The sequence below is a fragment of the Lissotriton helveticus genome, chromosome 6 (genome assembly GCF_964261635.1).
Source record: "Lissotriton helveticus chromosome 6, aLisHel1.1, whole genome shotgun sequence".
NCBI classification, from domain to species: domain Eukaryota; kingdom Metazoa; phylum Chordata; class Amphibia; order Caudata; family Salamandridae; genus Lissotriton; species Lissotriton helveticus.
The window spans coordinates 1226007254-1226079342 of record NC_136067.1 but is presented as its reverse complement, the minus strand read 5'-3'; positions in this window follow the sequence as shown (position 1 = coordinate 1226079342).

The following is a 72089-nucleotide window of genomic DNA, read 5'->3' as shown; positions in this document are numbered from 1 at the left end:
TCAAGTATAGTGACAGTGGGAAATCTATTTTCAAAGCTTCACGTCATTCTTATTTTGTTTGTGGTCAGACCGCATATGTTCGTCTGCCCCTTGATTGGGATGGTACATGTTACATTGCCTTCCTACTGCCACCAGTTTTCCTAGCCCCACCTGACTATTATAGGAATTCCCACCTAGTACATACTAGACACAAGAGAAATCTCCCGATTGTCGATTATACTGAAACTGCTCTAGAACAATACATAGATAGCAATAAAGGTGTCTTCCCCTACTTAGGTACTGTTGTAAATAGTAAACTGATACGTAGATTAACCAGAACACTTGAAGCAGTAGTGATTGAGACTACTTCTGCTCTAGGTAACTTAACCGAAGAGCAATCCTTTATGAGAATTGTCGTGCTCCAGAATCGTCTCGTCCTTGACGTCATACTGGCCGATAGGGGCGGGGCATGTAGAGTCATCGGATCTAGTTGCTGCATTTTCATTCCTAATAACGCACCGTCTGTTTATTCAGCTATTACCAGACTCCATAAAATTGCCCATATGTTACACCAAGATCCAGGCACCTGGACATGGTCCGGTTGGTTCTGGAATATAATTTCCGCCTGGGGATGGAAAGTATTGTCATTTCTGGGTATTGCAGTAGCGATCATATTCAGTTGCTGCCTCTGTTTACAATGTGGCCCTGCGATTTGCGGCATTTGTGCTACATCTTGTGTTCCTAGTCCCAAGTCCCGTCCTAAATCCAGTTCCAAGAAAATTCGTGACGAGCAAATGATACTGTATGAAATGATAGATGGTATCATGAATATTGATGTTTCCTGATGGAAACGTAGTGACAAGGAGGGAATGTGGAAAAGTAAATTTTGCCATGTTCTGTGTCCCTACGTGTCCTCCATCTTATGTTATGTGTGCATGATTAAATATGCATATGTATCCCCATGTTTGATTAAAGACGCAATTACAGTTGTGTCCATCACTAGTATGCCAGTTTCCAGTTCTCGTGAAAGCTACGAGTATCAGGCCTATGTAAAGTTACGTTGCCACGTTTCTCAGTGTGCACGTTATTTTATTGTAAAGTCCCCGTTTCTAGGCCTCAAAAGGGCCCGGACACCAGATTCAGCTCCTGTCTTCTGAGTCCTCGCTGAGGAGCGATACAGCCCCCACCTGTATCCTCGACCCTTCACTTACTTCCTGCCTCACAGTGCCCGGCTCAGCCTGGCTCTGCCTCTGAGTCTGCCAAGAGTATGTTATGATCCTAGTTATCAGTCCAGCCCTCCTTCTCTGCATTCCTAAGCTACTGAATCGCATCAATAGTTTCCGTCATTGTCTAGCCTTTACGTCTCCATGTAAGAGAAATACTGCATTTAATGGTCATTTAATATTCTTCATCACGCACTACATGTAGAATAATGCATGCTCCAGTCTTAGAGTCTGTTAGCCTTTACCCCGATAACTTTTGGATTCTATCAACATGTTCTCTAAACATCAGATACTAGATATTGTTTAGGTACATGTCGCCCTGACTCTCCAGACTTCAGTCTCTGCTCCTAGCACAGAGTTCATAGCCCCCAGCTTCTCCTAGTAACACGTCATTGTCAGTTTGCGCGCACCATTAGGTTAGAGGTCCCGGCTCCTTAGGTAGCCCCCTCCATGTTTCCGCCCCATTTATGACATATTCTGTTACGTTTGCATCACATGTCTATGTATACGCCCCTGTTACACCCATTTTCACCCTTATCTTTCGCGACTGCTATTGACCACACCCACTGCTCCGCCTACTGTAATTCATTGTAATGTAACTGTTTTAGTATATATATTTGTGCACTGTTATTAAATGTTACGCCGATTCTGATCCTGCCCCCGGCAGCGCTGCCATCCTGTTCCCGTGCAGGTTGTCCTGTTCCCGTCCTTTATGCTGTATTAAACCTGCAAACTCCTACTACCTCGAATCTTGACTCTTATTTATTGAGCTATCTGTTATTGCTATGTCCAGACAAACCTAGATCCGGTATTATTTATTTATATACCACAATGTGCTTGTTACACCTTAGTGTTAAAAAAACTAAAAAACATCTATTAAAAACTGTCCTGGTAATAACTGGGGGCTTGGTGTGGTCTAGTTTTGCCTTGTTGTTTCTAGGGGGTAGGGGGGTTCCTGATTGTCATCTCTGTGGTAACCCAACTAGAGGCAGGTGTATAAATCCTCAGTGGCATTGAGAACCCCCCGCTTGGAATCCAACTCCAAAATGTACCGTGTTTTCAATCTACTTAGGGCTTTTTCTCTATTCCCTTCGCTCTTATTTGGGGGCATGCTATCAATTAAAAAATACTTTAATCCTTTCGGGTCTGCATTGTGGACCTCATTGAAATGTTGGTCCCTATTTTTGATAGCTCGAAAATGCTGTAGTATCGTCTTGTGCCCCTGAAGAATGGTACTGCCTACATACTGAAGGCCACAGGGGCACTCCAGCACATAAATCACAAATTCTGCTTTGCAAGTCAGATCTTTGTTGATGAACCTTGTTTGCTCGCTCAATGGTGTGGTGTAGGAAGTCTTATTGATCCCATACTGACATGCCTTGCACATATATACCAAATACACTTTAAAAAAGTAGCATTTACATTTTTTTACTTTCAAATAGTTCAAAATAAGTCAACAACATTGCATTTCTAAATAAAAACTTAGCACATTTGGCTTGCAAATGTTATATTTTCAAATTTAAAAAATTGAAGTTTCAAGAAGACTTGTTTTTTAAAAAGGATTTGTCTTTGAAATACATGGAGCATACTTTGTTTTGCAGGTCAAATTAGGAAGTAGTCAATTTAAGACATATTTAATCTAACTTCCACTCTAATTTTGGCATTCTGTCTTATTTAAACCTTTTTCTAAAGTCAATTTAACACTCTCATATATTGCACCTCTTCTGCGCTGCCTGTTTTTAATACTGTTTAATGTTAGTCACCATTCACTAATGTCTTCTCACCATAGTTCCAAAAGACTTATGATGTGTGGTGATTTCAGATCTTCTATATTTAAAACCAACTCTCCTTTAGAAATCACCTGAGACTTGTACTCTTACATTTCCAATCCTAGGAATATATGCATGCCACTGTCTTGATTGCATTGCAATGCTATTTTTTGTGCAACATCTAACCTTTCTTACACACAGGCTATAGGTCTAACTACTTCCACTGCAGATGGATTTCCAAGTCACAAATAGAAGAAATATTCTGCTCTAGCTCATTCATTCCTTTCTGGTGCTGATTACCATGCCTCACATGACAGCCATGGTCAGGTGTTGGAAGCCTCCCTCAAAAGGGTGGGCTTTCCAAGAAATTGACACACGGGCACCATGGTGGATAGCTTCTGATCACATGTTTCCAAATATAAGGCAGATGAGGCTCCATCTTCAGAAACCTAGCAGTATCCCTATTTGAGAGGTAGAGGAAACACAATTTTAGATGCACAGGAGCCCTGATGATTATGGGACAGAAAACCTACCCTGCCCAATTATAAAGGAACAAATGTTCTGGACCTCAAAATACCCAATCTCCTGACTTTATTGTTGTTTTTAGTTATGTTACCTCAAACAATAGCTCTAGAGAATATTCCTTGTGATCTGACAAAGAACCACATAATGAGGTAGAGCAAAGCCTTAGGGAACACATTGGTGTAACACTTTGTGGCCTCCCACACTGTGTTGCCTATTAACTCTAACTCTGCACACATAACGTTGGTGACTTGTCTCTTCAATCTGCAAGCTGCACTTAACACCCTTCCCTCAAAATGCATCATTTACCAAATAGTACACAGTGAGATTAAACACATAAATCAACAAAAAATTATATAACACGTTTATTCTGTAAAAGAGAATTGAAAGTCATCATGAAAAAAGGAAAGATGTGGATAAAAAATGAATACAAAGACAAGGCTTTAGCTGCATCATTTAAAGTTGTCCCAACCCTTGATCTGAATTTCTTACTATGTGTCACCACTTTTTACTTGCTGTAAATGCTCTTCTGCAGTGCATTAAGATTTAAATCAAAAACATCTAGGTCTGCACCGCTTGTAATTATCCAGTCGTCTTTAGGTTTCATCATGTTTTTCCCAATTACAGAGCTTTAGAATGTTCATAATGTATTAATATTCAGAATCACACAAGCAGCAGTAAATTCCCCATTCAAAGGTCCCTAATCAGTGGCGGCTCCTCCACTAAGGAAGAGGAGCGTCGCCCCACTGCTCCGCAGCAGAAAACATAAAATGATAATAACTTGCGTCATTATCATTTTATGTTTCCTTCTGCTGTAGCATCTTTCTGGGTGGGGCAGGGCTGCTCCGAGAACAGAGGAGCAGGGGAGCAATGGTTTACCCACTCCTAAGTGCATATGGCTGTTTAGTCAGGCCTCTCAGGGCACATCCCATATTCTCCATGCAGACTACATTACAGAATGCATGGAGAACATGCCTAGGCTCCCATTCTCTTGCTGAGGTCCTATCCACTGTGCTCAAACCAATCACAATGCTGTATTTCAGCATTGTGATTGGCTATCATGAGCCTGGGAGCTGGGCGCTTCCTGCTGCTTCCTGTATCCTGCAGCAAGACCGGAGCATGAAGAAGAGGGCCTTCACAAGTAAGTGTTTATTTAAAAAGTGTTTTGCCCCCTCACTCCCCTACCCCACCCCACCACTCAAGTCCAGTAGCAGCCATTACTGCCCCTAATCATTTCAAATGATCTAATATGAGAAGGCACTGTAACATAAGTTATGTTGAAATTAGGAGATCACATGTACAGAGACACATAAGACTTGGGGCTGTATCATGATCTGGTTTTTAGCACAAGTTGACACACAGTCAGAACATCCCGTGAAGGCGCCCCCATGAAAGAAGGGAAATGGGGTTGAAAGGACGAACCCTGGCAGGTGGATGCAGTAACTCAGTGCACTCACCTGCAGGAGGATCTCTATCCCCCTTTAAAATTGCAGGCCAGTTGTCTCTGTGCAGCGTAAGGTAGGCCAGCTGCTTTAAACAGCCAGTCTGACATTCACTAATGTGCTGTCCCCAGGCCAGTTTCCAGATTATGCTTGCACTGGGAGAGTTGCAGTAAGTAGAGTAGGGTGCACTGACCTGGTCCCCCCGTAGCTCACCTGTTTGGAGGCATAATTCAAACTGGGTACCTCGATCCTAATATAGTCCCAAAAATTCTTAGCAAATTGGTTACAAAGAAGAAAATTTTTTATGTGACAAAGAAAAACAAATGAGTCTTTTTGGGAAAATGAATGACAAGGATTCTCTCTGCTTCAACCATTAGTAAAATAATCAGTAATGTGCAATGGAACAACAACCGCAGGCATATGTCTGATGGGGTCCACAGGGAAGAGTCATTATTCGATTTATAGATGAAGACACATGGAGCGAATACAAAGGGCAGCGGTCAAATTCATCACCGCACTCTATCAACGTGCTCAAGAAAAATGGGGTTTTGATAGGAAAGTGAAGCACCTTGAAGGTCAAGAATCCCGTTAAGAATCCTTAATGCATTTAAGTCAGGGTTCTACCTACCGCTGCTTATCTTTAAAAAAAATACGTTTTTCAGCCAAGCCTTGGTGGACTGTTTACATATTAACTTGGAGCCATGCGTGTGATTCATGTTAAAGGCATTGTAGTGTCCTGCTAGGACACAGTCTAGTTGTTTTCTATGTAACCCTACACTAAACACCCACCCACCACAGACGTCACTGGGTCAGGTGACGCTGTCAATAAAAGAGCCAGAGCGCACGTGCTCGTGGCCAGATCTGCTATCCCCTAACTGGTGTCCGTGTGTCTCATTCCTTACACCATGTGGGCCTAAGGCCCAACACTACATTGGCGACGAGGTCGGTAGTGATGCCCGTGCGTGCCACTGCCAAGCATCTGGAAGAAAGAGGGAGAGAGCTGCCCGTCTAGAGGGCACCCCCTGCAACGGCGCGACGCGCCGAGAGGCCCGTGGGGCGTGAGCTAAGCCCCGGGCCGACAAGACACGACAGACGAGGTGACCGGGAGCCGACCCCGCACCTTGTAGCACATTGTGAGCTGCCCCCCTGCCTGGGGGTGAAGCGAGAGCCAAGCGGTGCCCGCCCGCATCAGCTGCGACAGAGTGCCCGAAAACGGAGACCCCTGCGGAGCCCACCCGCGGGGTTGAACAAGGCCCGTTGGCCGGAGGTGAGCGCGGGCGATATAGACTGCCAGGGGGGCCGCGTGAGCCTGAAGCGACCCCCCCATAATCAGTGGACAAAGCAAGACCAGCGGAGCCCACCCGCGGCCTGCTAAGAGCGTCCCCAGCCCCCGCCGCGCAGCGTGTGTAGTGTGAAGCTGCGGCGGCGGGAGAACAATGAAAGCGGAGCCCACCCGCTGTGGCCGAAAGTAAATCCATACTACTGCACGACTCGCGGAGCCCACCCGCGGCCTGCCTGAATCGTCCCCTGTACCCCGTATGCAGAGAAGCTGCCGCGGACGGGAAGAAGAAAAGGGAAAGTCTATCAAAGGCCCTTCACATGTGTACAGTAAAGCGGAGCCCACCCGCGACCACAATACGAGCCCCGGCTGGAAGCGAAGCTTGCCTGCATCGGAAAGTGCCCAGCAGACTGTAAGGGGAGCCTGCGGCACATAAAGGGTGGAGAAGCGAGGAAAAACAGCAGCCGGTACGAGCAGTGCAAGGCCCCCCTGCGAAGCCTAAAGAAATAAAACTGCTCACCGCAAAACAGCGGGGACCGCCTGCCCCGCATCTGAGGCATAGAGGAACCGTCTGAGACCGAGCTGAGCCCAGACTGCAGCTCCGACCCTCCCCGCCGCGCAGCGAGTGAGCCCTGATGCCGCAGTGGCAGGGCGAGGAGGATTACAAAGCCCCCAGCGCAGCCCGGAGGATAAGCGGCACTGCAGAAGAGGAGTGGGGCAGGCATTCCCAGAACCAGTAAACCAAAGGGAAAACTCACGTGGGACACCAGCAGCGCTGCCTCAGCTGGCGGCCCCCCCCCCCCCACCAACACCCGAACACTGAGCACTGCGTGCCTCGAGCCCCTGCACCTCCCGAGGTCAGGAAACAAGGTCTGACTCAACACGGAGGAAAAGTCCGGGTGCAGAGAAGGGATCAACTCACCAAAACCCCAAGAAACCCTCCGATGGTGATTCAGCTACACCGTGAGTTCTGTGTTTTTCCGCCCCAGCAAGTAAGCTCCTCACCAGCAAAGTGCAGATAGCAACTCCAGATCTAATCAGCCGAGGCTCCGTTCCCAGCAGAAAGCAGGAAGCATCCAGACCACAGCAAACCAGGGCCCACGACGAAATCAAAGGCACCACTGCCATCTAGTGGCCGGAACGAGCAATTGCAGGCAAATAAAGCATCCCAAGGAACAGGAACAAGCCTTGGAAGAACCAGTTACAGAATTCAGTCTAAGACAAGCCCGCAGCAACGCAGGCCAAAGACTGCAACCACCAGGATCATGGCGAATGAACTGTCCAAGCACAAGGACACAGCCACGCCCGAATGACGCCACGTCAATATGCAACCTCCTGAACACATCAGGAGACCGCACAGGAACGCGCCAGAAGCACAGAACCGTACCACTAAGCACTGACAGAACGTCTGGAGGAAACGACTGCCAAGCACTGGGAGAACGTCCAGGGAAACGACTGCCGAGAGCAAACGACGGAGAGAGCAGCGACGCCTTGTGGCCACAGGTGTTCACCGCAGCATCAACCACTCCCGCCAACGGTCCAAAGCAGCAAGTCCCTGACAACAGCCAAAGCAGCAAGTACCCAACGACTCGCAACAAGCGTCCAAGAATTCCACACCCGCACAACAGGACCGCACAGCACTGCGCCGAACGTGCCATGAATCAGGAGCGCCAAAGTGACGCTACACAGCGACACGCCAATGCCACGGGACAGCACACAAAGGTCCCCAACAGAGACAGCCATGTCTCGCAGCAACCGGAGCGCCATCGTCAGCACACATGGCAGCATGCACCAGAGTTGCACCAGGAGCGGTGACGCAACCCTCCTCCGCGCAGACAAAGCGCGCCAACGCCAAAACACCGTGACGGTGAATAGCGACCACAAAGAAAATAGCACAGCATGACAACTCATGCCCAAGATGAAAACTGACCAACAAGGAAAGGAAGGGCGCGACGCCATGAAGAAAAGGAAGATACGACGACAGGTCTAGTCACCAAGCCAAGTGAAGACAGTGTCCTACCACATGGACAAGACCACGGGGACGACATGTAGAGGGCCCGCTACATGGAGAATCCTGGTTAGCGTGAGAAAGCAAGAAAGAAGACCGGACCGCGTCGAAGAAGTGAACGAAGAGGAAGAATGGAGTAACACAACATCACTCCACAGAGGAGGAGAGAGAACCACAGCACACAGGAACATCGGTGCTGTCCAAGGAGCATCGCAACATCCGTGTGGATCCCAGTAATCCCTACAACCTGCATTCGAGGAGACCAACCACTGAAGAACTGCATGGGTGTCCCGTGAACCTGAAGCTTGCCGAAGCAGAGCATACCCGAGCACTAGACAATCCACCCTTGTGGACTACACAAGACTCGACTGTGGCCATGTCCGAAGTTCGGCAGCGACCCGTACAGCCCACGCGATCAAGTGGCGGTCCAGGGGACAAGGGCCTCGGCCGCATATCCTGTGAGAGAGGAATCCGGATGGGAGAGGTGCAGCAGCGGCAGCTCCACGACAGGCAACAGGAAGCATGAAGGCCCCAGGTAATCACCTGGCACCGAGAAATGGTCGGTTGAAGACACTGAACCCATGTCCTAACGGCAAGACCATCCTGGTGGATGACATCAACACCCCCGAGGACATCATGAGAGACTTGGCGGTGAGTCCGTTGGCAGTTCGGCAGCGACGCCTTTGCGCGGCTCATGCGAAGCCTGCACGGCCCACCCGGTCCCGTCGTGTCCGGCAAGAGGGTCCTCCCAGCGTCTCTAGTGAGAGAAGAGTCCCAGCAGGAGAGGCCAGTCTTCAAGGCTCCCGTGAGAGAGGAGTCCGGCAAGAAAGGCAAGTCGGAAGTTACTTGGCCGGACGGAGATGTGAAGGCATCAAGATCAGCAAATCCAAAGAAAGACCTCTCGTGCCATAATCGTCTCCTACGACCAACAAGCGTGGTCATCCACTGGACTAGGAACACCTGCGAGACCCCTCAAGGGTCACACCCTTTCTGCTCCCAAAGTGAGAACATTGTATATATGTGTCAACACAGCAAGACACGGATGATCTGAAGTACACCGCCGAGGTGAAACTCATCTGACTGACTTTGTAGTCCTGGAACTTTCAACATTCTCCCAGCTGATCGCCTGAAGAAGATCTGTTGGGCTATCAACTGTTATTGTTCTGTTTTCTTACAGGTTGGACATTCGCTTTTCTTTTCCTTAAAGTTTGGGAGGAATGTAGTGTCCTGCTAGGACACAGTCTAGTTGTTTTCTATGTAACCCTACACTAAACACCCACCCACCACAGACGTCACTGGGTCAGGTGACGCTGTCAATAAAAGAGCCAGAGCGCACGTGCTCGTGGCCAGATCTGCTATCCCCTAACTGGTGTCCGTGTGTCTCATTCCTTACACCATGTGGGCCTAAGGCCCAACACTACAGGCATTACTTCCGAATATTTTTATTATGACTCTAAAATATACCAAATGTCCTTCAGGATCCCACAAATGAATATGAAGCACTATTTAACCATATTATGCAATACATCGATGTTGGACTTTGGTCCCGACCTTTTTTTTTTTAGATGATGGTGTATTTTTGCTTTAAAACTTCAGGTGAAATCAGTGAAACAAATGTGTTTCTTCTCATCCTAATTAACCAGAACAAAATAATTGCTGTTGCTTGTTCTGTGCTTGATTGCTACCTAAGTTGCAACAGGCATGTTTTTGGCAGCATACCTAATTACAAAATTGAGATTCATGAAAGGAATACGTGGGCAAAATCAACCGTCTTGTAAAATAGTATTTTCTTAATAAGAAATACAAAATATTTTATCAAAAAGATGAAACCCATCCCTTTTGGTAATTCCATATGGTCCAGAATTATGGATTACATGTAAGGGTGAGCAAAACATCAATACGTCAACAAAACATATTTTATCCTTTATTTTATTCCTTACTTGTTCGTAATCTTTTAAATTGTTATTTATTCTTAATGTGGTCAAGCAACAAAAGTCGTCAATGAAGGAAACTTTTTGTAAAGGCGAGTATATATTAAAAGTAGATTCAAATGCATTCCCCCTCCTCATTGTACACTCAAACCTTACTCTGATTTTAGCAAGAGTTAAAAATATAATTTAATGCTATAATCATTTGAGATACAGAATGACTGTGTCAGTGAATCAAGGGTCTTTTCCATTAAACTATGAGACACAGTGATCACAGGCTGGAAGTGAAATGGATGGCAACAGTGCCTAAAAACAGAAGGGCCCATAAAGGCAAAAAGGCTTAACTATTGGTAACCTTCCTTCAGTGGCGGCTCCTTTTATTTTACCCTGCTGAGGCAGTTTCGCAGGATGAGGCGGGGTTGGCCTGCTCACAGAGCAGAGGGAGGAGTGGTTTGGGCACTTTCTAAGTGTGCATGATGGTTTGGCCGGCCATCTTGGGACAACCAAACAGTCATGAGCACTTTGCATGTTCTACGCCAGGCTATATTTTCAAATCCTTGATGGAGAACATGCACAGACTCATAGTCCCCATCTGAGCATTGAACCATGGCATTGAGACCAATCACAATGCTGCTGTCATGGTGACAGCATCGTCGCGATTGGCTTAGGGGAAACTGTGTGCATCCTGCTTCCAATCCAGGACTCATCTGGAACAGAAGCGGGGGAGAGACGTGGCCTTGACGAGGTAAGTGTATTTATTTTCCTTCACTCTAACACCCTGCTCACCCCCCGATCTGCAACCGCCACTGCCTTCATTCACCTTTGTTAGCAGGGACTATGCCAAAGCCCTGTCTGGAAAGAATAGCAATGAGGTCAGTGACAAACAACAATTCACTTCTGGAAATAAGGAAATTAATGGTCCATAAAATTGTTTAGAAAACACATTTAAATAAAATAAGAAAAATGATATAAAGCAGGTAAGGGCAAGTCTCTGCCAAATCAATTTATGTGCAGGACTTTCTGATATTACATTTGGGACCATCATTTGGGGCATGACATACATAGGCATATAGAAGAAAACAATGTTCCTGTCCCCCACTTTCTTGCTGGTTGTTTCTCTGGAACAAATAAAATGTTGCTGAGGGGTATCATGATATGGCAGTCCACCCAAAATTCCACTTGTGAAGGAAGTGCTCCTACTAAGGTGGCAAGAACAATTTTGTCATAATTAGCCCACGAGAGAGACAAAGGATTAAAAATATATTGGCAGCCTGCCATTCGGTTGGCAAAAGGTAGGACTTCTGCCCACATGAAAGTTTGGCAGAAAACTTAATCAATGACCCCTTAAATGCATGATCAATTCTTGGTATTTGATGTATATTATATTATATTATATTACATTTTATATTATATTAGGTTCTTAATGCTTTAAGTGGAGGAGAACTCCAAAGTTGCTCCTCTACTCTGCACATTAAGAAGAAAGCAGCGCAGAGTTATTTCTACTTAAAAAATGACCTGCAGCCGCTTTCATTCTGCCTGCACCATACAGCACCACGCCATACAGCACTGCACCTTACCGCACTGCACTGCATTAGTACTGCCATAGGTACGAGTGCTGGTGGGGTAAGAAGGCCGGGAGACAGAGGTGAGATTATTCGATTTTTAATTTATAGAGGAGGGGAGTGAGCGGTGGGCTAGCAGATTGCTGTTTCCCATTGGAATTTTTTTACTTTGCTCATGCTGTTTCCCATTGGAATTGTGATCTTCACCCATGCTCCAGACCCAGTCCCTGCCCTCCTCTACTTCGCCATTGGGTTTGAATCTTGATAACGGTACCCCCACCCGCACCTGCAAGACAGGCAGAGGAGAAGAGACCTGTTTGAGAGTGGAGGAGGGGAGGAGTCTTCCATTTGTAGTAAATTTACACTTGATCCTTCACTTACAGGCAATGACAGAGGAGCTCATTGGTCTGAGTGTGGAGTCTCCTCAGTCCGGGTCTGAAATATCGCCATTGATGCTCACTCCCAACCTCCAAGTCCAACCTGTGAAGAAGACGAGAGTATGAGGGAGGAGGGCGTAGTGTTCCTCTGTGGAGTGTTGCCTAGGCCCCCTGCGGAGACGGCCCAGCTAGGTCTGGGTGCGGTTTGTGGGTCAACCGGGTTTACTCTGCTCAGCCTCGTTTAGCGTACTTGTATACTGGACTAGCCTTCCTAAGGCACAGAAAAGGAGCCTTGCATGTGTTGGGAGTTAAACACAGTACATATTTTTCTGGACCAACAACGATTTAGGACCTCGGAGATAACAAAACGAAGAAGTAGTAGTGGCAAAGAGTGCGATTGTCAAGAAGGATAGAAAGACATCGGCTGTGGATTGCACCGGAGGTAAAAAAAAAAGTCACAGGTGTGCCACGGGCAACTTTGAATGCTGCAAATCCAGAGTACACAAGAGAAATGCCACCGAAAGGGGAAATCAAGCAGAGTTAAAAAGGGTCCGAAAGTTGTTGCACCAAGATAGTGTAAAAAGGACAATCATCAAAAGTCATTAGAGAATACCATTACTGATCCCCTAGAAGAAACGGCAACATCTAGTAGACAAGATACATTGTTACTCGCAGAAGAAGTAAGTAGGACTTCCTTGGAGCATTCAATAAATACATTTGTGGGAAAATATTTTAAAAGAAAACTTGATGTTTGTGACCATTTCTCTGTGTTAGGGGGAATTCAAGAAAAAGACCGTAAAGAGAGCCTAAGGAATGCACCAAGTGTAACAAATGACTCACTACTACCAGATTTGGACCAAGTTATGGGAGAACAAGGGGGGGTAGATGAAGGGGGGCTGTTCTTATTGGAACCTAGGTTATCATCATTGCCCCACCTTTCCGGTAGTGGAATTAATAGTCCCACGATAGATAAAGAAGTGTTGCAACAAGCAGCTATAAGGGAGGGGAAGAAGGGAACTGACATTCCCCGGCAAGGACCTATCTCCCCTCATATCCCACAGTCATCCTTGGCACTTGATATGACAGCTACCTCAGCCTCGTCATTACTAGAGGTGATGTTTTAAATGCAAAAGACCCTTCATGCAATACTAGAAGCTCTAGTTGAGAATAACAGACAAGGGAAAACCTATAAAGTCCAAATAAAGCAGAACGCAGAGGAGCTAAAACAAATTAACAACTGTATGCCTAGTATAGTTCGACCAGTAATAGAGAAGAGGGATGAGGAGGTATTTGTGTCATAATGTATTGATAGGGTGAACCTACACAGATCGAAAATCCCCCGACGGCATACATCTCAAAGTGCCCTATCTTGGTAATAAAGGGGAGAACCTATGGAAGATTTAAGAGGTATATATCTGAGCACAGGATTAGAAGGAATCCGCAGAAAATGTTGAAAAAGATAAGGGGTTTCCAACCAAGTCAGAGTAAAGGGTAGGGCATGGTGATATTGGATCAAGAGAGGCGATTGATAGATAAAACCAGAAGTAAAAAGGGACCAAATAGAAAATACATAAGAAATGTGAAGATGATGAATACCTTGTGTGGAAGTATGCTATCGCAAGGCTGTGTAGTACAGAGAAAAAAGGAAAGAATGGGGAGCAGGACGGGTTGTGAGCTCTCCGACATTGGAATATGGGGAGAGCGCTCTTTAGATCAACCCGGGACAAGAGTCTGCCCAAAGCCGGAGACCGTACCTTTAGTCGGGAGGAGTATTAGGAAGTATGATAACAGAGAAGGCCTATGTGTGTTTCTGAAACCGGGGGGCGAAGGTTAGGGAGAAAGCGGCAAAAGAGAATAAAACACCTAAATCGCTCAAACCTACTACAAATACTGGTTAAATGTCCCACATTGGGTGAGTTGACAAATAAAGTCAGTAGGTGGTGCACTGACGAGTTTAAACAAATGTTAGGATGCAGGTGAGTCGGAGTGAGTGCTCTCGAGGGTAGCGTTACCGTCAAACGCTTAACTTAATGAACCATGTGGTGTACGCATAAAATGCTAATACATCCCCCAATGAGGCACTCCAAATAGGGTCAAACAAATTGATTCCAAAGTTGTTCAGCGATTTAAAGAATTTATTTTTCCATGAATAGTTCCTTTAGCAATCTCGTTGGTATTTAAATCATATCGACGATGAATGCTTAATGCAGGCTCCAAATGCTTAATACAAACTCCAATGCATTTCGGGCGAAACGCCCTTTGTCAAGGAGAGCTAAAACGAAAGAAGAAATAAACCCGTGTTAGGGTGAGGAGGAAACATAAACCGGGTGGGGTGACGATTATTATTAATTCTTAAGTGGCGATCAAATTAAGGTGGTGGGCAGACGTTTATTAAAAGTGTTATGAACGGTGAGTGTTAAAAGTGCAGCTAACAGATGACAGATAGACTAGCGAGTGCCGAAGGTGCACGGAAACCAAAAAGGTTCAGTGTGAGACTGAGGATGTGGGACTTACTTCTTAAGGTGCATGAGAGGGTTTGTCTCTCCTTGCCGAAAATCTGGAGGTCTGGTTAGTTTGCTGTTAGTGTGTGGAAGTAAATAAAGTTCAAGGGCGGGATGTGAGAAAGGAAAGGGGCGGGCTAACGCGTGGTAAACGGACGAAGGGCATTACTGTGGTGGCCATCTTGGAGTGGTGTTAGTGATAGGGGATGAGTGCTCAAATCAAAGGATGGGAAGGTTACGGATAAAGATAAAGTGTGATGTAGTAAAGAGCAATCGATGGTAAAATCAGTATGCAGTGATTACAAATAACAGCTGTATTCAACACGATCATTAAGACCATGTGGTTTTAATGTCTGTAAACGAAAAATCCATTCAAGTTCTCTCTTAAGCAATAGCTTGCAAATGTCTGTGCCTTCTGTAGGAGAAATGAGTTCAAGTACAATAAACTTAAGTTGCGCAACTGTGTGGTGAAATTCCTGGAAATGCATAGCAACGTTAGATTTCTCCTGTTTAGTACGAATATTGGATTTATGTTCATTCATGCGAGTTTTTATTTTTCTCTCTGTCTTACCAATATACATTTTACCGCAGGGACATTTCAACGCGTAGATCAAATTCATAGAATCACAAGTGGCGTTGACGTGTAGTTTGATGGGGTTGCCTTTCATGGGATGTCCGATGGTATTGCCCTTGATGACGCAATTACAATTATTACAGTTGAGGCATGGTTGCGTTCCTTTGTAGTTGGTACTGTCAGGTGTTGGTTTTGCTAAGATTTCTTTGAGGTTCTTGATTCGGGTGTATGCGAACAGTGGGGGATTTTTAAAAATGTCCCGGAAGTCAGGTTCAATCTGTAGCATGGGCCAATGTTTAAGAATGATTTTCTTGTATTTAGTACTGGCTGTAGAGAACTTGGATACCAGAACCATGCGGTCATCTGATTGTTTGTGTTTTTTGGAAAGGCTTTCTTGTCTGGTGATCTTTGTCACGCGAGTTTGAGCTTCCTTGAGGATGGTTTCAGGGTATCCTCTTTCGCGGAACCGGTTGTGCATTTCTTGGATTCTAAAATTAAAGGTTTCTTCATCCGATGCAATCGTCTAATGCGTAGCATTTGAGAGTATGGTAGATGCTTTTTGAGCGATCCCTGGTGGAAACTGGTAAAGTGTAGTGTGTTGTTACGGTCAGTGGTCTTACGATATAAATCAGTTCTGAATCCTTCTCCTGTAATCTTAATGTGAACATCGAGAAAAGAAATCTCTTTGTCACTAATTAACCATGAGAGTTGAATGCGTTCATCTTTCGTGTTTAATTGCACTAAGGCATCCGTGAGTGATTCTTTCGTGTCAGTCCATATGAAGAACAGGTCGTCAATGTACCTGGCATACATTTTGATTTTATCACTGAAGGTGTTGTTGGCATATATGTGTGTATTTTCGAAATTCTCCATGTAGATATTGGCATATGTAGGAGCAACACAGTTTCCCATTGCCATCCCGGATAGTTGAAGGTACCATTTTTTGTCCGCTTGAAAATAACTGTGATACAGTGTGTACACCATGAGTTCCATGATGAACGACTGCATGTGTATGTCTATGTCACTGTTGAGTAAGGCATGTTCAATGGCTTCTATTCCTCCCTGATGGGGTATGGAGGTGTATAACGAGCTGACGTCTGCGGTGCAAAGTATCAAGGGGTCATTGTTATTGAATTTGATTTCATTCAATTTGATGAGAAAGTCTGTGGTGTCTTTGATGTAGCTTTTGGTTTTCATCACCAACGGTTGGAGGTACTTATCTATAAATTTCCCTGTGGGTTCATGAATTGAGCCTTTAGTAGAAACAATGGGTCTGAAAGGTGGATTGTGCAAATGTTTATGTATTTTAGGACTCAAGTGAATTGTGGGACTCCTCGGGTGTTTCTTGCAGAAGGTAATTTCTGGTACGCTCTTCGATGATCCCGGTTTGGTGAGCTTCGTGCACAATGTCTTTCAAGATGTTGTGAAAGTCCCGAGTAGGGTTTTGGTCAAGTTGCATATAGATGGTGTTGTCCTCAATGTGTTCTCTAAGTCGTTGGTAGTACATGCTAGAATTGAGAATCACCAGGGCGCCGCCCTTATCAGCTTTGAGACATTTAATATGTGGATTGTTGGCTAGGCTTTTGAGGGTGTCATAATCTTTTTTTGTGATGTTCTTGTGTGTAGATTGAGGTTTAAAGTTGATGTTCAACAGATCTTTCCGTACTAGGTTTTCAAAAAGGTCAATGCACTTATGGCTACTAGGTGCTTGGTAACTGCTAGAGGGTCGTAGTCCCTTAAGTTGATCGCTTTTGGTATTCGTATTGGTGGGTAAGCATTCCACATTGGGTGAGGTCACGACTGATGATATAAGGCAAATATGTTTTGTAACCAATTTGGAAAGAAATGAGGAAACAAAGGTCCTCTTCTATTCCAAATTTGTGAAGCAGATGTGGGATAAGACGTGTGCACGATAGCGAATTTGGTACAGAAGGGAGTAATCCTCTGAATTCTGGGTGGGACCCTCACCTACCACGCAGTGCTACGCCCAGAGCAAATACAATATAATATACTAGCCGCCCAGCACTGGAGAATTTGCACTGATAAAAATCAGGGAGGTATAAAAGTAACAATAGCAAATGCAGTAAAGGGTCCAGTGTTGAGTAATCGATTTGAACCACTATTTTAATCTTCAATTAATTGGGATGATACTATTATTGAAGGGTTGAGTGAACTGGATTAGGCATCGGGGTCCTCGCACAGCAAAAGGATACTGTAGTGGAATATAGGGGGATATAAGAGACAGTTACCCCAAGGCACTTTTAGAGAAATGCTCTATAGCTATGAAATATTGTGCCTTCAGGAGTCCTGGTAGTGCAAGGTACCCGAACAAATAGATTGTGTTTTATGCTTACCAAAGAGGCAGTGCGAATGAATTTAGGATGCCACTCAGGGGGGTTGATTATGTTGGTAGCATCAAAAATAGTCAATAAAGTTACTAAACTAAAAGTTAAATGTAGGTAGCTATTAGCTAGTCAGGTAGAGCTTTATAGTGGTACGGGGCAAGAAGACAAATAATAGTGATCAACATATACATTCAGCCAGGAGCTATAACAGACTATAAAGAGCAACTGAGATCGCTAGAGGAAGAACTGGAGTCTATCTGTACAACAAAAGCATCACAACTGATAATGACTCTAGGAGATTTTATTCACAAACTGGATCCTTCCCTTAGTGATAATTTGTTTAACCCCATGACCGCAGTCGGTGCGAGAAAATCCCACACGTGCCCAGATTGGACGGCTCCCGGCCATCCGACGCCCACGCCCACCGTGACGTCAGATGGCCCCTGGCAAGGGGTTAAAGATCCTTTAACCATGGCACAGGTGCCCCCAGCAAATTTTGCTGGAGCGGGTAGTTTTGCACAAGGCAAATGTCTAGCAAATTTTCTCGGTTTCACAGGGCTAATTTGTGCCAATGGACGGTGAACACCGATCGCCCTGCAAGAAAGGCCTTTCATATAGCGAATCAGAATTGCCCAAATGATTATGCTTTTATAAATGCTTGGTATTTTAAGGAAGTAGAACAATTTGAGGTATTGCAGAGAGAAGGTAGTGACCACTGGCCTCTACAATTATTAATTAAGATAGAACAAGAGTCGGAAAGAGAAAGAGTGGTCCCCTTACAGATAGAACACACTAGACGTACAACCACCAGTATAACCGGAAACCGCCTGATTGGTAAATAATCTGATAACTGATTACACGTCTGTTGGTAATTTGTAGCAGAGAGATAAAATTGCAACATGGTACGATCAGGTAATTGAGCAAGTGGTAAATTGTCTAAGGATACAAGTTAAATCAGGGCCCACACCCAAGAAAAAAGAGAGAGCAAATGGTTGGTTTAATAATGAGTATAGGAATCTAAAATTGAGGGTTCGAAAATGGGAAAGACAGTTAAGAAAAAGACAGGATAAGGAAACAATGGAGAGCCTCCGAGTGGCAAAATCTATGGATAAAAATAAATTGAGAGAAAGGAAAATAGAATATATGTCCCAAAATTGGCAAACAATGTTAGAAGTGATAAACACAAATAACATAAGATTATTCTGGCGATTGGTAAAAGATGGAAACGTAAAAGGGGAAATGCGATGTTTATTGGGAGAAGATGATTGGGGGAAACATCTGAGTAATTTGTATAATGTTAAGAGGATGAAGAACACCTTGGAAATAAGGTTCAAGAATGTGGAACCATTAAAGCCATACTTCTCTTTTCAAAATATAAAAGAAACCATCCGACCTTTAAAATTAACTAAAGCCATATAACCTACCAGCAATTATTTAAAAAAATAATACCGATCGGTGGGCAAGCCTTCAAAATGTGACCTTCCAAAATATTTTAACCTCTGGGATTTTCCCAGAAAGATGGAAGGGGACCATTGTTAGACCAATTTACAAAAAGGAGAATGCCACACTGCCTGAGAATTATCATCTTATAAGCTTGCTGGATGTGGAGGAGAAAGTATTCTCGAAGATATTTTTAGGCGTATTGAAGTCCTGCGTAGAACAGCATAATTTGATACAAATAGAGCAACGTGGGTTCAAAAAGGGCCACTCAACCATAGACCGCTGCCTTAGTTCATGGGCAATGGCAAAAAAGGCAATAGAAGTGCGAGGCAATCTGTTCTGCTGCTTTGTTGATTTCCCAGCCGCCTTCGATTCAGTAGACCGTAGTCTACTGTGGATTATGCTGGCAAACCTCGGAATCAACAAGACAGTACTCTCATTAATACAGAAAATGCATTTACTGAATTGGGCCAGGGTAATCCTAGATACCCTTGGAACCTTATATAAGAAAATTCCGATAAAGAATGGACTGCGTCAGAGCTGTGTTTTGGCCCCACTGTTATTTTTTTTGTTCCTTTCGGACTTGCCAAATCTACTGAGTAAAGCTGGTGGATTAAGCCCTAAAATGGGAGGGACCCACATATCATATCTGCTATACTCTGTTAATTTAGTGATAACAGACATGAAAGAGTTGGGTTTGCAAAAAAAACTGGACACTTTTTACGGTTATTGTCTAAAAAAACGCCCCAGGGTTAACCTAGAAAAGATTAAAGTAATGGTACTGGGTAAAGGAAAGAGTTCTTTTTATTAGAAACTAGGAGAAGTTGGAGTCGAGGAAATGGACAAATAAATATTTGGGTTTGTGGTTCGAAGGCAAGTTAAGTTGGAGGGATCACATAAAGTCATTAAAAGCAAAGGCTCTCTCTACAGTAGGGGGCCTTAAACAATTTAAGCAGAAGCATGAGGCCCTTTCCTGTGGCCAATTCTATCAGCTTTTAATGCAGTGGTCCGCCCGCAATTCCAATATGGTGTAGAGGTTTTATTCTTGGGTGGCAAATTGGATTGGAATTTAGAGGAGGGTAAATATGTGAAACCGGTCCCTGCACTGCCTCTGTCAACTATGATACAGGCTGCAAGAGTGAATGTCAACTCACAGCCTGGAATTTTTGGGGAATGCAAGCATCACTGAACTTCTGGCAGAGAATGACTAGAGCAGGGCCCCCCAAAATATCTAACCTTTGTAAAAGAGAAATAGAGGAAAATGAACTTAACTGGGCATCCAAAGCTAGGCATACGTTAGACAAGTTATGTGCTAAAAGTTCGTTAGAACCAGATCAATGGAAATCAGGGCAGCAGATTCCCAAGCAGGTACTACGTGCTATTATTAACACCAAGGCCCGAGATGAAGATTTATGTTACTTGGGGAGCAAATCGTTCACCAAATTCTTGGTAAACGGGTGGACTAACGATCACATGTTCCCCTATATAGAAGCCATGCCTAACCCGTAGCTTAGAGATACAATATTGAAATTTAGAGTTGGCCTGAATCCATGTAACACTGATTGGAAGATAAAATCTGCAATGATGAACAAACAGGGTTTGTGCACATGTGGATTACAAGTAAATGCTGTGGCCCACATATTTTGATGAATTGTTTGTGGTTCTTAGAAAAACGAAAAGAATATTTAAAACCTGTTTTTATTGCCTATAACACTGAATGTAGGGATCAAGCACTTAGTCTATTGATAAATATGAGATTTTTAAATGTAACATGTGTAATGGGAAGATTTTCAATTGCAATACAGGAGTTGTTGAATAAATTGGTCATATAATTTGAAAGGGGTATGGGGTAGAAATACGACCGTACCCATGACCCTGCAATATTTTGACCCTTGGAAGTCCGTATAGACATAGGAATGTATATTTAATGTATATGTGATCCTTTTCCTATTTGGCGATGAATTAAGAGCTCATTTATAGAGTGGCACAGCTCCCATTGGATATTTTACTAGGATTTTTTCGAGTTTTATACAGTTTCTATGGTTGCACTGTTTGTATAATTCGCATTTTAATTGTATGTTGTAGTGTGGCATTTTTCTATGGCTATATATGCAAATTAAAAATATATATAATGAACAAACTCTTTAATTTCATGTACTGGTGCACAAACAGGCAGCCTAGAACCATGCACATTGTTTTACACCCTGGTGTTGATTTTGGGTGATATGTGCTATAGGCTTTCTACTGGAAGCCTAACCTTCTAGTACAAAATGCCACACATATTTGTGAATCAATCCACTCATTAGATATGTGCTCTCCAATGCTGCACACATGCGATTTGTGGAATGTTTGGAGAAATAAAGTAATTACTCCAAGTTAGTGCTACTTCAAAGAGGTATTATTTTTTACCACATAGCCCAGGCTGACTATTTTCGTAGTTTGGGCTTTGCGTCAATACCTATGGGTGCGTGCACTGTAACACCTAAGTAGTCCTCTTTTGACCCAAGTTACCACAAAATATAGTGCTCTCAAAGAGCTGAAAAAAGGGCAGCCCTCCGGCCCAAAATATTTCATCTGCTTGAATTAAATACCCTAGCAAGAGTTTGCTCCACTTTACGACACTTTACGTGACCTTGTGTCACTGCCAACCATTTATAAAGCTGCCCCCAAGTCTGCATTCACAATCTTACTATGTTCACAAACATAATCCAGCATACACTGTCCAAACAATGCTGGTTTTAGAGATGCTAAATGAACAAGGTTTTGAGTGGTAGTGTACTTTTGTTGGGAAAGCAGTTGTTTTAGAGGAGGGACATGATGTTGTGCAGGAGTGGTAGTGGGAGAGAATTAAATGGAATAAATTGATGAGATAGTATCTAGGATCCTGTTGACAGAGAGAGTGGTTAGAAAGACATTTATATAAAAAAAACAATGGTTGTGGCAGAGGCACACCGATGTTCAATCCAAGACAAGCCTTCTTCATGCAAAGTAGTGCAAAGTAATATATAGCGCTACTTTTGTTATGTTATCCAGAATTTGTTAAGTGCACGTACACCAGAAGATTTGTGGTGCTAAAGGTACTAAAACAACAGAGGGCTTCCAAGGGTGAACTATTCATAACTGTTTGACAACCCCTGTTTTCAAGGCTTTCCTTTATCTGATAAAATTGGGGCTTCTTGATGCAACTGCAGGGTGAAGGAGTTTGAAACAGTAGATTAAACCAAAATGCTCTGACCACCCCTACACTCTCCCCTATTGTTGGGAAAATCAAGCAGATTCCTACCCTCTGAACTGAGATCACGACCTGGCTCATATTTTCTAGTTCTCTTTTTGATAAGAGGAGGTCATGGAAAGCTCAGACAGAAATGAGTGACGCGGTTCTTTTACACTCTTCCCCTGCCATTACTAAGAAATAGAGGGCAACCACCACTATGTCGGTGTCCCCAGCTATCAAAGTATATGGTAGATGCTTATTTGGCATGTAAAGTCCTCCCTGCTAAGGAAACCTACATGGACCGGATTCGGCCACCAATGGTGCACAACCTGTACATTAATGCCCACATGCATCAAAGTCAATTGCATTCGCAAACGGTGCGAATCGCAATTTTCGGCCGTTTGCGAATGCAATTGACTAATTTGGAATGCATCATGCATTTCGCAATTTTAGGAATCGCAACCATGTTGCGATTTCTAAAATTGCGATTGCATTTAAGAATTCGCAATTTCAGATTTCTTAAATGCAATGCATGATCATTTTTTAATTGCGAATTCGCAATTTGGAAGTGGTAAATTAGCATGAAGTTGAACTTCATGCTAATTTACTGAAAACTTTCAAATATGCACAAATTGCATTTTTGAAAGTTTTAATTTACACACACACATGCCCTTGGGGCATGTGTGTGTGTAAATTGCATTTAAAGTTACCTTTCAGGGGTGCAGGGAGGGGTTCTTTGGACCCCCCCTGCACCCTTGAAATTGCATTCACATTTTGCGAATCGCAATTTGAAATTCGCAAAATGTGAATGCCTTCCCATTCATTCCTATGGGCCTTTTGGCCCATAGGAATCAATGGGAAGGGTTTTCCTTAATTGCGATTCACAAATTGTGAATCGCAATTAAGGAAAAATACCGAATCGCCAAAATAAATGCGAATTGTTCATGTATTGCAGTTTGTGATTTCTAAATTGCGATTCCTTAATTTTCGCAATTTAGGAATCGCAAACGCTTGCAATGATGCATGTGGCCGTAAGTTCTGACTAGGAGCACTAGTTGGAAGTGCTGTCAAACTTGTTCCTAAAATTGCGATATTTGTAAACATGCCATTAAGGATGCTGAACGTGTTCTCTTCTTTTGTTCTGCTTATGTCAGACCCAGGCAGAGATGGATCAAACCACTGTGCACTCTCTGGGATGTGAGGGCATAAAGGGAGGCTTACCGTATTCTGAGAAGGGACATTAGCCAGGCAGTGGTTTTTGGTGTTAGTGGATACCTCTAAACAGTGTGGCTATAGAGGAAAAAGCTGAGTGTGTGTCGTTTTAATTGATATACTTGCATTTTTATAATAGACCAGTTCTTTTTTACTTCCCCACGACGTCCTCAGGGTTCTTGTGTTCTGACAGAGTCAGCACCATATTTTTTTTATTGAAATGTGTTAATTGCTGCATTTATTCTTTTAGATAAATCCTTTTTGGTTATCTACCTGCTCAAAGGAGAGATGGACTGTGTCTAAGGATATCTACTTTTATTTGTTTTTACTGAATATTCTATTTTTAGAAATTGTGTTATGCTCTTAACTATTGTTATAAACCAAAATCTTTTTGATAATGTTATTAATTGTCCATAATGATTTTGCATGCTTTCATAGTCTAAAGAACCGAAATAAATATGAATACTGAAACTAAACTCCACATGCATACATATCTTAGTTTGATGAATAGCCCTATGGTACTGTATTACTCCCATATAACTTCTAACTGATTCCATGTGTGGTCTTTGATGGAAATAATGCTTCTGTTTAGCCTCAAAACACCTCAATCACACTATCTGAAAACGACAGGTTTTTCAACCTCTCTGTGATGGTATATGTTTGGTGTCTGCTCTAATGAATTCAGGTTCTCAGGGCTCTTGAAAGGTAGTGCAGCCTGACCCACAATCATGCTATCCCCATGCCCCCTCAAAACGCGTCTCAATGGTTAGCAGGCCTCAGTGACAGTCGTTGCACAGGGCCACATCCAGTCACTATGAAGGGTGCACCAGGGACCTTGTGTGACCTGTCTAAAGATCACCTCTTTGCAATGAGTTTCTTGACATTCTCAGTCTTGAGATGGAAAGCCACACATGCGCACTTAAAACATCTCTATCCCAGCTGTCTTAAAACAGCTGGGATAGAGCATACCAAATCCTCCAGAGTGCTGTGGAGCACTGAGTGAAGCCACTCACACCAATCTTAAGGCTGCTTTCATGCTGAAACTGTTAATTTTGATTTACCATTTCCTCTCATCCAACACTAACGCTAGCTACTCTGCCTCAACCGTCCTAATCGACCTGGCACACTTCGCTGCCTCATCAGTGGTGAGGATTTGTATTATATTCTTTATAAATGACATATAGCTTCATTTGTTCAGAATCTTTTATCTGCATCTCTTTGTCAGGGTTCCAGACTCCAATCAGTTACTTGTTGCTGTTACTTGTTGGATCCTGCAGAAGTCACTAAAGGCCTGTAGTGTGTGCTCATCTTGTTTGGGAGAATAATTGTATCATCTTCTTCACTACTGCGCTGGACTCAAATGTGCAACAAACATTACAATTGGTTCCTAAGGTCCTAGGCCTTGATTCCAAGATGGTTGGCGCTTTTTTGACCCCTGCGTTAAACCCTTGTGTTGAAACCAAGAATCAGAATTCCCAGTTAGGTGGTATTTACACGTACCTCATCGTTTATAAACTTTTGACAGGTCAAACCTGTGAGAATGTAAGTTAGGAAAGTGCACTATATTTACAGTACCATGCAGATTTTGGTGCAATAGCACCTAACTCCAGATGGCATTTCCCCAAAATGTCAGAATAAAATCAATCGATTGCACTCAATAAATAACCTATCATATGGTATTGTTACTTATCGGGGCTGATTAACCGCACCCTTTCCTCTGATAAACTCGGATTCAGATCCTTAGATTTTGATTTGATTTTGTTCGAAAGACTAGATTTGCACACGCTTAGATCCATTTTTGCTATTTGTTTGCTGTTTGTGTCCTGGGGTTATTAATACGTTATCTTATTAACCTATTATAAAAAGAGTGGGACCCATTCACAAAAGTAAACTGAGACAACAGTCTCAGTTTACCACTTTTGGAACCCACAAAGGGCATTTTCTACTCGTAAATGCACTTTGTGAATACAAAAAGTTGAACTTTATGACTTTCGGTATTCATATAGAGCATTTACGAGTAAGTATATGCCCTTTGTGAATACCGAAAGTCGTAAAGTTAGACTTTCATCTCATTTTACCGTTGTGAATCTAGCCCAGTATTTCTATTTCTGCTCCATACTTATACCTCAATGTGTTTTGTGGGGAATAGAACTTTTATATTCGATCCAATAAATTGTAGGCTCCTGATATATTTACACTGCTAAATTAATTAGTACACATCTTGGATCTTGAATTTGTAAAAACTAAGGATGGATCCAAATTTACTGTTGATTATTTGGCAGTCCTTTAAGGTATTGCAGCCCATGGCGATACATCGGCTTAGTTAGCTTGATGATCATTAATAAAACATCTCAAATATTATTTTAGATTTCATTTGTTTTCTTCATGTGGTGATATGATGAAGGATCACAAGCAAATATAAATGTAAGTATTCAACAATGTGATATAAACTGGGTTCCTTTGTACTTTGGCATTAACTAAACTATACTCTGAATGCTATACTTTCTTGGGGAATACATGTTACAACTTTAATGTAGATGTGCTACAGATAATGCCACAAAATGTGCAATAAAAAAACATATACATTACCACCAAAATAACTTTTCTACTGTGAAACTGGAAGATTGGTAATATGATAGCAATGAATTTTAGAATCCTTTCATGAGATGATACCGATTTAATAAACAACCATGCTTTTCTGTACAATGTTTTGCCCAGATACAAACACAGAGCATCATTTGACAAATGCAATTTAATATTATGTGAAGTAGTAGTACTGTAGTACTACTTCATTTCTCTAAAATGCAACTCACATAGGCTTGGAGTAGACTTAAATCAATGACTATGTATGATCTATCAATTATGTATGGATTTCCACACATGTAGTCCTGCTTTTTGGAATGGGATGGGGTGTCAATGAAGAGTGGCTCAATATGATTGTGTCCATCTGCCATGAGTCAGTCTTATTTGTACATGGCCCCTGAGCAATTTACTAATGCTATAGCCGCTTTTGCCACAAGTGGATGTTTTCTGGCAGTTCTTGATTGCCAGGAGGGATGGTGAGTGAGTAGACAGGGTAGGGCAGTGGGTATGCAGAGTGTACGACTGTAGGGGAGAAGGTGTGGTGGATGTAGCTTGAGGGCCCCATTGTGGTTAACCCTAGAAGAGGAATCAGAGGTGAATTGGAAACCTTAGCTGCTGCACTGAGATGCAGGTATTATAGTGGAATACCGGTTGCATTTTAGTTGACCGGATGTACGACATTACAACGCATGCTTTTACCACGCATGCTTTTACATCGCAAGTTTTACAACGCATACCATTACAACGCATAGTGCTTTGGGGCGCTGGATAGTGAATAGTTTAATTTACTATTCCAACTCCAGTCCCCGTGGATAGTAGGGAAGGTGTTGGATAGTACATTAAACCTATTCCCTATCCTAGAGCGCCCCCCAGCGCAATGCGTTGTAATGGTTTGCGTTGTAAAAGTTGCGTCGTAAAGGCACTGTGTGGTAAAAGTTGCGTTGTAAAGGATGTTTCCCAGTTGGCCCCCAGAATAACTTAGCCTAGCTCAAGACGTCTGTTGGACATTGTTACAGAACATTACTTTAGAAAGCAGAGGCCAAGGTGTTGGCAATTGCAAAATGAGCCAGTGCTTGTGATGTAGAGACTCTCTTCTGCCTCTTTTTGCAGCACTTTTTAAAGACAGGTGAATGTGGTATTGCAGTGAAACTGGTGCTGGAATTTGAGGAGTATTCGATTGACATTCAAACCTATGCCACTATTTATGCTGAGCCAATACGTTTATAGGCCTGCTAGCTCGCATTGCTGATTGTGGTACAAGTGCTATATATTTCAGTCAGATTGATCCAAAATGCTGATTGTTTAATTGATATAAATATGATAGACTTGTACATTTGAACTTGCTTACAAATATTATATATTATTTTAGAAACACTGGTGAACTCAGTAAGAAAGGTGGACACAGACACTAGATGCAAGGGAGGCCCTACATCAATTGGTTAACATAGAGAAAGATGAGGATATTAACTTAACAGAATTACATCTGAGCTGTAAGTTAGAGGTAGTGCATCAACATAGGATTCCTCTATTGTGGAAACTACCAATCTGGAATATTTCCATTTGCATCTCAGATCATTGAAATATAACATATTTAAGAGTTCTGTTAACAGCCAGTTCGAAAATGGCACAGTGGAGTATGATCAAAGGTGCATTATAGAATAAATAGGCTTATAAACTGGATTGAAATCAACCTGGATACTGTTTCTACAAATACACACTTATTTGGTGAAAACAGAGTCCCCCGTGTATTGGAACAGACTGTATCTGAGTACGATGTTCCCAATAGTACAATACAGGACTACTTTCCTAAACCAATGGTAACTACGTAGATTTGGATATGATTATTCAGTCAACTAATTATGACAAATGCAAAATGTTATCTAGTGAAATCAGAATGTGCTGGCCTTGAACAAGAGCCTGTCAAGAGCAGGGCAGTCAAGAACAAAAAATGAGCTTGGAAACACGTATTGTGGCCAACTCCAAGACTGAAGATGGCCAAAATCAGTCATTAGCAAGTTGTTCTATCACTGATCGTACAAGCTTTAGCAAATGAAGGTAGGTTGGCTAAATTTGGAATGAATGAACCTATGTTAGTATCATCAATAAACAATAAGACACAAGTAGTTTCAAATGATCTCCCAAGGGTGCCATTGGAAACGTCGTTTACAATGCGGTGTTTACACCGCGCGGCCTTTACCAGGCAGCCATTACAGCGCAAATCATTAAAATGACTTGCCCTGGATGGCGCTCTAGGTTAAGGAATAGTGTGATTTTCTATTCCAACACCTTCCCTACTGTTGCGTGGGCTGCAGTTGGAATAGAAAATCATATTAATCCTCAATCCAGTGCCCTCCAACGCAAGTCGTTGTAACGACTTGCGTTGTAAAAACCGCATGTAAAGTACCACAATCAAAATGATCACGTTGTACTGTCATACATCTGGGTGCCATTGACTGAAACACTATGGAGAAGATGATCTAAAAATGTAATTTCTTTCATCCTGTAAGTTTAGAATTAGACCATAATAAATGCTCAACACATGAGTTAAGTAATTTGGAATTATTTTTACCCTTAAATGAATTTTAGAATGATGAAATTAGGAATGGATACAAGAGCAGACGTAACCGACCCAATAAAAATAACACCTGAGATTATTGTGAATACATAAGTGAGGAAGAGGCAGAAACCTCAAAGGCTAATAAATAATCAAAGTGAAAGCTTTACCAAAAGATGTGCTTTGACTCAGACAATGCAACAAAAGTGAAAAATGTGAAGGAAAGGACAACCAAAATTCAAATTTGGATTGGAAATTACCCAAGACTCCTCTTTAACAGAACCTAGAAAAGGGATGTTAAGTCATTGTGCTCCACCATTTGACCCTCAAAGTATCACTCAGATATAAGGGGGTCTCAATATGAAAAAGAAAAAGGACAACACAAGCAAGAGCAATTAATAAATTGTGAGTCAATTAACAGGGTATGTAGATGTATTAATTTGGCAGGAAAGGGGAAGAGTTGGTGGTATGACGCCCAAAGCACATGGTAGTGTAACACAAGAAGAATTAGTCAGTAAATAGGATGAGGTGGTAATGTTTAGGATAATAGTACTATTGGAATGTCAGATAGAATTTCAAAGAATGCAAAATATATTGATGGAACATTAGGAGATAAGGTACCAGACCCCGCTTAACCTGTAACATAGCAAACTACATAGTATAAAGTAAACAAGGGCAACATGAATGGTAAGAAAAACGTATCCCGCATGAAAGATACAGTTATTAAACCCAAGAAGTAGAGAGTACTGTGAAAGAGGGTACTTGTGGAGAGGGGGTTTTAGTGAGAAATTGTATCCTATCTGTTCTACTGGTTTATAACATAAATGCTTTGCTATTTAATGACACCTTTTGAATACCAGAAAATTATACTCCTTTCAACAGAGAAAGAATATTGGCAATACTGCATTTGATACTACCATTAATAATGATTAATTTGAGCAATATATGTTTAGTTTCATTGACAAGTGATGCTATCCTTAGAAAACATGTTTTGATTTGCTCTGCATTCCGTCCATCATTTCTGTGTCTTTTGCTTTCTCGCTCTTAGTGCTCTGGTATGCCCAGACGTGGGTCTGAGGTTCACTGTGCCACTGGATTCAAGCTAGCCTGGCTGATGAGGGGTGAAACCCCGAAGCCGGTCCTAGGATGCTTGTTTCCAGTCCAGGAAGGACCTGGGTTGGCAGTTCGGGCTGGAATGTTCTCATGAGGCACAGGTCTAAACTGGGTGGCATGGTGAGCAAAAGAACAATGGCTTTAACCCAGATCTCTTGACTAGGAGTAAATAAGAATGCACCAACTATATTATCATGTACTACAAACTGTATCAAAAGCAACAGAGAAGCTTCTAGTAATAAAATCAAATATGGCTAGAGCGATGCACATGCTAGATACCCCAGAGGGTATCTTCAACTTAACAGAAAATATTGGTCATAAGAGGCAGGGCCTATAGAAATCACAAGAACAGGAGGTTTGCTCCAGCAATCCTAGATATTCTAATATAGTTACTTGGCAGGAGATAGGAGTTGGCAAAAAGGCTTGAAGATAAACTGAAGAGATAAAATGCAACAATTACTGCAGCTCAGGTAACAGTCATATATCCAATATTATCAACATTGATTCAAATATTAACGTAGTAATTTGTAAGGAAGCTTGAAGGACCTGCAGGTGGATTATTGTTTAGTATAAATATAGCACTTCAGTTGGATGTTGTCCAGATATGCCATAAACATAGTGTTTCTCTAAATATAGTGGCTTGTGGATGAGGTACAACAGATGAGGTAAATTGGACAAATGTTTCAAAAAATGATATAAATACATGATTATATGCAAACTGGAACAGATGATAATATATATTTGTGCTCCTTGAAAAGCTTGTTGAATGATGATGCTATGGGGGTTATTCGTATTGCTAATTGGAGATTTGAATTGGAAAATACCACACCTTTCAGGAGTCTGTTAATGTGTAGAGTAATATGAATATTTTCAGGCCCAAACGAAGATTCTACAGTCTTATAAAACAGTGAAAGGGGTACAAAGTTGGTTGGTGTTGTAAAAGTCTTCAATTTAGAAGGAAAAATTTCATTCATTGTTCAACTCGAGAATACAACTTTCAATGATGGTTGAATTTGATATTTAATTTTTTACACATTCATAACTATTTATTATTTCTCTCATGAAAGGAAAATATGTAAGTGGGCAATTTTTGGTGTATTGGCCTTTGTCAATACACCAAAAAAGATAATTATTTTGAACTACAAAAGCTGGATTATCAAATGAATGTGGATAAAACTCATAGCACATTCAAAGCAGGTATGCTAGACTAGAAGAATTGCAGGTGTACCATTACAAACAATTAGTTTCTCATTGAATAGAATACATAGGAATGAGATGCTCTATGCTTATACATTTTTATTACAAACGTAAGAGAATAGGATCTAAGGAATCAGAGCTCCATAAAATCATTATGAAAAAGTCTAGAGCCCAGGGGGCTGACAGAATTCTGACTTCTGCTATAAAGCAGAACCCCAAACACTTGGCTTTACTTTTTGAACAGACTGTTTAGAGTTTTATACTTAGTGGAACAGTATGCTATTTCTGGATGGCAAGCATTGGAATCCAGAATTATAAGAAGAGTAAAAAGAATAATACAAGAGATTATAAAATGATTACCCTTAAGGACAGCTTGATAACATTGCTGAAGTATGCGATGAAAACCATACCCTCTTAAAGAAACAGATAGGGTTTAGAAAGCATATTTTAGTAACTGAGATCTATTGTTGGAGAATTGTCATGGCCACAAAACTCATTTTACATTTTTGATATGGAAGGCAACTCTGGATGCAGATGTGGCTCTCTGCAATAGATCATACAAAGAAAGCAACATAACCTTGACTTTAATATCAGATGTTAGACGATGGAAGCTTATCGGGAGGGTGGAGCAGCTATCCTTACTATAGGTTATAGGAGCCTGTTTGAATATTCTCAACAATGAGGGTGTACCCTCGCTGTTTGCACAGGTTGAATAAATGCTTACACTGTATTTGTTTGCAGCTCCTTAAGTAAAGAGGGCGTAACAGTTATGTGCCTCAATTCTAAGTGATGCCCAAATTCAAACCGTTAATGATGTGTTGATGCATATAATGAAATATGAAAGCCTAATTTTGTGTGGAAAATTGTGTAAACTTTTTAGGGTTTTATTTGATTTGATGAAATTTAAAATGAATGTTTGGGAAGTGGATACTAACACCTTTACTGAAACATACTTAGTGATATAATAATTTGTAAATATAGTTTTTTAATAGGAGGGACATGCAAATACAATACCGCATTCACAAAAGTAAAGTCAGTTGCACTTCAGTAATGTAATAGATGCTTTTCTAGTACCTAGAATTTGAGTGCAGCAGACTTGTTCTCTCCTGCAAAAACAGCCTTCCTTAAAAGGTTTCATCGTGTTAAAATGACAAGCAAGGTTCCCTCAAAAGAGTTCCTTGCACACACAGGACATTGTGTATGGAGTAAAGGAAAACCACTGGGCTAACTGTGAACAAACTGTAGTAGATAAGCTTGGGTGCTCAACAACATAGGTAGACAATTCAACATATTTAGTAGTCAAATCAACTGCGGGGTCTTGTAACTGCTGTGTACTGGACATAATAAAATATCAACAAAAACTTGTTGAACTGTTATTTGTTTCACATAATTTATTGACAGAACAATAGTATATTACTGTGTACATTAAGAAAATATTTTGACAGAATATCATTCATGGGCATTTTCTGCTATTTCCAATATAGGAATTGGGAGGTTGCTGATGTAAGCAAGACAATTGCCTACAAAATGTAGATTTATTTATTTATTTTATTTTAAGAGTTTTATATAGCGCTGGCTAGACCCGGAGGTATCAGAGCGCTTTACGTGAGGGTCCACAAAATTTCAAAATTACATCAGTTACAATTTACATCAGTTGCTAGACAAACATCACAAGAGCATGGAAGACGAGATAAGTGAAAGTGTAGAGGGTAAGGGTAAAGGGGTAGGAGGGAGAAAAGGCGGAGAGACGAAGGAAAGACTGACCAAAGTCCGGCTGGGTAGGTGAGGGTCGAGGGGGAAGTCTCAGAACCCATCTCCTCTATAGCAATCAGGTAGCTCCACCGGGCATTGGCCAATTAACTAGGTCTCAAAGGGAAAACATTTAGAGAACATAGAGGACAAAATAAATGGAGCGTGGGGGGGTAATGGGGTAGGGTAAAGGATTAGGAGGGAGCAAATGACAAAGAGATGCAGGAAAATCTGTCCAACGTCCAGCTGGGTAGGTGACGGGCGAGGGGCAAAGGCCACAGCCCATCTCCTCTTTAGTTACCAGGTAGCTCCATCGGGCGTCGGCCAGAAAACTTGTTTTTAATAGAAAAAATCACTTTAACATCTACCATTCTGTCCAAAAATTCATTGAAATACGACTGCGCCTTAGACAGATGTTTTATGTCATTAAGTTGAATACACATAAGTAGTATATCACAGTTATGTTGAATACCTACATTTCAATACTTAACCTTTAAAACATATCAATGGAAAAAGCTTGAATAAGCAACATTATATTTTTTATTATATTTCTTTCTGGGAAGATAGAGAATAGCACTTCCAGTAAAAACAAATGTAAATTATTATACAACATCGCAGAACTCCATGTACATCACATTATACAAGTGTGAAAAAATAAAAAAGTAATATAAACATAATCCTATTACATGAAAAGTAATTTAACACAAAAAACATTTTTCGTCATCATTACCTGTGCTCAATTCCATAGACTTTTACAAATCTAAAGGAAAAATTATAAAATTATGTAAACTAAAGTTGTTCTAAAGAATTTATTGATGTAAATGTAAACATCGTATAAACCCGGAGGCAAATATGACAAATATGTGCCATACAAAGGTAAGTGCATTAATAACTATAATTATAGTAATAAAATAGTCATATAATGTAAGCTTTGCAGACACCTAAATAAAACACTGTAAAACATGCAAACATAGCGGATGTACACAGACACACTGACACACATAGAAAATACATATATTTAAATATGTAATGAATGCTACAAAGTGGCTCATCTTAATTATAACACTACTCTGCACACATTCAAAAATATGTCATAACACATTTCATGTCCCAAAAACACACAATCACAAAATGACACATCACATAAATGCAGCTGATGTCAAAAATATCACAAAGCGCATGGGAAAGTAGAGAGAGCCATAGCCACGATTTGTGTGCTCCCAGTAGTAATATTTGTCAGATGTGCTTTCTTTTTCTCAGGTGATGTCTATGTCCATACAAATGGGGTGCTTATGCCTTAAAATACCCCTATACATTTCCCAATAGTAACTTTACAATCATATTTTGAGTTACAAGTGACCAAGTTACTCATGGGACAGGGTGGCGACATACTCCAACTACAATGCGTAAATCTCTGCCCAGAGTTGCTGAATTGTATTTAGGCAAATATTTATGCCTAGACGTAAAACTAACTGTATGTCTGTGGATATGTTTGGCCTTAGATTTACCTTTGTTAACAGGCCCCAGCACACCTTCTTTACATTAGTAAACCACAAAAACCTATGATTAATCAGATCCATAGTATTCTGCGTTTAGGGCTGTCCTTCAATCCAATGTGTCTCTTTTTAATGCTTCTGAAGCAGTATAATACATTTTTCTCCACACACCAAGTTTTTTTCTCAAATCAAAACCTTTTTAGGTTCTTCCATTGCATTTTGCACAACCTTAAGCAATTTTGGTATATCTTTGGGTTGTTCAGACAATCCTGCAATCTAATAGTTTTATTCTTCTGTCATAGAACAAAGGAAAAATTCCATCCTTACTACACTCTGGCATGATAATGCAACAGCTTTACTATTCCCGCACCTGGAAGGAATGCCATTACAAAGTTACACCTAGAGATAGCAAATTCTATCACTCCGGATAATCCAATTCAGATGCATAATACTATTTTAACAACAAGACTTCAATTACTTCACTGAAATAAATTATTTATCTATAGTAGACTATTATGACATCAAGTGCATTTTAACATCACAGTTTTGAGAAAATATGACACCTATGCATAATGGATGCATCAGTATCGTCTCACAATTTCGATGTTTTGTTCCGAACAATTCTTTTCTTTTGTTGTGAAAATGTTCCTATTCTTTCACTCTTCATTTCAAATGAACATTTTTGTCAATGTTGTTAGCAGTGTAACTAAATCAAATATACTGCAGTAAAAGTTCCATTTAAATGTGTAATTTTCAGAATATCGTTTGTTGTCCTTCACATTCCCCAGTCTTCAATTGTTTGTGCTTTATAATGAAGCAATCATGTAGGCGCTTCACCAGGCTAGGAGAAATTACATATCATTGAATTTCAAATAGGTTCACTCATTTCATATTTCTTCAGTTTAACCAATACATTTTGCTCCTGCAATTATTTTATTTCGCATTCATATGCTGTTGATGTTCCTTCAAATCACATGAATAGCACAATGTAGAAATTGTACAATGTTACCACAGTCGAAATGTCATCCTCCAGATATATCTAGACCACAATATTGGATTAAAATATAATCACAGAGGAGTTAGTAACAATAAATGTACACTTATCTTGAGATCTCATTATTCAATAATATGGTTGCAATGTGTCTATAGGTTACTATATTGGGTACAAATACCCTTTATCTATCATTCCTTGAAGACCTGCAAATGCTTTCAAATTAGTTTTTCCACAAAAATGGAAAATATTCCAGATAATCATACTTACATTGACCAATGTTTGTAATAAATGCTTACTTACATTCATCTCCCTTAATTATTAAGAAATTATAGGCTTCTTTCAACCCAATCTTAAAAATATTCATAATCTTTGAACCTGATCAAACAATTCTATGATTAAGAGCATTGGGTAGGGTTTCATAACTACCACATCTGTAGATGCAGAGAGGAAGATCACCCTTTTTCTCCTTCATCGAAATGAGTGTTACTCATGCAGGTGACGGTCTCAGGTTTTAATACAATATTTGGTAAGATTTGCTTGTTCCAGCACATCATGGCCTTTACAGTGAATGCATATATTTCTGGTTTCTGATTTTCAGTTAAAATTGATTTTAATTGATAAAACATTGACATGGGGAATATTTATTTTTCCCTTGAAAATACCAAACAAAGGATGTTGTCTGACTTTTATTATTTTGGCACCCTCTGGTGTAAAACAAAATAAGTACAGCCCTTACCTCTAAGATCATTGGTGTGATGAATGCTCCTACTAGGACCATGGTAAGGCATCTAATATTCCAATGTGCATGGTCTCAAGCCCCCAGGATCTACTTAAACTCTTTTATCTGGATCATGGCTCACCTCATATGGCTTTAGCTGTGTAGTGGGCAGTAGGTTCACCATTAGTCTTTGAGCAGTGTCTCAAAGCTGCGTAACTAGCATCTTCATGATCTCACCCTCATTTGTTGAGTGCGGGACACAGCTTTGCTTTCTGAAGTTGAGGTATCAGGATTGTGGCAACAAAGACCACTGTGCAAACTGATTCCTCCAGATTCAATGTCATCCCATAAAAAAGTACCACACGCATTGCTGCTGTTAGGTTTAAAAAGTGAGTGTCTAAAAACACCTTGCACCAGTCCAGTGGTGATTAAGAGGTCAAAGGTAACCTTAGAAAGCTATCCAAGTGGTAGTTGTGGAGAGCAGCCTTCAGGCTTAGACTTGAAAGAATGTTAAGCAGATTGTTTTACCAGAATGCAACCTTATTGTATTGGTTAAATGAAAGGAGAACCAAACAGTAGTTATAAGAACATATATTTACTACTATAACACCTTAAATACCTCACAGAATATGCTACATGCAGATAAACACAAAGCACACAATACTGTAGCACAGAAACAATTGTAAGTAACACTAATACAAAGTGGGCTCCTGGGGGAGACCAGACCATATACTAAAATGGTGGTATAAGAACCACAACTTGAGTCAAGACAGTCTCTAGAGAGTGTAGAATCACTGGGACCCAAAGGAACAACCCAAGGTGAGTAAGTAGGGACCCCATGGAGGACGGGTATAGTGTGAGAACACGACCGGGTGCTACGTACAACTCAATGGGAGAGTCGCGGCCGCAATTGTAAAGTTAAAGGACCCTTCCCAGTGGATTATGAGGAAATGCTTTGGAATATAGAAGGTTGGAGAGCCACCCTACCCGTGGATACCGAAGACAGGGTTATTTGTCTCAGGTAAGCCAGGTGCATAGAGCTGAAGTGGCGTTGGAAACAGCAGTCGTTCTCAATGGGATTCTTCAAAGAAATGCCACTGCTGGAAAGAAGAAATTGTCCACTGGAATCCAATTCTTGATGGAAGGCAAGCGGAGGGGACAGAGTCTGAGTCACTCAGGAGTCACTAGGGGCTCGGTAGACAAATGCCCACCAATGCTGTGTGCTTCAGGTGTGAAGAAGGAGACCTAGACTCTACAGCTGCAGGGACCAGGAGATGTCGAGGGCAACCAGGAGCTGCATACGAGCTGTCCCACAAAGGATGTCGAGTGCTCAGGGGTCGATTTCCGGCGGCAGCACCAACAAGCCTTGGCAACGGCAAACCACAAAGAAGGTCAAAGAAGGTTACAGTCTGGCCCAGCAGGGAACAGAGGACTCACCACAGCAGGGGAGTCAGGGCAGGACTGGAGCAACCAGAGGAGCCCAAGAAAATCAGGATTGTCCCTCAAATAGACCAAAAGGCCAAAGGCACAGGACTCGCGAGGGGACCTCTAGCAGTTTCACAAAGCAACAGCTTGCAGGGCACAGAGTGTAGCGAGGCCAAAGTCCTTTGTACAAAATATGTGCAGAGGTTTGGGCTATTGACAGCCCAATGTACAAAGTTGGGAAATACCAACAAGCATATGCACTTACAAATGTACACAATGCACAGGGGTTCGGGTTATGCGGTCCCCACGAAAGATGCTGGCCTCAAACTTGGAGAGAGGCTAGCACAACCTCAATGAATGTAGGAACCACCTCCTGTGTTGATGGAGCCTTCAGAGTCCGCAGGAGCTCAGGATCAGCAGGGACCAGTCAGTTGCATTATGGTGCCTGCGACTGAAGGGGAGTGACTCCTTCACCCCAAGGGAGATACTTCAGTTGTCCTTGATGCTCCACAGGTACTGCACAGATCCTGCATGTGTGTGGGCACAGACAATGCTTTGGACGGAGAGGGAGATGAAGTCGGGCCCAGTCAAAGTCCAGCAATGTCCAGAGTGCCCAGACGGTCAAAGGTCAGTGGTTTCTTGTTCAGAATCTTGTCCATGTCGAATCTAGGGTCCTACAGACAGGTAAGCCCTCTTTTACCTACGGGAGAGGGTTGGGCAGATTCAGGGGACCCTCCCAGTGGAGGGTCAGGACAGTGGGGAGGTTACTCCCATGTCCTTTGTCTATCTTTGTGCCAGAGCAGGAGCCAAAGGCTCCCGGAACTGGTTGGAGCTGAACTATGCACAGGGACACCAAATGTGCCCCTCGTTCAGACTTTCAGGCACTTTGGCTGTGCACCAGCCCAGCTGCAATACACTACAGTACATATGAATCCTTAATTGCGATTTTTAAGGAATCGCAATTAAAGATTTGCTATTGGCTATGCATGTAGGAATCGCAAATAATATAGTGAATCCTACAAATTCCTTAATTTTGACTCGCAAATTGCAAATCACATTTTTAAAACCTTTTTTGCATTGCATTTAAGGAATCGCAACTTTTGCAATTCCTTAATTTGCGGTTTTTGCATTTGGGATGATGCATCCCAAATGCAAGAATACCGGTCGCAAAGGCCCCTTTGCAACTGGTATTTGGTTTGATGCATGTGTACCTAAATCCTGTCTGGGAGGTGGTCATACCTCCCTGTGACAGGAGACCTATTGTGCTGCCTTTCCCTACTTGAGCTTGGCTCAGCAGTAGGAGGGCAGAAATGTGTCTCTGGTCGGTAGCAACGATTATGTGTGTCCGGGTCGAGAAGGATAGTACCGGGCAGATGAGTAACCCATGAAACTTGCTTCTGAAGGTTAGAATCATACCTTCTACACCGGTTACTGGTGTGGAGGTTTGATTCCAAGGTGTTTGATACTAAACATGACATGGTATGTTGCACCCATTTTCGAGATAGCACCTCTACCTATATGTCTGGCTGTGTCCCCGACAACCCGGGAGAATGGTCTCCGAAGGCTGTAGGGGTGCTCTGCTCATGCAAGTGAACCCTTTCACATAAAACCCCACACCCTGCCTTCAGGATTGTTAAAGCCTGCCATAGGGGTGACTTTTAGGTTTTAGGTTTCGTGACCTATAGATATAGTAAACCTATGTCTAAAGTAAGTGGTACATGCACATCTTACACAGGCTGAAATTGCAGACCTGTAGTTCCATTTTGCATGGCCTCTCATGTGTGGCATAATACATGCATAGGCTGTCCGGAATTCGGTTTAAACCGACTGTAACTGACAGTACACTACCGGAGGAAAATCAGCTGACTCGTTTGAAACCGAGTGTCACTGATTTTCCTAGTTGTTGGCCACTTGGCCACTTGATGGCGCCAAAGCATTACAAGCATTGGCCTGCCTGTGGTCGCCTGGCACGGAGGTGTCAGGGGAAAACACTGCTTCTGCACCCGGGGAGCCGAGGTGTGAATGGCCCAAGAGCGAGAGCAACACCAGGTGGTAAACAGAGACACTTTAGAAAGCGATCCGATGAAGGCAACGCAGGAGCAGGTCTCTCTAAATGGCAGAGATTCCACTTTGAAATTCGGATATTCCCTCCGAGGACGAGCAGCCTCACTAGAAGAAAACAACCGGCGTTCCACAGCAGGAATGAGGGAGGATGTGTGGTGTATCGGCCAGAGCTTCATTCTTTGTAGCGGGAAATCAGGTTTGAATCTCGGTGGCCCCTCAACATACTGTGATTCCAGGCAAATGAGTTAATTTCCCCGTGCCTAAAAACCACCAAAATGTGTGTGGCCTTGTGCAATGTAACTGGTGGCACTCCAATACCTTTAGGTCGAGTCATAAACATTATCAGACGCAAAACTCAGCACCTGTTAAATGACACATTTTCAGTGCAAAGTCAGAGTCAGCATCCAAGCGGAAAAGGACACAACAAAATATTCCACAGCTATTTTGTTACCCTTTCACTTCTTGGTAAAACATTTAAAACAAATACCGAAAATTAAAAGTACATTACTTAACAAGATGTTAATAAAGGAGTGGGCGCCGGGGCACGGGCACTGGAGAAAGAGGTGGCTGGCACCCACGTTTCTTGTTTAAACGTGCTGTGTGTTTGCTATTATCTCCAAATTCGAGCTTCAATGACATACTCTGCCTATAAATAATGGTGGCGCGGGATACAAATTTGTTCTTTCTGAGAAGTTGGGATCTGGCAGTGTTGGATCGGCATATTTTTACGACCATGCTGCAAGCAATTGAGAAACAGCTGGATACCATTTACAGGGTTCGCAGATTTGGCGAGAAGGGGCAGAAGGAATTCCTTACAAATAAGAAGTAGAAGTGTTGTGTCTTCCTATTGAATCGAAATGTGTTTTTCCTTTTTTTGTTTTTTTAGGGATCTAAGTTATTCTTGTACACCACAATGAGAGAACCTCCTCCAAAAGCAATTTCTACACATTTCAATAAGTTGTGCTCTGTTTTTAATGGTTTACAGCTCAGACCACAACCAAAGGTGCATCTGAGCAGCCAGTTAACTGATGCACATGCGTAGGTGCTTAGGAGAAATGAAGACCAAACTCTAGGGTTCTGCAGGCACTGACAACGATTGTCTGATTTGTGCGAGGAAACAATTAACTTTGTTTACTGAGCCTTCCTTCTTAATTCTACCTGCTACCGGCACTGCTGCTCAGGCTGGCAACTAGAGCCAAATTTCGGGGGGGTGTTTGATTCTTCCACCACGGACAGAGTGGCTGTAAGAAGCCTCATTTACAAGTAAATGGTCTCTGAAAGACCTGTTATACCTGTTAAGTACTCGTGTGCGGCTGCAATTTGATGCTTGCCAGCCCGCGATGCTGTCTCCCGCTCCCCCTCCTACCCCCCCCACCGCTGACACACACGATGGGGGGGGGGGCGGCTGAAGACCCGTGAGCGCCTGCTGCGGTAGTATAGATGTTGCTGGAATCTAAAACGTCATGGCAAGTTATTATTTTTTTTCGCTATCATTAAAAAAGGCCTTAATTGTAAACTTTTCTTCAAATCAAAAGAGCAAAATCTATATCTCTTGTTCTTTTTGTTAGATTTTGATATGCATATATTTGTTTAAGGAGGCACTCTATGTATGCAACACATTCCCCGCAGTTATGTAATCACAGCGTTTTTTTCCTCAGTGCACTTGATTTCTCTTCTCCCATTGACAGGCTGACCTCGAGTCATAAAACCGTTTGCTTGGCCGTGTTTGTGTCAATGATGTGAACAGTACACTGTAAATATTCACCTTCCTAGCTCGGTGGTTGAAAAAATACCTGGGCGGTTCAGTTTTGTGAGTTTAAACAGCTATCTGACATCGCCCTGCACTGTACATTCCGGGCATACACATTTACACAAACCCCCTGAAAAAATACAGAGGTCTCACGAGCCACACTGTAACCCTGTGTAAACAGTGACCTGTGGGCAGGGGAGTGTGGCTTGTACCGGGAACAGGAAGCACAACAGGGGCGGCTGGTGACATTTGAAAGTGGTGGGCGTAAACTAATTTGCATATTGCATCGCAGCGAGCGAGCGCAGCGAGCGAGCCCGAACCACCTTGCATCCATCCATACATCATTCATGCATCCACCCATCCATCCACCCACCCACCCATCCTGCATCCATATATCATTCATTCATGCATCCACCCATCCATCCACCCATCCATCCACCCATCCATCATCCATCCTGCATCCATTCATGCATCCACCCATCCATCCATCCTGCATCCATCCATCATTCATTCATGCATCCACCCATCCATCCACCCATCAATCCTGCATCCATCCTGCATCCATCATTCATTCATGCATCCACCCACCCATCCATCCAGCATCCATCCTGCATCCATCATTCATTCATGCATCCACACATCCACCCATCATTCATCCTGCATCCATTCATGCATCCACACAAAAATGTGGCTACTCCAATGGTCATCCGAGGTGATGCTGCCTTGTTAGTAGTCACCACACATGCCCAAGATAGCCAGTCTCTCCATTTCTGTGCATCAGACTGCTGCACAGTAAAGAACCCAGTCCTGGCTCCCGCTGACATCATGGGCCCCTGTGCCCACACAGCCCCGGGTACAAAGCCCTTAAGTGCCAAGAGGGGAATAGCTGAGCAAAGAGGCGCCACACAGGTCACTGAGAGACTGAGAAGGCTGCTCACTTCCACCTAGCCTTTCAGCCTCTGCGTAGATGTATTTGTATAGTGTATACAAGCGCACAGGCTACCCACAGACAATGGAAGCTTGTATTACAATCACAGCTTCCTTTAAAAATTTGCGAAAACTGATAATCACCCAACTCCAGGTTGACTTCAACACACTTTTTTTTAGCAGTGGGTTCCCCATCCTGCGTGAACTCAGGCGAGGTATGCGCTGTTGTGCTCAATGCCGCAGGAGGTCTGAGCTGAGACACTGCTGGTGCTGTGCTTATTTCTCGGTTTCTATGTAGTGGGCCTCCTGGCGCTGAGACACTAACAGTCAGGATCAGCGCAATGTGTCTGATAGAGACAGTGCTCAGGAGCGCGTCCGGAGCTCCCGGACTTGTGTTCCCCTCTCACCCCACCTCGCCGTGGTAATAACTCAATGCCTTTTTTGAACCACCTTTTCAGTATATTTGCCACAAACACATTTCCACATGAAACACGGCACGTGTGCCCTACGCCTTTGGCAGCCGAGTGGTTGAAGTGACAGGAGTTGACTGACCAGCCAATCCTGGCGCTGTATGCAGTGCCAGGATTGGCTGGGGGGGCACCATGACTCCTCGCCCAGTCGCCCTGTGTAACCCCGGGGGCTGCGGCCCGCCCCCTGGTCCTCTCTCTAAGGGGGAATTCACAGGAAAACGATCTGCGCATGCGCGGGCATGTTTGTGCCCAAAAATACACTTGCGCAGCTGCAGCAGGCCCAACCTTTCCCCCCCCCCCCACCCCCCTCCCTGCGCACTCCGGGAAAGTCGGGTGTCTCCCGGTTTCCCGGCCGGCAGATAGCGCGATTTTTTTAAATATTTGTATTTGACTTTTAGTGACGACGCGGTAGGTCCATGGGGCTTAGTGGGGCTACGCCCCTACGCCCCAATGGACGCACCGCGCCTGAAGCACAAGGCGAGAGGAGCACAGCCTTTGGCCAGTTATAGAGGACTAGGCTGTAGCGCCTTTTCTTCACAACTAATGGGGAGATACCTCGCGGTGTCAGAGTTCAGAGCTTTACTATTGATACCAATTCACAGGAACAACAGGTGCATTCTTGAGCACCTCAGCAGGTTGAGTGCTGCATCCAGAGAAACGTGGTGACGAAGAGGTATGTATTGCTGCAGGGCCAACCTAACTATTGCGTCGAGTAATGTTATTTATAAAGGGCAAGAAGACAATTCAGTGTGTTTTGTGAGAACACATATAGTCCTTTTTGGTTAATATTGTTTTAGGAGAATGCATGTGAAAAGGAGCTTCTTTGGAGAAAATTGGTTTTACCTTTGACCGTTTTTAGGGTTTATGGTCTTGGATAAGTGTTTTTTTATTTGTGTAGTGGCTGTGCAGCTTTTCAGAGTCTGTGACGCAGCATTTCTGTGGGAATTACACTTCTATGCTGAACTGTAGAAAATACTAAGCAACTCCCACCCTCTTTTGGAGGGAATCCCCCTTCTTGGATTCATCTTTGCCATCCAAAACGAGCAAAATGACGCCCATCAATTTCATTGACCTCACCTGACCGGGTAACCTTCCGCACATTACATAAATTAGTCCATCCTCCATGATTTCAGTGTGCTCACCCTCTAAAACGAGTCTTTCGAGTCTTAGGGTGAAGAGGTGTGCGGAGGTAGACAAAATTGGTGAGGGTGTACAAATGGGCAGCAGGTGCCAAAGCTAATTCCACGAGAATTTTGAAAATCCATCCGCTTTCATTGTATTGCTGTAGAATTAACAATCTATGAGGAATTACACACAGTTCAAAATCCTACAAACATCTACATGTTCTGCATGCATCTCTGCATTAACTGTAAACTAATATGGCAATACACTGCCTCATCCTCCCCATCATACTGATACCTTTTTATTTTTGTTTTCGTTTTTAAAACATAAATAAAAGGCTTTGTCATTTACAAAGCCAATAGCTTAAACTCGCATAAATACGAGACCTATTGCATTGCAAATGCTTGTTAAATCTGAGCTGCAGAATCATAGAACAATGGAAAGTATTTCATGACTTTAGTAAGCTTCTGAAATGTAGTGCAGTATACAATTTCTGAAGAAAAATTGACAAAGCAATCATAAACGCAAAGCGTTCGATAAACACCGGCAAAACACTGTTTCAGTTGTTTTTTATGGCGCGAAAATGAGTAAACACTGAAAAGCACTGTTTGTTTGAGTTATGGAGATCACTGGAAAACACTGAAAAAACACCACCAGAATTTACCAAAAATAGAAACTGAAAACAGGAAAGCCTATACATGCATCAGCCCATGGGAAGCCTCTGGGGTACCTATGGCCTGGGTACATATATACCATATACTAGGGACTTATGATGGTACCCCAGTATCCAATTTGGAGGCTAACTAAGTACATGACATAACATTTTAGGGAGAAAGAAGATAGACTTGGGTCCTGATTAGGAGGATCCCAGTCAGACTATTCAAAAACAGTGTAACATCAAGCACAAAGTGGGGGTAACCATAAGAAGATCCTACTTTCCTGCACTACATCTGTAACTGCACACTGATGTCACATCATACATCCCCAGGATCACATTGTCAAACATTAATTCCTAATGCCTCTGAATCAGAATGTAGCTAGGAAGATATGGTGCTGAAATAAGGCTTGACAATTGGGAACATCACCTGTATGAGCCACTAAATCCGCTGCTTCCTCTAGCACCAGCACAGTATCTTATCACCAAAGAACCAGCAGCTAGGAAAGGTGCGACTGACTCCGAAGCACAGGGCTCACTGTTTGATCACCTGTGGCAGCTCAGCCCAGCACCATGTGACTCTGGGCAATATCTCACTCAATCTCCCTGACAGTCCCCAGCGCCTTGAGACGCTTAGGGGTGAGTAGTTTGTGCTTTACAAATTCCGGATTTCGATTTATTTGGATTTAACAGTATGCATAATAAATCTATACAGACTTCTGACAGCTAAAATCACCGGTTTGCAATCCCTCGGCGGATTCTCTTCTTCTCAGCGCTTACCTGCCAGACCTGGACCTTCGCTGCTGGTGTGGCTGCTTTGGAACTTTGAGCGCCTTCTCCCCTGCACAGCGCTACATCTTGCCGGACCCGCTCCGCGGGTCCCACTTCGTGGCGCTTGCTCCCTGTGGGTGTTGAGGAGTGTAGTGCTTTGGACACTGTTGCTGTGGGCGTTGGCTGAAGCAGGGCTGCGAGCGAGGCCGTGCACGGACTCCTGCTCCCAGGAGTCCCTGCTGCTCACCCGAGTCACCTGGGACGCTCTCCCTGTTCGCCACGCCCACCCCCCTTTACTCCCCTATAAACTCAGTACGTCTTTCCGCTGCGCGGGAGCACGCGGGAGCGTCCCGGGAGAAGCCCGGGACAAGGGCGGGCCCTCTTAGGCCCTCAGAGGCCGAAGTAGGCTGGGCTGGGCCCCATTTCTTTCATCTACTTTCTGACGGCATTGTCCTTTTTTGGCGTTGTACATATTTTGTGTCTTTTTGTTGGCTCGTTCTCACTTTGCACATTCGTTTTGCTGAATTATACACAATTATATATACCTGATATTTTTCCTTGTCTCACAGTTTATAGTTGATATTTCCTTTTACATCTATTTTATAATAATGACAGCTAAAAAACTTCGTTCAGGAAGGCTTTTGTTAGGAAGGTCTTGTGCAAAAACTAGGTCTAACCCACTTAGAAATAAGGAGGTCCAAAATTTGCAACTTAAGGGCCAGAGTCAGATATTTCAATTATGGGAAAAACCTAAAGATAAGAACAATCCTGTGGAAATGTTGGTATCAAGCTCTTCTGGGGGGGTTTCTAAACCGGCCCTGGAGGGTCCTCCAATTGAAATTAAACCCGATATGAATTCACAGTCCTGTGTAGTAATTAATCCGACAAATCCTACTGTGTCCCCTATTTCTAAATCTTCCTCTCCTAAAGCTATATGTGTGCAGCAGCAAAATACCCTTTCAACTCCTGGGGCCAATCGGACTCACAATTTTATAGGAGAGTTCCATAAAAGGGAAGTAGGAAATGAAGATTCTCAAATGTTGGATATCGACCTGGAACTTTGTGGGCGCTATCTTATGGAAGGATCTCCGAAGTTATTCAAGTCCTCAAAAACCCGCTTGTATCCGTTCCTTCGGGTCTTCGACTTTATACTAGTTCACCTTCAATTGTATCTCAAGATATCTCCTCCCATTCTAAATTCACAAATAGCCCCGAGCTGAATTTATCTGGTATTCATCCCACTTTTCTCCCATGTCCAGAGAACCCTGATAAACCCATTTCAGAGTCCCTTATTGCTTTAGAACATCTGCTGTCCTCTATATTATTGCTACTGGGTAAATTTGTGGGCAGCAGTGATTGTGTTTTTGACACAGTTACCCAGATATTAAAGGTCCTCTTACATAATTCTCTAGAAAAATCCCCGGGGACAGTTATCCACGAAGATCCACTAGGGTCCAAAATTGTTGGTGATGCCCCATTAGGATCGGGGCTATTAAAATTAAATCTCCCCCTCATTTCAGACTCGAAATCCTCGCCTGTTCCCTCTAGTAACAAGGTTAAATCGAGTGAGCTTTTATCTATCCCTAAGTCCTCCGCATATAATTGTATTGCGGACTTAGATCTTGAAGTTGTTGAAGATACTGATGTAACAGTTGATTCAAACTCTGCTAAAGAGTTCTTTCCTATCTTCGCCCAAGAAACTAAGGAGAAGGGGGAAAAGGAAACTTTGGAAAAGCAAAAAAATGTGTAGAGGTAAAAAGAGGAAACCCTTACGTCGAATCAAAAAAAGAGACAGAGACAAATAATCTTTGATGAAGTTCTAGATCAATATGCTGAGAGGGATGACAAGATCCTTTTGCCAGCTACTGTTGGGATTGAAGTTGGTAATAGTAAACAAGGCTCCAATATGCTAGGTGATGATGCTCTTCTCCCTGTCGTTGAGCATAATGATATCATCTCCAGCAGGACGAATCCTAATCCTGAAAACCCCAATATCGGAGTTGAAAAGTCCTTGATCCCTTTTCCGGCTGTCGCAGAGCCTACCTCAGCTCTTAATCCAACTGCTCCTTCCTTCTTGTCCCTGGTAAATGAGGCAATATACCCTAATAAATCTTTGATATTTGCAATAGAGGATAGTATTGATACGCTGACGTTGGATTTTCTCCCTCTCTTTGATACCGAATTAATAATGAATAGATCTTGGTTACTCAAGTGTTTCAAGGAGATGGAGAGTTTAAAACTAATCCAAACCAGCGATATTGATTTAGTATCAATTCTGGGAGTTGAGGCAAATTCTTGTACTAGGGTAAGGTTCTACTCTAAACTCATTGCGAACCTTATCCTGAAGCATGCTGAGAGTTTTCAGAGCCGAGGGATTGATGTGATGCCTTTTTTCCCCCCTCTGTAGAGCTGATGTCTCTGATCGGAGGTCTTCAGGCTCGAGACAAGCTGGTTCTTTATTTACCTATGAAGATCTAAAAATCTCCCTCTCTAAATCTAAACGCCTAGTGACGCATATAATTCCCTCCTCTTTATCTCCTTTTGGAAATAAAGTAGAAGATAGTCAGCAATGGAACTGGTTACCTGGCGCTTTATCTAATAAAACTTCCGATAATCCCAAATTGTTTTCTCATCTTTAGCAACAGCTTAAAAATCGTTTCATATAATGTTGCTGGAATTAACAATTACCCTGAAAAAATGCAATATCTCGACTCACTGGGGGCTAATGTGATTTGTATCCAAGAAACGTGGTGTGTAGATAATATGATTGCGGGGAGGGATTATATTGTCCTAGAAGGAGGGGCTGTGGCTTCCAAGAGAGGACATGCTAAAGGGGGAATTGCATGCCTGTTGTCTAATCGTATAAAGTGGGATTACTCTCACCACTTGGATCCGAGTAAGCTCTTTCAGGCTGTAACCCTATTTAGCCTTGATAACGTGGAAAAGAAGAATCCCCTGGTAATAATAAATGCTTATATCCCTCCTGATGATTGTTTTAATGAAGTGTTAAAACTTGTTTTTGCCTTTATTGAACAAATTAAGGATACTATTCTCTCTCCTCAAGTAATTTTATTGGGCGATTTCAATTGCAAAGTCTCCAATTTAAGCTTGGATTTATTTAGAAATAAGCCCAAAGAGGAAAATCTCCAGATCCCACAAGCTGTTTTTCCTAGAAAAATCAGGACAAATAAGAGAGGGAAATTGCTCCTGCAAGAATTATCTAAAACTGAGGGCATTATAGTTAATGGAAGACTACCCTCTGACACTCCTGCGTCTTTTACGCATATATCCTCTCACAGTGAATCAGTTCTGGATTACATAATCGTTGAATATGGCATTTTTTATCTTTTACAGGACTTGGTGGTTTCACAGTCCGTTTTTAGTGACCATAAGATAATGTCCTTAACCCTTTCTATATCTCCCCCCCCGACTGATCCCTGGACTTTAAATGGTGATCAGGTCAATTTTGGTACCAAAACCGGAAGGTGTTTCTGGAACTCCAATGCTATGAGGGATCTGGAACACATTCTTGATATGACCCTAAAAAATCTCCACAACTGGCCCGGGGCTGAATTAATTTCTTTGGAGGGTTTTATGAAGGAGGTTACCTTTGTTGCTAGAAATACCAACTCAAGTAAAAAAAAGTCCCTACTCCCTAGATCTATTATCTCCCTAAATAAGGAAATAAATAAATTAGTGAGGGAGCAATATCTATCTAGATCACCTGAAAGATATCGAAAAATAGCCCTCTTAAAAAGAAGGAGACGAAGGGCCAAGACACAAATAAAAAAAGAAAATGAAGACTCTTTCTGGATCAGCTTGCGAGAGGCCGCAGTCAATGGCCATGTTAGACTTTTTTGGTCCATAATTGGAGAAGGCTGTGGAACTAGAGTTAGTTCTCGTCCTATCCCCATTCCGGAGCAAATCTGGATTACTTATATTACTAATTTATATGCCAGTAATGGGCCTGCAGATGAAAATACGATATCGTATACTGATAATGATCTTTTAACTGATTTCCCTACAGAGAAAACCATTGAATTAGCGATAAAAGAACTCCGTCTTTCAGGTGCAATGGGGCCTGATGAGCTCCCTATATCTGTCCTAAAGCAGAACCCCGTTTCCTGGAGCAAAATCTTATTCTTTGTGTTTAGGTTTTGTTACTTGAATAAATCTGTTCCCTCCTCTTGGAAGGGGAGCATATTGGTACCATTGTTCAAGAAGGGCGATAGGAATGAACCTAAGAATTATCAGCAAATTGCCCTTCTTGATGCAATAGGTAAAGTTTTCTCCAAATGTCTCCTCTATTCCATTAATGATTGGGTTGAGAGGAATAATATTCTACCTTTAGAACAAACAGGTTTTCGTAAAGAACATGGCACTTTGGATAACCTCACCACACTCCAGATTATTTCAGATAAATATGTAACGATACGTGGAGGAAGAGTATATGCGGCATTTATAGACTTCTCCACGGCATTCGATAAAGTGGATCGGCCGTTGCTGTGGTGAAAACTAGCCGCTTTAGGCATGCCTCCTCTCCTATTAGATTTGGTTAAGGCCCTTCATTCAGATACATGGTGCCAAGTCCTTCTAGGGGGGGACAGGGGGCTATCTCGAACAATTCCCTCCATTAATGGTTTAAAGCAGGGCTGTCTTCTGGCGCCTTTGCTCTTCTCCTTATATATCTCTGATCTTCCTTTATTTTTATCTGATTGGGTTGGTATTGCACCTTCTTTGGGGGGGATCCCCAATTTCCTGCTTGTTATATGCAGACGATATCCTTATATTAGATTTAACACCTAGTGGGCTAAACAATCGTCTACATGCTTTGCATCTATATGCTGAACTCCATTTCTTAAAGATAAATATAGATAAAAGTAAAATTATGAGTATCTCAGGGAGGAAAAAAACAAAATATGAGAATTTTGGTTGGTCTGTAGGAGGTCATAGGCTGGAGGTAGTTAAATCATATGTCTTCCTGGGGAAAATTATATCCGATAACCTCAGTGACAAGGCCCACACTGATAATAACTCCCGAAAGGCCCTTTCACAAGGTAAAAGTTTGGGTGCTTTGTATTCCGCAACAGGAAGAAGACATTTCACTCACTTGTTAGAGGTTTTTAGGGCAAAAATCCCATCATCCCTTCTGTATGGGGTTGAAATAGTGGATATAGGGCAATGGGGTTTTTTGCATGTTACAGAAGGAAAAATCTTACGTTCCTTAGCCTCCACTAACACTTCCTTCACAGTGGCTTCCCTAAGACTTGAATACGGAATTCGAAGTAGCTGGGTGCAGGGCTTAGCAGGGTTAGTGCTTTGGGTAGCCAGATTGGTAAGAGGGGAAGTGGGGACCTTAAGACATCTAATGAAGGTAGAATTGTTGGGCAGCCTTAGGGATTTTTCCTTAATTGTGAAGAATTTCAGGAGGGCTGTTGTACTCTTACAATTGGAGGAGAGTACTCTTTTTACCTTGTCTACCCTACAGCTAAAATTACTCTTGAAACAGGCCTCTTGGGATCTTAGTTTCAGGTTGGATAGGGAGTCCATCCTTGCAAAGAAGGGAATATCTCCTCTTATTGAATCTTATGTATTAAAATGCAAGCAACCCTATGTATCTTGGAACCTCCCTCACGCCATACGGCGTTTTTGGCTTCTTCTGAGGTATGATTTACTCCCTCTTAACAAGCTTAAGGCTAGGTGGTATCGATGTTCTGAAATCTGCAATTTTTGTAATTTGTCTATTCAGGACTTCTTAGATGTTCTTTTTATATGTCCAGCATTACGCCCATTTCGTAGTAAGTGGTTAAAAAAGATGTGTTTAAAATTGAATATCCTAACTGCTGAATCTTTTCTTTTCGCTTTGTACAATCCACCAAATGAAATGTTCTGCTCTGGTATTTTTAACTTTTTAAAATGTTTTTGGGATATTTATTAGATGATCATATCAATTGTGTTGCAAGGATTAATTTTGTCTTTTGTTAACAATTTGTTATTATTTTGTTGTATAGGTATGAATACCTAGTTTTTATGTATTTTCTTTATGTGGACCTCTTTTGAGTTCCAAAACATAATAAATAAACTTGTGATACAGACTTCTTCCTAATGACTATATAGAGCAGGAATATGAACAGATCAGACAATAATAATACTTTTATTAACCTAGTTCTTTATTAGTGTCTCAAGGCATAGAACAGGACAGTGACACAGGCTTGCCGTAACCAAGCACCACACAATATTTATCTCATGTCCTATCTGCTACAATCAAATCTTGATGAAGTGCACATTTATCTCCATTCATACACCTCCTTGCCATGAGGTGCACTGTAGTGCTGGGAAGAGGGATTTAAGTATTAGAAAATTAGAAAGCAGGCACGTAAGAGAAATAATTAAAATTACCTTGAAACAGAAAACTCAAGAAAACGTTTGAAAGTCGGAGTTAGGAGCAGGAAGGAAGGGTGGTATAACTGACAATAGAAAGGAACAAGTGAGGGATGAATTAAAGTAATTATAATATAAACACTGGAAACCTTGATCTCTGAGATTTTGCAGAAGGAAAAGAGAGTAAACACTGATAACCACTGATGATTACATTTTTTTAAAAATTGGATAACACTGAAACAGCTGCACCAGAGTTCGCAGTAAATAGACAATGAAAACAGTGAAGCCTGCACATAGTTTAGCATGCCATCTCTGTGAAATACATAGAAACCTGGTGCATCCTTGCCATTCAGCTAAATATGTCTTTAGTAATGACTAAACTTCAAACATGGGAGAAAGATGTCCTTCACTGATGAAAGCAGAGGAAAACACCCACACAGATGTCAATCAATGGAAACTTTATTTATCATAATAACAGCTTTTTATTTAGATTTTTTGCTAAATCTTGTTTCTCCACTATTTTAGCATTTTGTTGTAAATGCCAGGCATCTTTTACTGTATACCATTTGACATATACTAGACAGTGTCAATGTCCTCCAACATTTAGAGAGAATAAGCCCTTCCAGTTGGGGATTTTGACAGCTACAGACCAACTTTCAACAAGTGCCTCTAAAGCATAAGCAAAGAAAATTTTTGCAAGTTAAATTACAACAAGAAATTATTATGGAGCTATTGGAATTATCTGGCCCTCAGTAACTAAACAGTCTCACTAAGTTGTACCTGGAGACTTCGACAACTGGAAGCACTGAGATCTCTTTGTGCATCTCCAGTGGAATGATGTACTACTGGTGTAATAGGATCCAAAATGAAGAATCCCCATGGTAATTCCTCATTTCTCACCTGTAATCCCTATAAACACTCCACCTAGAATTATCCATACTCCATGTATCAGTAACTCCAGGTGGGTTTATGGTTGAGGTAAAATTTGGGGACCTTGAATAGAGTGAGCCTGGTCGGTGAACCCCTGCTACGTGTGCGGAGTTTTCAGCACTCTGCATTACACGGTGTTCGCAGAATTTCTTTCCTCGCACGCGCTCGTCAACAACAAGTTGGTGAGTGCGAACGAGAAAAATCCAATTTCCGGCAAGATTTCTCCATGCTGACGGTCGGTTTTCTCAATGTGAGTGGCCCTGTATGCTCGCGACCGCTTGTGTTGAGTAACTGTCTGTTTGTTAGAATAAAAATGTTCTAGCTGCGTTTGTTATGATTGTGCCCTATCTTAAGTTAGCAGTTGTGGCACCATTTTATGTTTGGCCGCCAATTTGAGTCATGATCGAAACTCATTTCTCTCTGTCCCTACTGAAGCAGCTTCGATAGTTTTCGTTTCTCTACGGTTGGGCCTTGCTGTACTAATAAATACACTGTTCTTATTAGCGTATACCTTTCCCACTAGATATAGGCCTGCTCCCACCAGTCCAGAGATGGGTACAGGCAGAACGACCTTGGTGTAGATATAGTGTGTGCCCGGTCTCAGGATCGAAACGTATCCTTCTGTACTTCCTTTGCGTGGCTGCCTCCATCTGGAAATTTCCAGTCTGGGCGGGCCTTCATTGGTTCTGAAATGTACATAATGTATCACCGTCAGTTTCTCTGTAGCCATCTACAGAGACTGGGCAGACTGGGCTCCGCTCAAGTGTACCTGATTAAATATACTTGGTTTGTATTCTCTACTGTCTGACCGACTCTTCATCTGTGTATGGAAAGCTGAGAGGTGGTCGTGAGTGACTGGGATGGCCCTAATCGGGTCACTTTCTTCAGTTGCCAACTGAACAGGAACCACATCGTGTTACCCCTCCCCGCCTGCAGATGGGTGGGAAGGTTGGGGCCATGGTCTGGCCAGACGGACGGATAAGGAATCCCTGTATGAGGAGCATTGTTTGCTTGCAGTTGCCCCTTGTGTCCTGCTAGATGGCGGTGCCTCACCCAGCGGTCATCCTGATTGGGGTCCTGAATGGCGAAACCCTTGGATCTGACCATTTGGTTCGAAGAGTCGGCAGTGGAGAATACATTTCATTTGACCTGTGTGCACCAGGTGAGTTTATTTTGGTTGTTTGTAGATATGGTACCATTTTGGTTTGTATTTGGTATGGTCTGCGGGCCAATTTTGGTACAAAGGGTTTGTGAACACTTTGCCAGGCAACAGAACGAATTTGGCTTACTTTTGAAAATGCCTGGATTTAGTAGGTTTTTGGGGGCATATTATCAAGGACGGGCGATACATTATCGCCGCTTTTATCGGCAGGAAACTGCCGATAAAGCGGCGATAATGGGCTTGATAATATGCTCTATGAATTCCTATCGAAGCCCATGTTAGATGTCTTCACATCTAACATGGGCTTCGATAGGAATTAATAGAGCATATTATCAAGCCCATTATCGCCACTGTTAGATGTCTTCACATCTAACATGGGCTTCGATAGGAATTCATAGAGCATATTATCAAGCCCATTATCGCCACTTTATCGGCAGTTTCCTGCCGATAAAAGCGGCGATAATGTATCGCCCGTCCTTGATAATATGCCCTTGGTTTCTTGTTGTCGTTGTTGCTCTGCAGATGCTCAATTGGAAGAAAGTCAGCCGGCACTTCCAGAAGGTACTCTGAACTTTGATATGTATGTGAAGCATGGCCTTGGCCCTATTATATTAAGTATGCTATGGCACAAATATATGAGGGACAATGCCGAGTTGCAGTGGCCATTGATCTGCACTTTTGATGAACAAATAATTGTTTTTTACAGGAGAATTTGTTTGCAAAAAAGATCTATGTTTGATTTTCTTCCAACGTGGCAAAAGGAGGCTAAACAGAGGTGAATGAAAGCAGAGAAAGAGTGGCAAAAAGGGAGAATGCAATGATTGAGCCAGAAATCTGTATATAGCATATTATAGAGAGAAACAAGATAGGAATTGAACATGAAGATAGGAAGTTTCGATTAATTATTGATAAATCTTATGTGGCCCAAGAAGAAAATGATACATTTGTGGTACAATTGTTAGATACTCGACCCCCACCCCCCGGTACCCGGTCCTTCTGTCTCTGCTGTCTCTGCTTCTGTTACTGTCGATCGGACTGCCTTGGCCACGGCACCTCCTGTCCTTTCTTTGTCCTCGCCGTCTGTGGCTACTATGACTGTTAGTACCCCAGCAACACCTATTGCCTCAGCGTCCCTTTTGCCAGCTCTTATCCTGCATGGCAGCCTGCCTCGACATTGGTGCATGCTACTTCTGTTTCTACTCACACTGTATTCTTCCATTCCTCTACATTACAGAGTGGGACACCAGTATGTGGATTTGAGGACATAGACTGGACGAAATTAAGGAACGTATGAGGCAGACGTTAGTCCGATCTGATATGGGAGATGAGGAGAAAAGGGTAGTAGCTAATCAGGCTGCCCAATAGGCTCGGAATTCCACTTATGGTGTGCAAGATATGTGGAGTGTGATGATAGATTATGAGCCTTTTGTACAGCAGCATGCCCTTAAGCATATGTTGGCTACTTTGATTGTCTTTGGGAGCAGTGCCTCAATGATGTAGCACCGCAAATTCTATATGATATTAAGAATCATGTATATGTTACTGATATGGCGCCTGGTCACGTTTTTAGTAGTGTTGCGGCGGTAGTTGCTTATCGGGGAAGACTGCTTGAGAAAAGCCCGACCCCGGTATCTCAGTTCCCAATGCAGAAGGTTCATCCTATTAATCACCCCAAAATACCAGAGCTAAGGGATCAGCACAATGTTGTTACTAGACCAGGGTGAGTGGCCCGTTTCCATGAACCTTGGGTTTATACTCCATGAAAAGAAGTGAAGTCTTGTCTCTTAAGACTCAGTTACCTGATTCTAGGAAGAATCCAACTGCTTATTATAAAGAATTGACTGAAGCTGCCTCTTCAACCGTGATGATGCTTGCTAATATTGAAATGTTTGCTAGTTCCGGTTGATATTTGGAGACAAGTAAACACACAGGATCATGTTGCGGAATTGGGTGGGACTTGTAATAAGATAAAAGTATGGGATCAGGAACGGAAACTTGGTGATAAGCCTAGAGTGGGGATACATGCTTTGCCCGGCCGTATCATTACGTATATGCATTCTCTTATCCCTCCGAGGAAGGTTAATTGGGACAAGTTATCAGCTTGAAAGTGTGTCCGATTTTTTCACTCGGTTTGAGGGGGTGTTTCCATATTATAGTGGACAGGATTTGTCGATCGAAGGAGGTGTGCGACTGTTCGTTACCAGACTTGTTCCCAATTTGCTTGAATGTCGTGCACGCTTAGCAGTGCCTGTCCAAAGATGTGCCTCTTCCTGCAGAGTTTAAAGACGTGCTGCCCACACTTTGGGTGACAGGTGGTACAGATACCGCCAGTTTCGATCCGAGTTAAGGATAATGCTATTTCACCTCACATCCCTCAGTATAAAATACCGCAGGCAGGTGACCGAGCTTTATTGCAAATTATACAGGGCTTGATTGAGAAAAGAGTGGTTGAGGAGATGACTGCTAATGTTTGTAATAGCCCTATTCTTCCCTTTCTCAAATGGACATCTTCGGGTTCCTCTGATAATCATGCAGATGTTTATCACTTTGTGACTGACTTGCGGGAAGTTAATAAAATAGTGATTCCCCAGTTTCTGTTGGTCCCTGACAGTATGACTCTTTTGGCAATGATTCCTTCTTCTGCTACATATTATTCTGTTATTGAGTTGAAAAACACATTCTGCAGTATTCCCATTTATCCTGACAGCAGGTATCTGTTTGGGTTTATCCTAGCTGGTAAAAGCTTTAGATTCTGTTGCTCCCCTCAAGGCTATATAGAGAGGCAGAGTATCTATAGTCAGGCATTGAAAGGTCAGCTGGAGTCCTTGTCGCTCCCTACAGGTAATGTATTGCTAAAGTATGTTGATGACTTGCTCATCGCCACGGATACTGAACAAGGTTGCTGAGACAGAACTGTTAAATTGTTGTGACATTTAGCTCAACATGGCCATAAAGTATCCCTTTCCAAATTTCAGTATTGTGGACAGGGCGTCACCTACTTAGGTCACCGACTGTTAAGGAGGGTAGGAGATTGACCCCTGAGTGCATCAGTACAATTATTAAAATGCCAATTCCGCAAACTCAGAAGGATGAGCACGCTTTCATAGGGATCAGTTCCTATTGCAGACAGTGGGTACCTATTTGCTGCTAATTAAGCCCTTGCTTGCTTTAACACTAAAAGATGTGCGTGAACCCCTGCCCTGGGTGCCTGAATGTCAGCAGTCTTTTGAGCAATTGAAAACTACGCTTTGTTCACCTCTAGTACTCAGTCCCCCTGACTATGCTAAGCAGTTTGTGTTGCACGTCCATGAGATGACAGGCTTGCGCGCTTTCTGTTGTAACACAAAAATTTGGAGAGATGCAACAGCTGTGTGCATATTTCTCTGCTGTGCATGACCCTGTCGCAAAAGCCCTCCCGAGATTTCAAAGAGCGGTCGCAGCAGTGGCTGTCTCAAAAAGACAATTGGCCGGACTCATACTTGATACTGGCCTCACAGTTATGGTACCCCATGCCTTGGATACACTTTTGAATAAGACAAATACACAGCACCTCACCAGTGCACACCTGACAGGTTATGAGTTAACGTTGTTTGCCGTATATATTACTATTAAACGATGTGCCACTCTGAATCCAGCCATGTTACTACCCCTCCTATCTGAGAATGAGGAGATTGACATACATGATTTTGTCTTCTGGTTGGAAGAAGAGACAACAGGACGGATAGACCTGACTGATGTTCCCCTATCTGACCCTCAAGGGGAACTATATGTCGTAGGCTCTTGCTTTAAATTAAAAGATGGCATACAACTGCTGCATACACTATTACTACGCTGCTCACGGTAGTTGGAACATCATTAGTTACCTATCTGTCGGCCCAAGCTGCAGAGCTCGTTGCCCTTATTCGAGCCTGTGAATTGAGTGAGGGACTGGTTGTCAATATTTATATTGACAGCCAGTATGCTTTTGGAGTCGCCCATAATTTTGGGCGACTCTGGGCAGAGAGAGGATTCCTTACTTCCCATGGAACAAAGATCCAGCATGGTCATCTTATATATAGGCTTCTGTCCGCTTTGACACACCCTAAGACATTGGCAATAGTGAAGTGCAGCACCCATAGGAAATTCACTGACGATGTAGCTAGAGGGAACGCTTTTGCAGAACAGAAAGCCAAGGAAGCAGCCCGGACTAGAATGAAAAGAATCTTCATAGCAGGTCCTGCTAGGTGGGTGCCCGAGGTCACCATGTTTGAGAATACACGTGAAGGAGATTCAGAGTGAGGCCACAGTGGAGGGTTTAGCAGTGTGGCAAGAAAGTTAACCCTGGGCGGAGTATGCTTAGTGGAGCTCTGTGTAGTTCTACATAGTAAAAAAGAATCTCTGTGGAACTACACGGAGCTGCGCTCCTCCCCGGGACCCTCACCCACACAAAGGAATATGATTTTATTTCTGAAAATACCACGTATGTCTTCTGCCTTCTGTGCTCCTCCCCGCTATGTCTCCCTTCTTCCCGCGTCCTCCTGCTCGCGTCCCTCTAGGTATTACGTCTTCCGTGAACTGCAAGAACTGTGCATGCACAGTTCACGCATGACGTAATGCCTGCAGGGCGGTGAGGAGGAGGAGGGCGTCGGAAAAAGGGAGACAGCGGAGCACTGAGTTGGTAAATCTCCGCAAACTCCACTGGCGGAGCAGTGTACAACGCCCGGGGTTAAAGAAAGTACAGCAGAATTGAACGATGAGGGATGTTAGGTTGACAAGTCAGGAAAGCAAAGATGGATGTTTCCAGATGCATATGTTCTTCCTGTAGTCACAATGGCTCATGGCCCAGCCCAGATCAGTGCTAAGGGTACTTGCAAGTTGTTAGACCCCGTATGGCAGAATGACAGCGTTTCAAAGACAGCTACACATTTAATGAAGTACTGTATGGTGTGCATGATGCACAATCCTGTGAAGGGTACCCCCACACCACTCGGTAATTTTGCACCACCCACTTTCCCTTAACAGTTGCTTCAGTTAGATTATATTGAACTGGACATGGTCAATAACTTGCCGTATGTGTTGGTGGTTGTGAGTGCATTCAGTAAATGTGTTGAGGCTTACCCCACTAAGGACAATACAGACATTGCAACTGCAAAGGTACTCCTGGAGGAGTTCTATTCTCATATCTGTTTGCCCTGTTTGATCTGGAGCAATAACCGAAGTCATTTAAATGCCAAGATTATTCAGTTAATTTGTGATGGTTTGCACATAAAACAGACGTTTCATGCTGCAAATCACCCACAAAATGTAACAAAGAAGGGTTGGGCTCTAATCAGTAAGGCTGAGCCCGTTAAACAATAAACAACAAAGTTGTCAGAACTGATGGTTGTTCTTAGCAATAAATGCCCATGGGTGCACAGAATTGAATCAGAGGCACCCGTGTTGATTCTGTAATAAAAACAACTGTTATTTCATTTTATTCACATAAGAGCAGACACATCTTTTTATATTTAAATGTGAATCTCATTTTCAAAAACACACAAAAAACATTCTTTTACCACAAATAAATAATACGACAGACCTATTGACTTCAAATTCAAAAGACAAATTTGTTTTACGACATTTGGACAAGGACTAATACCACATACAGCAAAAGACATGAAATGACTGAACGTTCATACAGAAGGACAGTGCTTGACGGAGCAACAATGTTAAAGCATCAAACAGTGTGAATGTTTTAAACAAGCCGTGTTTCTGCACAGAATACATCTACTGAATTTAACTCTTTCAGTGTAGGCAGAAACCATAACATAAATATGTGACCACACTTGTTTGGAAAAAAGAGAGAGAGACTGGTCGACGCGATCCGAACCTCGCATCAATCAAATTGAAGGTGCTCCTCAGGACCAAACACTAAAACAAAGAGGAAAGACATATAAAAGAACAGGATTTACCTGGGCCCAACCACTGTGTGCAACTGTGCATGTCAACCAGGTGCTGAAAGGAAGCTTTCCTATTACTAAAGAACAGCCGATCTTGATAATCCTTTGGTAAAAGATGTTCTAATCTTGAATCAACAGAGAAGAAAAAAGACCAAAGAGAAAAATTCAGAGGAATTCAAATGAAATGCTGTCAGAAGTTGGAACTTGTTTAAAACATTCACACTGTTTGATGCTTTAACATTGTCGCTCTGTCAAGCACTGTACTTCTGTATGAACGTTCAGTCATTTCATGTTTTTATTGTAAGTGGTCAAAAGTGGAAATCTGTTGTCACTGTCAGTGTCATATATTGGTAGCTGTGAAGGTTGGTTTGAATTGTTCATTATGGTGCACTATCATTTCCAACTCTCTACTCTGGTTATGACAACTGCTGATCCTCGCACTGTGGTAGAGTATATAACTTTTCATCATGGATATACTCCCGTAGGACCGGCAGGACAAGGGAACTTTGGTACATTGTCCCCAAATTCCTTTATGAGCACATATGAACAAGTGAAGAAAGAAACATTGCTTCGAATGGAAATGGCTGAGTTCAAAAGGTTTAACACCTCTGAGTATTTTCAATCTTTCCAAGCTCGTAATATTACTAAGGACACACCAATGCTGGTGACCGTGGTCAACACAATAGCTAGTTTCTGTGTCCTGGGGAAGTGAAGGTGGGGGAAAGTAAATGCAATTTCACGGTCAGACTGAGAATGATTAATAGTCAGCCTTTAATTCCTACCCCATAATGTTTATTTTGTCTGTGAATCGCAAGCACATGGCTTCCAAGGAGATGGTCAGGAAGATGTTGCCCCTCTTTCCTCCTTCCCCCATGTATATTGCCCCATCCAATTATCATAAAGATCATCAGCTGCAGCCTAGGAGTACACACTTTTCCAGAGTCAGAAGGGTTGTTGACAGAAAGGATATAGATCAGAAAGATACCACTGCACAACAATTTGAGGATGCACTGAAGGGCCTACTACCTTATTGGGGTCCCATGACTAATAGCCTTTAACTTTGTCAGCTAACAAAAGTTGTTGAAGGTGTTATTAATACAACTGCTGGGATAATGACAAATATCACTGCTGAGCTCCAGGCTACAAGATTAGTCACCTTAAAGAACAGGATGGTGTTAGACGTCATCCTTGCAGATCGGGGAGGGGCTTGTTGCATCATTGGCAGCAGCTGTTGTGTTTACATACCTGACCACGCCCCCAGCGTGTATGCAGCTATACAAAAAGTACATAGACTTTCATCTGACATACACCAAGAGACAGATACTTGGACCCTATTGTGTGGTTCTGGAATATGCTAACAACATGGGGTTGGAAGACCCTCATATTATTAAATGTGGTTGCTAGTATTATCTCTACATGTTGCTTTGTATAGACTGTCTTCCAGTTTGTTGCACTTATTGTGTCAGTTTTCTCAACCCCAAACAGAAAATCAGTCCATTATACTAATACTATGATTATGCTCCAACAAGATAAAGACAATATGATGCAGATTGACAAGTGTATCTTGGAGTGCTGACTATGTGAACAATTTCTCACAGTGTTGTATCTTGCTTTCAGAAAATATTGTCCTTTTCTTGATAATAACATAAATATGGTTTAGCTCCTGCTAAAAGGAGAGGTTGTTCGAGTAAAAATGTTCTTGCTGTGTTTGTTATGTATTGTGCGCTATCTTAAGTTAGCAGTCGCTGCACATTTGATATATTTGGCTGCCATTTTGAGTCTTGATCAAAACTAATTTCTCTCTGTCCCCGCAGAAGCAGCTTCGATAGTTTACATGTTTCCAAGGTTGGGCCTTGCTATACTAATGATTATACTGTTCTTATTAGCGCATACTTTTCCAACTAGATAGAGGTCTGCTCCCTCCAGTCCAGCGGCAGATACAAGCAGAACAACCTTTGTGTAGAGATTGTGTGCGCCCGGTCTCAGGATCGAAACTTATCCTTCTGTACCTCCATTGTGTAGCTGCATCTATCTGGAAATTTCCAATCTGGACATCCCTTTACTGGTTCTGAATCGTACATAATGTATCACCATGTTTTCTGATGTCAGACCCTCTGCAGCAATCCACAGAGACTAGACAGAATGGGCTCCACTCGAGTGTACCTTAATAAATATACTTGCTTTGTATTCTCTACTGTTTGACCTACTCTTCATTTGTATGGAAAGCTGAGAGGTTGCCCCGAGTGACCCGGGTGGCCCTAATCGATTTAGAAAGTAGCCGCTCTAGTCAAAAATTGACTCGAGCAGCAGAAGGGAAGCAGCACTAGCTTGAGGCCACTTGCGCTGTGCATGATACCGTTCACAATCATTTTACAGCACGGACAAACACCCGGCACTGAAAATTACCACAAATGGCATTTTTCTAATGCCGAGCCCTGCCTAGAGCAGCGGATGTTTTCTTGGCACTTTGCAGAGTTCTATGAGCTTTGCAAACTCTTCCCAGGTTTAGTAGAGAGGCTATGAGTAAGGGTTTCACATGTCAGAACTTTTATAATTTCCTAACTCAGTGTCTCTTACTTTTACATTGCTAAGCTTTGCCATTTCACGCTCCTCCTTTTGAGCATTTTGTTGGGATGTGTCCCTTTTCCGACTGTATCAGCAAAACATATATTTTTCAATTCTATTCTCCTTTAAATTTGATATGCAACAAGTGGAATTTCATGAATATTTGTATATATGGTTATTCTACAGTGCAAACCTAGCCAAAAAGCAGCAGAGCACTGTCCATACAGGTGAGACTTCAACTCTTTCCTAAATTGGGGACATGTTGTAGCCATCCTGCTGAATACTGAGATGTTGTTCATGATCCTGGGAACATAGAGGAAAAGGCTTGTGTTTTTGTTTTTTTCTTTTTGCACTTCATATTCTGCAGTGTGATGGTGTCCTAGCTGAGGGTGTAGCAAGAACCACCAGAGAGCGTGAACTTGTCTGCAAGTTAAGCAGTGGTGCTAGTTGTGAAGGCTTTGTAAATGATGCAGCTGGTTTAGAAGAGTTCCATCAAAATGGGGGTGATGTGATCACTTTAATTAGTCTTTATTCGATATATTTCAATCATAAAAGACATTTTTCAAAAATAAAAAGCGTTGTTTTTTGTCCCACCCCACCCCCCCACCCTACAGAAATACAGAATCCACACAAGTTAATACAATAAATAAGCAGAAAAAAGCAAAATAATAAAAAATCTTCCTATCTCATACTATTTACACTACTACTATGTATTCTACTTACATCTTTACACAATCTTACAATATCCTATTTACATTTTTACATAATCTTAAAATATCCAGCTAAGTTCATTAGAATCCAATCAAATAAGGATAGAAGAACAACAACTATAAGTTGAAAATTACATATTTTATCACGTAAAATGTAACTTAAAAAAAGTTTAAATAAATGCAAACTGTACGGCATTGAATAGCAATCCTAACTTATTCCAGACAGGTTTTGCGTGCCCGAATTATCCACATCCAGTGAAGGAACTTTGCCATAGCTATAACAACAGGCTGGGAGGAATCTGTTCTTAAAATCCTGACAGCCTCATTTGACGTCTTTATACCTAACTGGATGCAAATTGGTTTGAGCCATGATTGTCTCGGTATTCTATATTCAGGGCAGGCAAATAACACATGACCAATGTTTTCATTATGGTCCGGACAGAAAGGGCACCTTGGAGTTTGTGCTTTATACCATTTCACTTCTAGGGCATTCAACGGGAGTGTCCCCACCCTCATCTGATGGTACCTCTTCCGGTCCCCTGGGACCGTAATCCAATCCCAGTATAATTCGAGGGCCGGTGAGTGCTTGAGCTCCAAATAATCATATGTAAAGGAACGGTCAATATGATTCCTAAAGCACTTAATCTCCACCATACTCCAGTAGAGTTCACGAAGTATCTTTTTTGGTGGAAAAACACTATTTAGCGGATCATCCCACATTTGGGATAAACCCAGTGCCCTATATAGAAGCTTAGCCTCTTTCAACCAGACTATCTTATTAGCAGTATCTAGGGATCTCACCTCCAGGAAGCCTTGGGCATACTGGGAGAGCTCAGGAGTTGTCCATAACCTTCTCCAGTAGGCCACAATTCTATACTTGGCTATGTCACTAAAGCTATAGATTCCCAGATCATACTTTAAAGGTATCAATGGGGTTGACATTGGTAGCCCAGTAATGTTGCGGAGAAATTTATTCTGTGCTACCGTCAACTTATTCAGATTACTGGACCCCCATAGTTCTGCTCCATAAAGAACAGCTGCTCCGACCTTAGCATTGTAGATTTTTAAGACAGGTCTAATCGGTTTAGTGTGAGATGAAAAAAGCTCCTTTGTGAGAACTCCTGCAAGTTGAGCATGCTTTGTGTCTAGTTCGTTTATATGGTGTTTCCAATCTAGATTGTATGACAGATTGATACCAAGGTACTTAAAGACCTGGGTCTGCTCAAGCTGGACCCCATCCATAATAACTCTGCCTCTAATGTGTTTTCGTTTATGCATAACCATAAATTTAGTTTTGCTGGTGTTAATTACAAGACCATGATCCTTGCAAAATCCTTCAAACACCCTAATGGCCTTTTGTAGCCCCTGCTGCGTCTTTGATATCAGCAAGGTGTCGTCCGCAAACATCAACAGGGGGATCGGCCTTCCTGCCAACCTAGGGGCATCCGTGGGCTTTTGTTCAAAATAACCGATCACCCTGTTGATGTATAGCGAGAAGAGTGTTGGTGCAAGCACGCACCCTTGACGTACACCCCTCGCTACGGGGAACTTCTCAGTAGTACTACCCCGCTGATTCCATCGGACTTGTGCAAAACTATTTTCATGCATCCTAATCAATAAAGACAGGATTTCTATTGGAATGCCCTGATCATGTAGGATATTCCACAGTTTGTGGCGGGGAACTAAATCAAAAGCTGATTTTAAATCAACGAAAGCTGCAAAAAGCATCCCGCCCTCTAATAAAACTGTGCGCCAATATAATAAAACAAATCTAAAAATTTGATCAATAGTGCTGGTATGACTACGAAAACCAGCCTGCAGGGGAGATAATATATCATAGTCATCTATCCACCCATGAATTCGCTGTAATAATAGCCTTGCCACAACTTTTTGCATGCATGCAATCAGGCTAATAGGCCTGTAGTTGCCTGGATCCGAGCATGCCCCCTTTTTAAAGATGGGGATAATCTCGGCTCCTTTCCAGGTCTCAGGGATAGGCGAGCCCTTTGCAATAGCGTTGGCTAAAAGCTGAATATAGGTGGCCCATAGATCCTTGTCATGCATAAACAAATCTGCAGGGATAAAATCTAAGCCCGGGGCTCTGGCTTTAGGTATACAGCTCAGAGTTTTTAGGATATCATCTTTTGAAAAGACTAAGGGGCTCTCGAGGATATCTACAGAAGCTAGACATTCCTCTTCGACTTCATCCTCAGCAGAAAAGTGGGTAGAAAAATGGGATACCCAGGCTTCTGGTAACACATGGTTAGTGGGTTCTCCTCTACTAGACCCCCTTCCCCATTTAACGATGTTCCAGAAGGGTGTCATGGATCTTTCCCTACTGGCATCAAGTAGGTCCCTCCAATAGCCTTCCTCCCAATCCCTTTTTGCACTAAGTTGCACTTTTTTTTACATAACTCGGGCCTCCCTTATTTTAATTTTGTCTCGAGTTTTTACCGCATCTGACAGTAGTCTATAGGCAGTCCTGCAGGACTTGTCATACCACTGATCCTCCTTTCTAATTGGTCTACGTGGCTTTTTCTTAGCTTTCTTTACAAAAAATAATTTTAAATTGTTAAAAAATTTATCGTGGATCCTGCTGATTTCATCTATCGGGGTATTATTTTCAAGTATATCCTGGACTTCTTGAATGGCCAAAGTTGTTAGATCCCTTATGGCTACCAAGCTTTCCTCATTTGCTGCACAAATTGCCCATCTAATGTGTCTTTGATCGTTAGAAAGGTTTATCTGGACAGTTTCCCTCTCTTCCTCATTTGCCATCAGATCGAACAATTTAAAGGTTAAAATCAGTGGGTCGTGATCACTTTCCACCCTAGTCTCAACCCTCATATCAAGAACTTTCCCCCAATTCTCTTTATTAGTTAATATATAATCAATACGGCTTTGCGTAGTTCCATTAGAGAAAGTAGGGGCGCCCTGCTTGTCCGATGGCGTTCTTCCATTAGTGGCCCTCAGCCCAGACTCAACACATAATACTTTTAACTGTAATGCAGCCTCAGTCCATCTTTTGATGGGTATCAAGGAAAGCTGTGGGATTTCCCAAATGAAGTCCTCTTCAGTAGTGAGGTCAACATCCTGGTTGTCAAGTGGTTCAAAACAACAATTAAAATCACCACCAATAATAATATCAGCATTCAAACAGTGTTGATTTAATAGTATATCCAATAGCTCAACCGCCTTGGTGGATTTACCACCCGGAAGGCCCCTTGAGTAGATGTTAAAAATAAAGATGTCCCTACTTGGCGGTCGCTGTAGTTTGACCAGTAATATATCAGAACTATTGGTATCTATTTGTAACACTGTGTAGTCATTCCTCTGCTTAATCCATGTAACCAAGCCACCTTTTGCCCTTCCCCTTAAGCTCGGGGTGGCTGGAATAAAATAATGTAGATATCCCTGAATTGGATCCGGTTCTAACTGCCAAGTCTCCTGCAAAAGGACTATATCCTTAGAATCCAGGAAATTTAGCAGATCCTGTGATAAAATCTTGTTTTTTAACCCTGCCACATTCCAGGACAACAAGGTACTTTGTATGTCAGCATTGTCACTGGTAGGTTTTGTACTATTGGTTAAACCCTTACCATGTTGCTGAGTAAAAATATATTCACATGCATTACCTTCTATAGTACCCAGTTCAGGGGAGAGAACCTCATATGACTCAAGTATATCATTATTTGTAGTAAGTTTGGGACATTCGATACGCTGTTCGACGTTAATCACATTACCAGACTCGACCTGAGTGCTACTTACATTGGTCAAAGCATCAGCTAGTCCAGTATTTAAACGAGTGCCCATTTCCCTAGCCTCATAAGTGACAACAGGAATTAGAAAATTTTCAAGACTATTACCCAGTCAATCACAGTCATTTAGCCCTGATAGGGCATCATATCTATTACCTAGAACCATACCCCAGTCTTTTTGGGGAACACCTTGGCCTCTGTTGTTTCTCACAGTGTTCCACATAGGTCCGGGGGTCCTGGGAAAAGTCACATTCTCTTGCTCTCCATAGAAGAATTTTAACGTAAGGGGAACGACAGATCCTGCTCTTCTTTGGGGGGGATTGATGTGTTTTAGGAGATTTGGCAGAACACCTGGATGGAAAAAAGTCACTATAACACAATCTCCCTTGAATACTTTCGGTCGATTTCCAATCCACGCCACCCTCTTAGCGGATTTAATCTCAGACGCAAGTTGATGTTTACCCCCTGGTGCCATTTGCATATTATTTGTTAACCAATGGAGGGCTTTACTGGACAAAGATTCCGGGGTTTCGGGTTGTGCATCTGCTGGCGCGGGAACATTTGCCAGAACCAGGACCACAGGAGACGCTTCCTCAATAAATTGGAGGGGATCTGTTTCCTGACAGTTTAATGGCAAGTTTTTGGGTCCTGATACCCCGGCAATGTTTGGAGGTCGAATAATAGGATGAGTTTCATTCCCGACTGTACTTTCTGGGAGCATAGGACTGATCTCCTTTTCTATAGAGCTCTTTGCCTTAGGTTCAATTGATTTAGCCATTTGTGTCACTAAAGTATTGACCGTCTCAGCCCCTTCCACTGCTTTGACTTGAAGAATAGTCATCTTTTTTACCTCCGCATTCAATTTATCAATCTTGGCGATCAAAGGCTTAATGATAGTTTGGATTTTGGAATCAATAATGTCTGCTATTTTCTGAAGCAAATCATATTCGTTATAGCTTTTTTCATGATTGCTTTTATCAAGGACATTAATATCACCATCATCTAAAGTTTTTGACTTGTTTTGCCCTGTTGGAGAAACATTTTTCCTCCTGTTACTGGAACGTAACCCCATCCGTTTTTGATGAGTTCTCCTGTTTTTTCTCGTAGGTCGAGTTTCCTGCTCAGGAGAAGGTAAGTCATCAACATTATGCACCAGAATCTCATGGTCATGTTCAATATTTACTCCTTGGTCTAGTGGCATAGCATTAGCGGCATCATCCAGATTAAGACTAATCTGATCATCCAAATTGGGAGTAGGATGAACCGTGATGTCTATTAAGTTTGGGGTATCATCCAGTACTAGAGAACCTGAATGCTGAGGGCTTTGAATTGGGCTTAGTAACTGTAAGTCAGGCGACTGACTTAATCCCAATGATTCTCTTCTGTCTTTATTTATTTTAGTTATGACTTGAAGCATGTAGTTTTCAATGGGCTTAGAGTTGACTGTAGGCTTAGAGCTAGCAGGAGGCTGTTTTTTAGAATTCTTTTTAGACATATTAAGATTATATAGTCGATTGACCAGGGATTATATAAGCTTTACCAATACACACCGGATACTTGAATAGAGCCTTACGTAATAACACTATATAGTAAAGTCAGTACGAAAGGGAATTTCTTACTTGCTTGGGTTGCAGACGTTAGAGGGGTTGCCCAGTCCAGTCCCGGCCAGTCTAGGACTGTCTAAGACTGTCCCGCCCTTGTCCCGGGCTTCTCCCGCGCGCGACTCGCGTGTGCGAGAGGCGTTCCCTGCTGATAAGGCGCCTCCTGGCGCGTAGGCGTCGTCACCCCCGCCGCGTCCACCCCCGGGGCAGCTGGGTGATGTAGTTCCCCAGCTGCTGCTGCACCGGGTGGATAGCGGAGGATGGCGGTATGGGCGCTGTTCAGGCCGTTTCCCTCACGGCGCGGTTTGGCAAGATTTCGGGCTGTGGGCTGCAGCAACAGGCAACGAGATGGCCGTTTCCCTCACGGCAAGTGCTACGGCGTTCAAAGTGTCCCAGGAGCGCTTCGGCGCTCCCTGCTGATAAGGCGCCTCCTGGCGCGTAGGCGTCGTCACCCCCGCCGCGTCCACCCCCGGGGCAGCTGGGTGATGTAGTTCCCCAGCTGCTGCTGCACCGGGTGGATAGCGGAGGATGGCGGTATGGGCGCTGTTCAGGCCGTTTCCCTCACGGCGCGGTTTGGCAAGATTTCGGGCTGTGGGCTGCAGCAACAGGCAACGAGATGGCCGTTTCCCTCACGGCAAGTGCTACGGCGTTCAAAGTGTCCCAGGAGCGCTTCGGCGCTCCCTGCTGATAAGGCGCCTCCTGGCGCGTAGGCGTCGTCACCCCCGCCGCGTCCACCCCCGGGGCAGCTGGGTGATGTAGTTCCCCAGCTGCTGCTGCACCGGGTGGATAGCGGAGGATGGCGGTATGGGCGCTGTTCAGGCCGTTTCCCTCACGGCGCGGTTTGGCAAGATTTCGGGCTGTGGGCTGCAGCAACAGGCAACGAGATGGCCGTTTCCCTCACGGCAAGTGCTACGGCGTTCAAAGTGTCATATTTCTTCAGGCTCTTGATGAAACATATTGCTGCATGTAGGATGCCCCAAAGGGGGTAGTGTGGAGTCTGGAAGGCCATGGAGGAGGGCATTACCACACTCAAGTTGCAATGGTACGAGGGCTTCAACAGTAGTACTAAAATCACCTTTTAGAAGACAGTTGGCATTTCTTTGGAAACGAGAGCTGGTAACAGGCTGTTTTGTTTTTGTTCTTTCAGAGTGAAGTTGGTGTTCAGGGTGAATGCAAGTGACTGTGCATTGGGTGAGATGTGGGTTTGAGGCCTTCAAGGTTCATGTCATTGGCCAGGTTTGTTCTGTATCTGGTTTGCTGTTCTTGGCAAATACCAGAAGTTCTGTCTTCATTGGGTTCAACTTCAGGTAGGCACTGGACATTCAGGTCTGTATAATATACAGGCAGTGTTTGAGGCAATTAATGTCTGAAGAAAAGGAGACTTTTATGTAGAGATACGAGTGGTGAATATTGATGCTGTTATGTGCTAGTACAGCATCAAGGGACCCCTTATAATTTAGGATTACATGAGACTGTAAGAAATCATGGGGCACTCCACAGGTGACAGAGATCATTTGTGACTAAACTGGTTTTATTTGGAAAGGCAGGAGGAGAACCAGTGAAGGACATTGTCCGTGTATCCCATTCGAGACCTGAGGATGCATATGAAGGTGATATGGTCAACTGTGTTGAAGGCAGCTGAGAGGTCCAGCAATATGAAGAGGTAGATGTCATCTTCATCAGTGATCAAGATGGCATCAGTAACAATATTTAGCAATCTCTTAGCTGCAGTGTTATCTGAAGCCAGACTGGTAGTCAGGAGAGGAATAGCATGGATGAGATCTTGGAGTTGAACATAGTCTGCTTTTATAATAATCTTCCTGGTGAATGGTAGGAGGGCCGATAGTTGGCGAGGGCATCAGGGCCTAGTGGAAGTTTCTTTAGAAGTAGCAGGATCTGGCCTGTATTGCGAGCTTCCATCAAGTTACCTTGAGTGAGGGCGGCATTGCCAATGATAAGTAGGGTAATATAGAGTCCCCAGAGAGAGATTTGATGACTGATGATCGTAAGACATCATCTTTATAAAAAGTGGCTTTGAGGTAGTTGAGAATGCCAGCGAAATGTGGGAGAAAAGCCCAGAAAACCACCAATCATGCAATTATGTGGGAAGGCTTTGGTGTGAGAGTTTAAAAGGCTTGGTATCATTGACATGCTGTTGGATCTTCTATATCATTTCAGTGAACAAGAGGCTGATGACATTGTAATTTTCTTTGAAGAAATGAATAGGTGGGTCTGGCAGGGGGTTGATGCAGTACTTGATTATCTTGAACAGCATGCTGCCTCTGTTGGTGGCTTCATTGATGGAACTGGTAAAGTACTTTGCTTTGGCTAATCTGTTGAGCTGTTTATGTGTCGCGGAGGGATTTCAGTAACAAGAGGTTCACATCCATTTTATTTCTTCTCTGTGGATGGTTTGTTTATCGTCAGCAAGGTCTTTAGAATTCCAAGGTGTTAAAGTATTTGGATTGCACTTCTGTAGTGTAATTTGGGCTTAGACATTCACATAGCTTTCCTAAAAATTGTCAAAATTGTTTTGAACGGTGTTTGGATTGGGCATAGAGTTTATCGGGTGAGAGTTGTCAATGGAGATGTCTTTTGAAGGATCTAAAGGTTTGTTCATCTCTTTTGAGTTTACCTTAATTTGTTTGTAGTACACTGGAGTAGGAAGACAGGAATGGCAAAGTGGTAAGTCAGTCCTAGGGAATGGGTGGTTTGCATTGAATTGTTGGTGATTTTGGTGAGACAAGATCAAGTATGTTGCCTTTATACTGTGCTGGTACTGTGACATGATGTGCCCTGTCGAATGCATTGATGAGTTTGAAGAGGGTGTTCCTTATTTTTTATGTGTGCATTCTCTGGGAGGTTGAAGACCCCAAGAAGGTAGTGTGGGCATGTTGGCTGCATGGGGTGGTAAGGAGATCTGAAAATTCATAAATGAAGTACATGATCTGCCTGAGAGGTCTGTATATGAGATGGAAATGGCATTCTGAGTTGCACAGAGTGGGAAATGGCATGCCAGTGGATTCACTGAGTTGGTATTACTTGCTTGACTAGGGTGCAAGACCATGAGGAAATATGGATGAAAGTGGGGCCTTCTTCCTTCCTATGAAAACAATCCACACAATTAATGCTGTAGCCTGTGTGAAGGAGGACCTTTAGGCTGTGAAAAGATATGGGAGTGAACCATGTGTCTGTGATGCCTGGTGCTTGGAGTACTGCAGGGCAAGCTTTAATGAGCATGAGTTTGAATATGTTTTGTGTAGTTTGAGTGTGTGGGGTACTTAGAGGGCCTTTTTCGTGTTGGTGTGGAGGACAGCATTCACTGTGTCTGTGGACTCCTAAACCCAACATCCAAAGTGTCAGTAGCCGCTGACATCATCCTAACACACCTGAAGGTGCTTTAAAAGACCGGCGCTGGCTCCTGCAGCGCGGGACTTGCTTGGGGGGCCCCATCTGCGCCTGTCCGAGGCCGGACGAGGCTGAGCTGGGCCTACCCTCTTGGTATTCCATCTGGGATCTTGCTCGATATAGACCACGGTGGTTACACCTCATCCCGGAGTTCTGTCCCTCCCCGTGACATCTGCAGCGACTGAGGAGGTAGGATTGACTTCTGTTACTGGCCGGTCTTAGTTCATGGTTGAATTGATCCTCTAAATATATATTGTACGTTGATGAACTTGAGCCTAGAATAATTGCGCTGTGTCTTGCACGCTTTACTCCCTACGTCCTCCAGTTTGTCTTTTGGACTTTTAGATCTCGATATTTGGGATTGTATTATTCCTTACTCTTGTACTACACCCTGCAGAGCTATAGTAAGACGTAAGACAGCATTTGCCTCTGCAAGGGCAAAGACTGGTACCACCGCAACAGTTTCTACCATGGATTTTTTTTACAACGGGAAGCAGTGGTGCTAGATAAGGAGATCGAGCTGGTTAATAGATGTCTTTCTAGGTCACCAACCAGCATCCCTTGTCTTCCGCTTGTTGATACTCACGTGTCCCTGGTGGAGGGTGATAATAAAATTCTGAGCTTGTCCATCAGCTCTGGGGTCCATGATGGTTCGCCGGCCGGTGCTGGGCCATCTAGTCTGTTATTAGTCCC